Raw genomic sequence first — 71,433 nt, forward strand, 5'->3', positions numbered from 1 at the left:
ACGCTGGAAAATTTGGTTCGTCACTGCTGCGTAGTACACCGATTCCCTGCCGAAAGTCTGCGACTTGCCTTTGGGAACGACAAAGGTAATTATTTCTATATCGTGTATGAATTTGCAAACAGTCAGCTGGCTGTGACGTCCCTCAGTGTTTTTTTTCTTGGGGCAGGGGGGGAGGGGTCTTTTTTGTTCTTGAGCAAGTTTGTGCGAATGTTTGCAAGCAAACTTTTGAATGCAAGCAAACTTTGCACTCTGCACACTATGACGTAATCTTGCTGGTGTTGGCATGGCAGTGAAAGAATGACAGGCTCAAGATAGCGAACAATTCTGAGAGGAACGCTTGAGGTTTTCTATCTTGAACTTAGACTCACGTGGTATTATCGCGAGAACTTCCGCTTCTCATAAATTGCCGGCTACATTTAGGAAGAAGTCTAGGCCACCACGCTTAGAAAGAAAAGTGTGGCTCCTTCCTGTGGCGCCACATTTGCTTGTAGACACCGCAAATAAATTTTGTGTATGGACACCTATCAAAATAGGATAATCAATTAAATGAGCTTTTTTAATAATGGAAGAGTGTAATATGTAGGAATCTATGCTTTGCTTCATTTTCTGGTTATGAAAACGATTGTCAAGCGCTTCGGACGAATTTATAGTGTAAACACCCACAAAGCCACACTGCCATGAAAACAGCTGCAGTGCGTCTGCGGTATGATTTGCCGGAGAAAGAGGAAGGAGCAACGTTTTTCTCATATAAAAAGTATTTGAGAGACACCAAAAATGGAGACCCGCGCGCTTTCTCCGTACTGTACGTAATGAAAACAAGTATAAAGGAACGCCACAGCTAGGCTTCGGAGAGAACGAGTAAAATCATATGGAGCGGCAAAAGAGGGAAAAATGACGGCCATAAAGCATAGCCGGCACTCTTCGAGAACGGGCGCGGGCAAACGCCAGGACGCTCTTAATGACCAGCGAGTAAGCGACTTGACAGGCAGTCGAGGAGACCGACAACAAGCAGATGCTGCTTTCGAAGCGGCCGCCACACTAGAGCCTCAAACCAAGCGCCCGGCCAATAACACAAACCAAAGTAAAACTAAATACACGGGGCAGTATGTTCGTACACCGTAACTAAATACAAGATCCCTCTTTCCTGAAAAGGCATTAGAGTTCCCCCCCCCCCGCACATCGCCGCCGTCATCCTCGCCCTGAGTGCTACTGCGACGCGCCTCCTCACTCGGACCGTGAGTGATGGCTGCGTTAATGGCGAAAACGTCCCTGAAAGCGCCGCACGCCAGGGGCTGCGGTGCGCTCAGCCAAAAGAGTAAAAGCAGCCCCGCTTCCATGCTTTGGGTCACACCTGCGAAGTTCAGCGTCCGGGCACGCGTCGTTCCGCCGTTTTCAAACGACGCCATCGTTAGCTCTGCTGAAGGGCGACCTGTTGCATGTATACAGGGTCACCGGCGAGCATGTGTATCGAGCCGTCTTGAGATGGGTGTCTGTTTCTTTGATCTCTAGAGAGATAGCGACACGGAGGCAGACAGTGCACAGGGCATCTTGTTTTCGCCTTCGTCGCTCGCTATAATCAGGATACGTTGGTACGCCGGCCACCGAACCGGCAACCATAGGGAATGTGCATTCGGCTGAGTGCCCCTCTGGGTTGAGAGGCCTCGCCACAACGGCGGCAGCCAGTAAATGATTCCGACCACCTTCCCACCGGCCACATGTTTCCCAGCACGTGCATCTTTGTACAATGAGAAACCATTTGGGTGGATCCTTGGCAAGCTCGTCTCCGGCAGAGTGGCGTTGCTCTATCTTCTGCGGGGTAAGCGTCATACACTAATAAAAATGAATCTAGCCCAAACAAGCATCGGCCTTACAAATACATTAAGAGCATTGAGTTAATGTTCGACCAAACAAAAATTAACATTGCTATAATGTTTTGGTGCTACCTGGAAAATTCACAAATGCAGAGAGAGAAGTGGTCGAGGAAAGGTAGGGAGGTTAACCAGTGAAATGTTCCGGTTGGCTACCCTGCACTGGGGGAGAGGGATGAGGGGAGCGTAAAAGAATAAGTAGAGAAATGCGGTCCGTAGCAAGCACGACAGGCAATGACACAAGCACTGTAAGCAACAGGCCGCCGCAGATGTAGCCAGCACACCTTGACGGCTGCCGACTGCTGCGACCTGAGTGGAATTAACAGATCGAGGGCCCTCCATCACAAGGCTGCGCTGACGTTTCAGTCTCAAGATAGGCTGCTCGCCGTTGAAGCTGATAATGTTGATGACAACGTAAGCATCGGACTTATTCTCTGAAGGATGAGGCTGGAGGATGCGTTGTGCCAGCTATTGGACAACTGCAAGCACTGGATTCAACAAATACAGCATCTGCAGTGCATTATGTGCAGCTGGCATGTGCATGCTGAAAAGCAGCACACGCATGGCATTCACGATTGGCTTTAGCATTGCAATCACTTGCTCGTCTGCGACCTGGTCCGGTTGCTGATCTACTACCCGACCAGCAGCAGTAGGCTCAACACACTGGGTGCGCGGTGCCGGGGTGGGTGCTTCGGTAGCGATGGCCAAGTCACTTGCCGGTCCCGGTCTTGGACCGGAGTTGTGATTTGTGCATGATTAGCAATGGTCTTGGGACTCTGAGTTCGCAATACCTGCTTGGTCACTGCGGGTGTGTGTAGCTCAGGCAGGGATAGCCAAGGCCCGTCTGCGACAGCCGTCTGTGTCTTGCCAGTCATATTGCTCCCAATCCTTAAAGTATTATGCGGAGGGGCAGGACAAGTTGCGGAAATTCTTGGAAGATCCTTTCCAATGCTCGTTACACTTTTAGAAGGTCTGTGACGAGGGCGACGACGTCGTCGCACCTTAGCGGCAGCTTCTCTGTGTCTGGAATTGTCTCGTCATTTGTTAGAGTGTCGCACTTTCCCTTGTCAGGCGAGGACAATCTTTTGAGGCAGCGTCATGACGGCCGCGGCAATTGGCACACGTAAGAACTGTTGCCCGGCAAGACTCGCCGCTGTGTGGCTGAGTACACCGCGGGCACACGATGGGCAAATTGCCCACACTACTCACGTGTCCTATCTTTATGCATTTCCGGCACTGGAGAGGCTCGCGTCAACGGAATCATGCTCGAACGCTGTAACTAGACAACGAGCTCACATCCTCTACTGCGCAACAAAATCTCATCTTTCATCGTCTTCTTGCACACTGTAGGAAAGTACAGCGCTCGGCTCGAACCAGTTACGAACGTTCTGCAAGGTGTATCCATGGGCTTCCATTCTGTGCATGACCACATCACTGAGCTGCAACGTATTTTTCGCGGCCACCGGACAAACGCTGTAGAGTTATCTTGCATCATGAATGCAGCAAGGGAGGCAGCCAATCACTTAAATGTGGTGATACCTGTACCAATACAAGTCTCTCGTCAGGCCCACCGAGAGAATTACGGTTTTCAGTCGCCGGAGGAATACTAGCGTGCGGCAATATATGTGCCATACTTGGACTCACTGCTTATTTAGCTCGTCGCTTTTCTGAAAGCAATGAGAGAAGCTTCAAACTTCTCCAGCTGCATCCATTAAAAATGAAGCACTTGAGCCGTGTTGAGTTCGCTGTCCTCGCCGAAGAACTCCAATGCTTTTACGGCATCAACAACTTCAAGGTAGATGCCATCTCTTGGTGCGAGATGTGGTGCAACAAAACTGGGGAGCCATCAGAAATAACTTACTGCGAGCTTCTACATCAGGTAAAGACATTATTACCCGGTGTTGCAAAAGCCATTGAGGTGGCCCTGGCTTTGCCAGTACTGAATGTACGGTCGAGCGCTCCTTCAGGACAATGAGGAGAGTGAAAACCTGGCTACGCTCAACGATGACAAACAACAGGCTGGACGGCCTTTGTCGGATGAGCGTGCACCGAGAGTGTGTAATGAAGCACAGAAATGACTTTATCACCCGTAGCCGCCGCGGTGGCTCAGTGGCTACGGTGCTGTACTGCTGACCCGAAAGACGCGGGTTCGATCCCGGCCGCGGTGGTTGAATTTCGATGGAGGCGAAATTCTAGAGGCCCGTGTACTGTGCGATGTCAGTGCACGTTAAAGAACCCCAGGTGGTCGAAATCTCCGGAGCCCTTCACTACGGCGTCCCTCATAGCCCGAGTCGCTTTGGGACGTTAAACCCCCTAAACTAAACCATACCGACTTTATCACCCGTGTCATCACGCAATTCACCCAGAAAAATCCGAGGCGTCTGCAGTTGCTGTTCAAGGAAGACTGAATGAGTGGCTGTAGTTGCGTGTTTGTGAACATGTTGTGCTGTGTGCTGGTCATCAATTCAGCAAGACTGAGCACTCTTCTCCACGAAGTGATAGTATCTTTTTGCATTTTTTATTCAGACGCACCGGATTTCTTGTAGCCATAAAGGAAAGAATGGTCAACACAAGGAGCGTGTTGAAAACGGTCAGAGAGGCAGCCAGTGTTTAGCTTCTAGTCACTCGAGATCAGTGAAAGTTAGGACCACGAGAATTTTCATATACTAAGCGTGGCGCTAGGTGTAGAAGAGCCTTTTATTTGCCGTCAAGTTCTTCTGAAGGAGCTTTAATGTTAGGGAAGGTCAGTTTCACCTTCGCGGCACTTCATGAAGCTTCATGAAACGAACATGGAGGCAAGATTACTAATCACTTTTCAGTCGAAACGCCGCGCATTCAAAATACCCAGTCTCAAATGCCCTGTACTGATTAAACGGATTCTCACAGATTTCTTTAAAGAAAACCGCATAGCTTGCTCGTACTGCCGAGGTTTATTGCTGTTAGGCTGTAAAATAAAGATGACGTCTCGATATTTCTAATATTTTTGTTCATGTACTCTACGCGTATAATAAAAGCTCACCTAAAACATACAGATGAGCGGTATGTTTTAAGTAGCCTAAAAAACCAAACATCAACCTTTCGCGTCCCATTACCAAACGCAGCTGAAATGCATGCAGTGACGCACTGCTGAACGACTTGTCCCAACACAACGCTGTCTGATTCAATTGCGGTATTGAGTGACTAATGCAGAGTAAAACAAATGTAAAGCATAAATGTTGTTCAACCTCATTTGAGCTGCCAGGAATACAACTGACTATTCACGCATAATTATAACCGGTATATACGCTTTAGTTTGGGAGGGGGGATGTTATTGAAGGAAGGAAAAAAAATTGAAAGTTGGGGCCACGCGACGCGTGCAGTAATTTCTCTCTGGAACGAGGCAATGGTCGCTGCGCCGCGCTGGGGGAGGGGGACGGTAAAGGAAAGAGAGTAGAAATAGAGGGGTACGTGCTCGCCGAGGCGAAGTCGCAATTCCCGCAGTCGAGCAGGGAAGGGAGGCCGAGCCGAGAGCAGAGCGCCGATGCGCACTCGGCTGGGTGATGGAGCCGACTGAGCTCGCGGGGGGCGTGGCTTGAGGCGCGCGGACCGCAGGGAGGCGCAGGCTTCTGGGCCAATGGGGAGGCACCTGAATGGTGGTGTACCGCATAAGCAGATGGCGGGCAAGGAATTTGCGCGCAAAGGAAGAAGTAGGATGCCGCGAAGGGGATGGGGGCATGGAATGCCCGTAAAGAGATACAAAGTCGACCCAAGGCGGGAAGGGGTGGCGAGCGAACCAGCCCGACGGCAAGAGAGCGGGAGGCCACGAGAAATGAGGCGCCCGAAGGGGCGAAGCGGTGGCGGCAGAAGCGGATGAGTCCGGGGGTCCCTGCCCATGAACAGGACAACGCAGACTACCGCCTATCGACAGTGTAGGCGTGTCAATGCACCCCACCCCGTGTGTGCTGACAAGTTCGGCCAACCCCGTGGAGCCCACGCCACCACGAGAAAACCCACAATGCGAGCAGATGGGCGGTTCGCTCGAGTAGGGAATGCCTTAGAGGGCGGACGTAAGTTTTACAAGGAAATGCAACAAGAGAGGCGCAAAAGAGAAATTAGAGGGCACGAAGTGCGCTCGAAGGGTGGGGGTCTGATGGACACAAAGAAAAAGCGGGCCGTTGAGGCGCGCCGAAAAAGGCGAGGTGTGAACACCCGCAGGGAATGCCTTGACGGCAGGAAAATTTGGGAGTACCACGTGGGCGGATGGCAGGCAGTGTAGTTGCGCGCAGTGAAGAAAGGGAGCGAGGAAGGCTACAAGAGAGTATGGCCCCGTGTGAAAAGAGCGCGCGAACAGAATCGCAGCGCGGCGAAAGGACCGGGAGGGCAAGTGCAGCGAGGCGCCCGACGGAGCGAAGCGGTGGCTGCAGAAGCGGATGAGTCCGGGGGCTTCCCATCGCGAACGCGACAACGCAGACTACCGCCCTTAGATAGCGAAGTACGCGTGCACGCACCCCGTGTGTGCCGTCAACTGCGGCCAACCCCTGGGCGCACACGCAACAACGAGAACGCCCGGAAAATGCGCCGAAAAGCGGACTGCCCGCACGCTGTAGCCACAGAGGGGCAGAATTGAGATTAGAAAAGGAGGGCGACTGAATAAGAAGCCGTGAAAGTGGAATGCGGGAAAAAACCGCAATAAGGGGGCATAAGTAGCGCCCGAGTGAGGAAAGCGGGCCGGAGAGGCGCGCGGGTAGGGGGAGTAGAAATTACTCCTCGCAAAGGAGTGCTGTGAAGGCAGGAGAATGAGAGCGGGCCAGAATGGCGCGCGGGGAAGAGGGTATTAGGAAGCCCCGAAGGACAAAGTTGCCATTGAGGCAGGAGGGGAAAGCAGGCACACGAGGTGCGCGCGAAAAAGTCCCCGTTCGTCCAGATTCTACAGGGACATGTCCGAGCAGCAGACACACGCGGACACAGCACCGTAGTAAACCGTTCGAAGGAGGAGGGAAAGTCTGCTGGGTAAACCGCTGCAGTGCAGGGGCGTAGGAGTTTAGCTTATGTAGGACCTCAGAATATGAGGCGCAGCAAGGTTTCTTGGGTTTCTTGAGTAATCCAAGGTAGCGGGCCGAAGTAGGGCGCGCGTAGTGGAAGCGAGGGCCTCGGAGGACGCCGACGGGCGAGAACAAAGGGCCTGGTGAGAGACCCCGGCCGCCGGCGAGTGCACTCGCCGGCGGCCGGAAGGAAACTCACGCTTTAGATTGGGCTCGTTCTGTATAATATCACAGAGAATTCACTAAAACATGACGTTAAAACTCTGCTTATTCGGTATAATAAGGTTGTCGCTAAAATAAAAAGAAAAACTAAGTGTCTTTCATTTATTTTTAAGTAAAGAAGCACAAACGAAAAAGTAGACAAAAATCGTGACGTATCTGCCATATTGACAGTTGGGAAATTACCGGGAAATCAAGTGGCCAGAAACACGAACATCGTCTGAACAGGTTAAAACGCTTGTATCGGCATGCGCAACAAAGTTGGTCTGGTAGATCACGGGAATGTGGGGCAAGCGGGTTTTGATCAAGACCTGCAAGCTGACAACTGCAGCGGCCATGCTGCGCACACGAGCTGCCCGCGTCGAAACAGCTGCTACCATCTTAGATGTGCACCCGCATCGGGTTTCTTTAGCAAAATGTGTTAAATACCGCTAAGGAAAGCTACTGCAAGCAAATCAAAAGCGCTTCAAAGCACTAATGAATCGGGCTGCTGCTCAGGTGGCGCGGAGAAGGACTGTAGGTAAGATGGCGGCTTGGTCGCTTCCGGTAAGCGCATGCAGGCGCAGTGCGCTTTGTGAAATCGGTCTAATACTTTTTGCCGGGTGCCGGGCGTAAAATGGACAGCAGAACTTGTGGACCAGTTGGACTATGTGGGGCCGCCTTTACTGCTGTACATGCTCGGAAGTAGGCGGCGGGTCCTGGTACCGCGCGGTCTCGGCATCAGCGCACCAACGGCGCTCACTCCTCTTGCCTTCTACGCCGCTTCGGGAAGAGATGTTTCCGGGTGGGGCTTGACGCGCCATGAGTGCATCCAGACTTCGTGCGGCCCTCTGTTTCTCTGATTCACCGCCGGGCATTCGGCAGACGGGCGCGCCTGACCCGAAATCGGCGGACGCCCTTTGTAGCAACCTACCGCACGCGGAGAGGGACTTCCGGTGGCGCGCCGAGTGGGGCATGCTCCCCACCAAAGACACAAGCGTTTGCGGGCAGGTGGGCTGGAAACGCTGATTGGTAAAACAAAATGTGACGTCACGCCTAAAACGTCACGTGACGTCATGGTCACGTGACTTTTAATGACGTCATGTTTGGTTGGGGAGAGACATATTTTCCCTAGATATTTCTCGGGATTCCCCACGTTTTTGACAGCGCGCGCGGGTTCAAAAAGCGCACCTGATGCGCCGCGCTTTCACACACTGCATGCGCGTTTCTATATTTTTATTATATATGATATCCTTGAACTGCTGGTGTATTATTTTAGTGCGCTCGAACGGCGCGCTTCGTTGTGCATTTATTATAATCGCCACTGCCTGGCGGACCCGATACAGCTTTTGCAGACCTGAGAGGTTAAACACGTACTATCCATGCAAAGCCACGCAAATGCGCCTACAGGTGACCACGCCCGTCTATCAGCGCTCCGTCGAGTGCCTGCATTTACAATCGAGTGCTGTAGGACTATGAACCTGACCTAGAGCATACATATTATAATTTTTCCTTGTATTCTACATTCTCTACATGCAGGAGACTACACTCATAGCTTTCGTTAGTGCAGAAATTTCGTACAACCGTGTCAAAATTTGGCGGTCCGGTTTTTTTCTGCACGACGTTTTGGAGGAGAAAAGCATTGGGTCTTTGAAGGACGACAGTCTATATAAACTCCTATTCACTGTGTCGTCGTACCTATCGTAATTAATGACGACATATAAAGGCTTTTGATACAACTCTCGTGATTTAAAACAAAACTGTTCGTTTCACTAACCCGCGAAAAAATATTGCGGGCAATCATTCGCCACAGCCCGTTGCTGCGTAATTTTTGTTTTGTGCAGATTTTCTTTTATAATATGACAGCTGCACGCGATAGCTTATATATATAGTTGCGCAGCCGACCACTGCAGGTACCAGTAAACACGTACCCCGTTTAGAATGAATTTAAAAACGCGGTCGGGAGTTGGAATTATTTGTCCGGGACGCTGCGGTCAAAGTTCGCAGTTTTGAAAATTGAAACACGGAAATTTTTGCGCATAGCTAGTCACTCTTGCATAAGTAAATATCTTATTCCTACCCATCATCCCCTTGTCAAAACACATATATTAATGAGAAAAACGACCCATTTGATGCAATTAAGTTCACAGTCCTACAGGGTGGGTTCCACAACAAAGAGAGCAACGGGAGTCGTACTTTATTTACAAATTTGTAACAATTCCTCACGGCATTAATGAAAGTCCGGGTGTATTGACCTCCATCGCCCCTTTCAGAGCCAGTGCTGACCTTAGGAGTGCCGGCGCGTCAAACCTCGGTCGTTTGTCGCCAGCGGCATCTTTTTCAAGCTTAGCTGCCCGTCCGCTTACACAAAGCTCTTAATTCATCCCCCACCCCTGTCTTCCCAGTTCGACGTACCACCTTGTCGAGCGGGGTGCAATTGAAGAACCAAGAACCCTTGATTAAATGCTCCTGCCATTCACCTTTACCCTCCCACAGGACACTTTCGCGAACTCGTATGTTTTGCCGCCTGTTTTCTTTTTCTTTTGTGTGTGTGTTTCATGCACAGTGCACGTGTGTGTAGTTAAGCTAACTGCGCCGCTGATTCCGCCTTCACTATTCGTACCGAAGACGCTCCTGGAACGTCTCCTGCCCTGTCTGAATTTATTGTTTATTTGTTTGCTCGTTTTGGCCGGCGGCACGGGCAGTACATGCATCTATGATTCTTATCTGCTCCGGGACTCCGCCAAAGTCTGTTATTGTTGCTTTGAGGGCCCGGATGCCCTCCCTCCCCTCGTTATTCCTTTTTTCCCCCGGGCTGGCCTGCGGTGCAAGCTCGCTGGGCGGCAGGGGACAAAGCGTTTTTCTTTTTCTCTTTATTTCTTTCTCCTTTTTCTAGTATTTTTCTTTTGTGCCCATCAAGGGTTCTTGGTTCTTCAATTGCACCCCGCTCGGCAAGGTGGTGCGTCGAACTGGCAAGACAGGGGTGGGGGATGAATTCAGAGCTTTGTGTAAGCGGGCAGCGAAGCTTGAAAAAGATGCCGCTGGCGACAAACGACCGAGGTTTGTCGCGCCGGAATTCCTAAGGTCAGCATTGGCTCTGCAAGGGGCGATGGAGGTCAATACACCCGGACTTTCATTAATGCCGTGAGGAATTGTTATTAAATTTGTAAATAAAGTACGACTCGCGTTGCTCGAGATCTCTTTGTTGTGGAACCCACCCTGTAGGACTGTTAACTTAATTTCATCAAATGGGTCGTTTTTCTCATTAATATATGTGTTTTAACAAGGGGAGGTAGGGATAAAATATGCGCGCGGTGGTTATTAAAGCGAATTCGTATAAAGTTAACGGTCTGCCCAATGTACTGCGTACTGCACACACTGCATCCTAGGAGGTATATTACGTTGCAGAAATCCCAATCAGAGTTGTCATTAATTTTCCATTTGAATCTTGAAGCTGTGCTTATTTCACAGCTTGATGTTTTTAATGCGTTTGCAGACCTGGAATCTACTTTTTCCACAAGGTCGACACCCCAAAACCGGCTCTTTATGTGACTGAGTGTATTAGAATGTTTCGAATGTTTTTCGGTCGTCTGTAGACTGCATGAGGGAGCTCCTTTTCAGCACCACCCCGCCGTCGCCCGCCTCCGATTGAACAGGCGGGGGTTCAAAGGGGAGCTGCCGCGGAGAGGCCGGGCAGCTCGTACTAATGACAGCGCAGAACATGCGTCACTGACAGCCCCCTTCCTTTCGCCGTCTTGTCCATCGTGCGTCGCGCCGAGCCCGACAAAGAAAAGGCCGTCACCCCCCCCCCTTCCCCTTCTGAATCGGGGGCGGGGGGGCGGAAATTCCGCAAATAGTTTCCCAGAGGCATCCTTTTTTTTTTCATGGGGTCAAGGAAGGTGGCCCAAGCTGTGCGAGGCAACGTTCTCTGTTCATTGTAGAGAAGCAAGCTTACAGTGCAAAATTAAACCTTGTCTTTCTCTTCCAAATGCAATTAACTAGGAGTCCTGTCCAACCATTCCAGCTTGTTATGTGGGCACCCCCAACCATTTTTTATTTCAGTGTAACTCGCAGCCCTTCTTCACCTTGGTCATTGTAGCCGCTATTGTTTCTCAAGTACCATGCAACATCTTGTTATTAGCAGTTGCTAATTCAAGTCTTCTGCAGGGTTTGAAGGACCTTTTTAATTGGAAATGAGAACATGTGAACAGGGTGGAAAGCGCGTGATCTGCCAGGAAACACTAAAGCGGCCCCGAGAAGGGATCTTTATTAAGGATGACAGCCATCTTGAGCCTCTTCACTTGGCAACGACGACACAGCGTGTGCGGTCCCTATGGTTAGGCCCCAGCTGTGGAAGCCATCCTCGGACACGACCATGACCTTCGACATCTGATGTTTTTATTTAAAAACACAGGGACCAAAGTCGTGCTGCATGCAGTGCGATCGCCATGTGGTTCCATAATCATCCACCTAGCCCGGCTCTTTGGACGGATTCAGGAAACGACTGAAAAGAACAAAAGTAACGAGCAAACAAAGGTGCGCTGCATAAAAGTTAGAACGCAAAGAAACGAAGGCGCGCTGCGCTGGGATAATGCTGTAGCGAGGTCTAATATGTAAATTTTCATGGCTGGCGTGGATTTCCACAAAGCGCAAGTAGTCGCTACGGAGATAAACAAAGGCGCACTGGAGCTGGGTATGTATCATGTTTAACTGCGCATAGAAACGAAGACAGAGAACAAGAAGGCACGACACGAGCGCAGACTAGCAACCGATTTTTTATTCAAGAAAAAAAGGCCTATATATGCATCTTCATCCCGCGAAAAACATGCTAAAAAACCCGAAAGCGCAAACCCTATCACACACCATCTTGGCACATGTAACGTGATGCCACTGATCACAACCTAAAAGCAATCTCCGCATCGTCAGAGACAAGATACAAAACAAACAAACAGCGAACTCACAGGCACACTCCTGCCAAGCTAGCGCTCCACACCGCCTCCTTGCGCTAAAGAAACTGCGCAAAAAAAGGTATCTCCCCATCAATGAGGCCTACAGATGGTGATGCTACACAGTCATCTGATTCCTTCTTGATCTGGTACGCTTCCACCAACTCCCTGCAAACCTGATCCCTGTGTTTAAACAAGACGTTGGTCTTGTTCAATCGTGGGAAGCAATCTTTGCACTCTTTGCAGTGCAAGGCGAGATTAGAGGAAGGTGCGCCCTTCAACGACCTGCGATGCTCTGCTAACATCTCGTTAATACATCGACCCGTCTGGCCGATGTACTTCTTCCCACACGAGAGGGGGACTTCGTATACGACTCCAGTCTTACACTCTGTGAGCCTGGTTTTCTGTATGTGCGCTATCGAGCACTCAGCTCCAGCACGATTGCTCTCAGGCTCGAGCTTCTTTCGCACAGCACTACAAATCCTTGAAAGCTTATTCTTTGCCACGAAAATCACGTCCGCCCCGTATCTCGCCCCAACTTTTTTGAGCCGGTGTGAAATTCCATTCCCTGAACGTTCAGGACAATCATATCCGAGCGCAACACTTGGCAGCATGTTGTGTCGGGATTTCTACAGCGACATTTGAGCTCACTCAAGCTTTCGGATCCTTTCTTGGTGAACAATTCCGCAAGTGTGGTTAAGTACCTGTCTGGGCTGGATAAGAAAAAGTACTCTACCTTCAGCATCGATGTGGAGGACTTATTTTATTCGCTACCCCATGCTCAGCTCATGAAGAGAGTGAAAGACTGCATTGTAAAAGACAATGACGAGTTGGTGTTCGTGGCGGGGTGCGGGGGTTTCCATAGAAAGTTTCCTGGAGCTGCTATCATTTTACCTAGAGTCAACCGTTGTTGGGCGGGGCGAAAAGGTGTACGTCCAAAAATCGGGTGTGTGCATCGGCTCCCGTGTGGCACCCGTTTTGAGCGATATTTACTTGAGCAGGATGGATCAAGAACTGGCACAAAATCTTGCTGACCTCGCGCTAAAAGTGTTCCGTTACGTCGATGATTTTTTAATCATTCTTAAGTCGAACTCTCCCAGGGCAGTTCCGGACGTCGTCAAAATCTTCAAAGATACAGGTAGTGGCCTGAGATTCACCTTCGAACTACCCAGCTCAGCTACCCTACAGTTTTTAGACCGACCGCAGCGGTGGCCAAGTGGTTGAGCATCCGCCTCGCATGCGGGAGGTGCGGGGTTCGATCCCCAGTGCCGCCGGGTACCCACCGGGGATACAATGGGTACAAGCGTTTCCCTGGTCTGGTGCTCGGCTTATTTAGGGTGAAATGCTTGGGAAATGGGTCTTTGACCCCACCTTGAGAAAAAGAAAATACCTTGTGACAAGGCGTATTTGGCCATAGATGCCCTTGCGCCATAAAAAAAAAGTTTTTATACCTCAGGATCCATTATCTAGAGAGCAGGGTCTGTTGGGAATATCACCCTAATACAAAAAAAAACCTCTCTTGAACGTCAGTTATGGGCATTCCACACTCGTCAAGGCGGGTATAGCGACTTCATGCTTAAAAGAGCTCTTGGGAAATCCTGTACACACAGAGCGGAGGCTAGCTTCCTGGGGCAGGTAGAGAGGCTGAAAGAAGCCGGGTATCCTGATCTGAGTTGGCTCAGATCTCCGAAAGGATCCTGTTCAAAGGAGGGAGGCCCATGCTAGTAAAAAAGAGGACGGTGGACGTAGACAAGTGGTGGGCATTCCATACATCCATTGAATTTCACACCGGCTCAAAAAAATTGGGGCGAGATACGGGGCGGACGTGATTTTCACGGCAATGAATAAGCTTGCAAGGAATGTTATCGGCGGTCGCACGTGCATGACAATCCTTCCGACATGCGTGACGATGCCCACCGAAGGCATTTCAGGCTGTCGAAGGGACTTGTACGCTGGCTAAGCGAAGAGCGCGGAACATGCGTCACTGACAGCCCCCTTCCTTTCGCCGTCTTGTCCATCCTGCGTCGCGCCGAGCCCGACAAAGAGGAGGCCGTCACCCCCCCCCACCCACCCTTCCCTCCTGAATGGGGGGGGCGGAGATTCCGCAAATAGTTTCCCAGAGGCATCCTGTTTTTTTTTCATGGGGTCAAGGAAGGTGGCCCAAGCAGTGTGAGGCAACGTTCTCTGTTCATTCTAGAGAAGCAAGCTTACACTGCAAAATTAAACTTTGTCTTTCTCTTCCAAATGCAATTAACTTGGAGTCCTGTCCAAAACCATTTCAGGTTGTTATGTGGGCACCCCCAACCTTTTTTATTTCCGTGTAACTCCTGCACTTCTTCACCTTTGTCATTGTAGCCGCTATTGTTCAAGTACCATGCAACATCTTGTAATTAGCACTTGCTAATTCATGCCTTGTGCAGGGTTTAAAGGACCTTTTTAATTGGAAATGAGAGCATGTGCACAGGGTGGAAAGCGCGTGATCTGCCAGGAAACACTAAAGCGGCCCCGAGAAGGGATCTTTATTAAGGATGCCAGCCATCTTGGGCCTCTTCACTTGGCAACGACGACAAAGCGTGTGCGGTCCCTATGGTTAGGCCCCAGCTGTGGAAGCCATCCTCTGACACGACCATGACCTTCGACATCTGATGTTTTTATTTAAAAACACAGGGACCAAAGTCGTGCTGTATGCAGTGCAATCGCCATGTGGTTCCATAATCATCCATTTAGCCCGGCTCTTTGGACGAATTCAGGAAACGACTGAAAAGAACAAAAGTAACGAGCAAACAAAGGTGCGCTGCATAAAAGTTAGAACGTAAAGAGACGAAGGCACGCTGCGCTAATGCTGTAGCGAGGTTTAACATGTAAAATTTCGCGGCTGGCGTAGATTTCTACGAAGCGCGAGTAGTGCCTACGGAAATAAACAAAGGCGCACTGGAGATGGGTAAGTCTGTATACAAGCACGAGTTTTTGTCTCTACCAGCGATTTACTAGCTCACACCGCGCGATTTTGATGTCTGGCGTCGATTTCGACAGAAAGGGAATACGGGCACGAAACGGGACGCTCGCGATCTGCCAGGAAACAATGAGGTGGCCCTAAAAAGGGCCGTTTGCAGGAGCACTTCAACCGCGACCTGCAGCGGTGTGGCGGCGCGGTGAGCAGTAGGCCCAGCAGTGGTCCGTCTTGTGCCCTTTGGCTCCGCACCGACGACACCGGTGCACGACGTACACCTCTCCTGGTCTTGCCCTTGAAGCCGACGCTATCCCTGGTCCGTAGATCTTGACGAGGGCCGCGACGATAATCTTTGACATCTGGTCGATGCCCTGGTCTCTCGCCACGTGATATCGGTCTGCGGCAAACAAGGACAGCATCGGCTTGCCAGAAGCATCCAGGAAACGATGCTGCAAAAAAAGTTACTCTACAAGCGCCGCAATTTGGTGAGTTCTGCTCGAGAAAACTTGCGAAAATGTTGTTCAACCCTTACCTCGGGGTTGAGAATGTGCACGCCCGACAAGCGCTTCAGCGTGGCTGACAGACGGCGGTTCAGCTGGCGACGCCGGCGGTCCTCAAATTGCGCCTTACGTGGCTCATCGAAATGGCGTGGCAAGCTTTGCAGACCAGCACGACACTGGCCACGTTCTCCTGCAGCAGCAAAACGAGGTCCTGGAATGCGCAAGACATGTAGGTAAGCGGTACAGCACTTCATGAAGCGAAATTTGAGATAAAATACCTACCTTTATGTGGCTGGAAGCGAAATTTGAGATAAAATGCGTACCTTTATGTGGCTGGCGATTTCTCGCGGGTCATCCCCTCTGTCGAGATTGTTGCCGCCAACATATAGAACAACAAAATCGGCGTGCCGAAAGCATGTCTCTCGAATCATTTCAGCTAGGCTGATTGCGTCGTGGCCGCTAAAGCTGAAAGTGCATGTTCTCACTAACGGCGAAAGCCGTAAGCGAGAACTGCACAGAAATTTCAGCTGGCTGTCGCCGACGAGCGCACCACGCAAAAAAGCCATACCTGGACAGCTCCCGAAACGCGCCCGCCGCCGCCTAGGTTCACGAAGCGAATGCCCGCGCACCACGCAAGCACGGCGGACGGCCGGACCTAGCGATTCCCTAGGCCGTCTAGGGACAGGCCGAGAGAGGCGCGGCGACCCCACATCCGGTTGAGTACGAGGGAGAAGCAGAAAAACGTCACGGAGAAGCGCATCCCATCGACCAATCAGCGTTTCCAGCCCACCTGCACCCAAACGCTTCTCCAAAGACAGGCTCCACTCCTGGCGCTTGGTTCCAGACTCGCGCTGCATGAACTGTGCTCAGGCTGAGGCACAAACAAATATCCTTGAAGAGTGTGTTATGGCTAGCACATTGAGCCGTTTAGTTTCACGCGCTTTTTCCATCCCTGTGTCGCGCGAAGGAAAAATAAATAGCTGTTGTTTAGCTCTGGTTAAACCTGGAGTTACGTGATAGCTACAGCTGGCCGAGTGCAACTCGCTCAGTCGAATTGCAAAGTCAGTCTTTCGCCGCTGTGTTTAGCTTGGAGTTCCTTTTCCATCTTCGTCCCTAGACATGGATTCACCCTCTCCCCCTCTCCACTCCTCCCCCACTCGCTTTCGCCGGCGCGCCACGCCGCCGGCAGCTGCCACGGCAGCCATAGCGCCGCTTGCTTGCTTGCTGTTGTTGTCAGGAAAAATGTAGAGGAAAGTGCACAGGCCGGCCCACTAGCTCTAGTTGAGCCACAATCGCTGCCACGTGCTGAAAGTAGGAGAGTTAAAGATAGGAGAGCAAAAAGTGAAAGAAAAGACGCGCGCTATTATGCCCCAGGCCGATACCGGAGGCAATGCAATACCAGGCCAACCTGTGGCAGAGGTGATGCAAGCTTCAAGCACTCCGCCACATTTCCAAAAATGAGTTTAATATCTTGGGCCCAAATGGGACCCGTAGCAGATATTAAATCAGATATTAAATGCCAGCATAATGCTAGCTAGCAATGCTAGCATAATGTACGCGCGCGGCGCGCACACCAGCTGCGTGCTCTGTCCTCACTCCGCGCATGCGCACAACTGACGAGGCCGCCGGTGTCTGCTCTGCCGTCGGCACAGCGGCGAGCACACCAGCTGCGGGCTATGACGTCACTGCGCATGCGCACAGCTGGCAGACCAGTGGTGCCACGCTGACCTCGCGAAGTGGCTGGCGTATTGTAGCTTTCACTAAAAAACCGCGCGGGAAGTTCGAGCCTCTTGACGCGGCTCATCGGTCTGATCCTTTGGAAAAACAGGAATGCTGCCGTATAATTGCGCCAACCACGTCGGCTCATGTTCCTGATGGTAGCACGTCCATCTCTCGGTGATTTTATCGGGCTACCTAGATAGCCAACTCCTTACCCTTGGAGAGCACAGCTTCCTCCGCAGGTGGTTGATGCCACACATCAAACTCAGGAAGTGTGCCGTGTCACTAGGGGCAAGATATTAATCTATGCATTTGCTACACTTTAGGCGAACCCTTTCTCTCAATTGCCCTGTAGGTTTTTACAGCTAATCTTGTTTGGCTTGTGAAGTCACAGGCCTGCGTCTATCCTTGTTTATGTGAGAGCTCAAAGGACCATTGACTGCGCAGAATTCAATATGCTCTGTGGCCGGGGCTCCCGCGGGAGTTTATTTCATTTTCTTTCCTTCAAAATGTATGAATGAAGTCCATAAGATCTGCTTGCACAAAGTTGTGATTTTTGATTTCGAGACTTTTTCCTCCTGTACCGCACTACCTCTGCATGCCCCGTGTCCTCTGTTTGCTCGACTCTTATTTGAATCCTTGTAAGCTACGTATTCGTGTTTTTCAATAAATTTTCTTCATCTCTTATTTTATTCCATTACGTAACCACGTCGGTTACCGCGGCAATCACTAGGTTACGATTTGCCATTATAACGCATTACCCAGGGTTACAAAACGCGAGAAGTAGTCCCACGCTCTAAAATCACGGGCATTGGTCCGGCAGATGGTGCCCAGAAAGCAACCATGGAGGCTGGTGGGCCTGGGAGGTCTCGTGACCTTACAGCGTCCTCACAGCCTGCCAACCAGATTGTTAGCAAACTGCCTACCGTGGCAGGTGGTAGTTAAATTAACTATTGGTTGCTCGGAAAGAGCAACCTATAGCGCACAAGGCTCAAGAACATGGAAGCGCCTGCCATCGTAGGGCAGTGGTGGATCGCTTAACCGCCGCACCACTGCGCCAGGAGGAGTATGAGGACTCCCAGGGGTCTGTGAATGTAAAGTAGAGAATGACCGCTTGCATAAATGGGAAGTAATCCATTACGCTTTCGCGTTACCTGTCTCTTCAATTTTTTTGTTTTGCCGAAACAGATGGGCGCCTGGTAGCAGTTAAAGATTTGTAGCTGGCCATCAGTAACCGTCATAGATTCAGTACATGCTATAATTAACGCGACTAACTGATTGAAGTCCATGTTTATTCCACATTAGAATGCGCCGAAGGCGCTACGGTGGAAGGGGATGTTGTTAAGGAGAAGGGGTAAGGCTGCCTCCTTTTTATTAAAACTTCCTGGAGGCAGCTAAGTGGAGGCTGTGTGCTTCTCGAGAGCGTTGCGGAGCCGTTCGTCAACCAGCTACGCCTCAGAGTCATGGATGAACATGAGGAGTGCCCGCCAGAGCTCGATGGCACAATCTGGAGACGAGGTATCGGGGCAGGCCCAGGTCCAGATGGAAGAAGTCCACGGCTCCTGCTTAAACGTGGCCAGCACTCGAAGGCGAGGTGGTGTGTACAGAGGACATTCCCAGAACAGGTAGTTCATATTCGCACCGCAGTTGCACCTCGACCAGGAACCAGATACAGGTGGCATCCTGCCGTCCCAATGAAAACGGTCCACCAAGAAAGGATTAAGAATGGTGCCTGTTTGAATCCGCCGCAGCAGGACCGATTCTCTTCGCGTGAATACCACCAGAGCAAGCGCAGGTATAGAGAGGGGGTTGCCCACAGCAGTGAGGAAGGCGGCGCAAAGTGGTTTCGTCACAGGCCTCTCCGCGATCAGATCTGCTACCTCAGGTGTGGTAGCGACGGAACGAGGAGTATCAGATGCGAGAGAGATCAGCGCGTGCTATACTCTATGAGCCTTCTCGTTTCCATGGATACCGAAGTGCGCGGAAAGTGCGAAGTGCGCATGTTACCGAATGGATGATTACATGCTGACCGCGTTCGCGAAGCAGGCATGCGTTATGCCTTATGTTCTGCATTATAGGGTCCATATAAAGAACGCTGGCGCATGCCCGGTAGGCAGCTTGAGAGTACGTGCACAGACGACGGTGAATGGGTTCAGTTTCAGAAGAAAGTGCGAAAGCCGACTGCAAATAGTCTGAAATGGCCATTAGTTTGGCTCAGCTACTTGACTGCGCTCCTGCCGATGTATGGAGGGGGGGGGGATCGGCCCTGATTCTCTGTTGTCTGGTCGTACCACGCAGTCGCATAGCAAGTGTGGCTGCTGCCGTCTGCAGGAAGTGCAGCGTCCGTGTACAGAACACGTTCAGTTGAGGGGAGTGAGCGCCGCGCCGCATTCGCAGATGCGCATCGATATGTAGTGGAAGTGGCTTCCCTTCAGTGAGTGGCGTGGTTTCCTGCTGTGGCGTCTTGCTCGGCAAAGTGGGAAATGTGTGTACATGGTGCCTGAGGATCCGCCTGCGTTTGTGCCGCGAAGTCGCGTTTGGTGCGTGTGGGTGCGCATGTCGAGGAGCTCTGAAGGGTCATTGAGCTTGCTGAAGGTCTTGAGCGCATCAAGGCGTGTGTACCCCGAATGTCCTGTGACAATGTAACTGGCCTCATTAAGTAAGCGGTCAAGCGCGACACTCCGTACAGTTAACAGGATGATATGACAGCCCGTACATGATGCGGCGACGAGAAAAAGTATTGTTGTGTTTAATGGCACGTAGGCAGCTATGGCCATCATGCGCCAAGCACAAGGTATAAAAAATTTTTCTGCAGAACTTTATAAAATTTGCAAAAAGTGATTGGTGGTGTAGACGGCCTAAAATGTTTGTTTTTCTACCTAGTGATGCCAAAGAAAAGACAAAGCTTTAACGAAAGTCGAGTAACCTCTGCAACTATCATTGCATGTGCAAGGACGTTGAGGCTCCCAACCAATCGAATAAAGACCACAGCCTTCTTCTCAGAAATGGAAAACAGCTCAGGTGTGGTTAAAAAAGTCTCTTCTTATAAATTACTCAATATTATCAGATCTACAATTTGTTGAAAACTGCTGTCTTTAAAAACATAAAAATATGTGAAATGTGAGCAAGTGCATCTTCACCTAAGAGTGGAATTTCACCTAAGGGTGAAATTGCCTGTGTTCAGTGTAAAAAACTTCAAAATACATTTTCCTCAGTGTTCCAAGTTTTCTACATGAAAATAAAACATGGTTTATTGTTAGCTCATCTTCGCATAAATCACATTTGGGCTTCTCTTATTTCGTCAGTAGGAAATTATGTGTTAGATGTGTGGGTGTTATACGGACACGGCAGATAATCACTTCCTTGAAACGCTCTCAGCGGGTGCAGGACTTCCATTCTCCTAAAACTGGTTTTACAAAGTGTATATTGTAATTCGCTTCATTGTCCCAAGCGGACTGTCATTTTTTGCTTTTTTTTACAATTTACCGAGTTCATGCAATCCTTAAAGAGAATATTTTCTTTTTTATTTGCTTGCCACGAGCCTTTGCAGCGCAGAGTTCTGCTCTCTCGTTGTGTCAATTCCGAGATGACTCGGCACCCAGCAAAGTTCTATATTTTTTCCTTGAGCTATGACTTTTGTTATGTTGTGTATGATGTCACCGTGCATCGGAGTGATTGCATTTGTTAGAGTGGAGAGCGGCAAGTAAACTGAGAGAGTGTGTGTAAATAATACTGTTTCTGAGGTTCTCATTCAGTATTTTTCTTGAACTATGACTTTTGTTATGTTGTGTATGATGCCACCGATCATCCTTCTCTTCATAAGCACATCATTTAATACTATACTTGCCAAATGTCTCATTGTTTGTACACCATGAAGTTACTTTGAATGGCACTGAGACAAAAGTAAAAAGAAAGGAAATCAGAGCTAATGCGACAGTGCAAAGCAGACGTTCAGAAGAAAAGCCGTGCGCGTTGTTGCGCTAATTAAGGATTGGTCGGCAGCGTTCTGAAGGTCACACGTTCCCCTATGGAATGGAAACGGCCAAAAACCATATTTATATTTGGCTATGAGGCCTTAGCATGCCTGAAATGTTATCATAACACGTAGGAATGTAAATTAACTATGCTTTATATAAACTGCTGCAATATACTGGAAATCGAAGCCATGACCCATGGGTTGCAAGTCAGATACGCTACCCCTAGGCCAAAGAGGCACTTTCGTTCTACTTGGTTAAGGAAAGAGTTCGAGTGTCTTCATGTGTTTCACGTGTTCTAGTGTGCCTGCTTAAGCATGCTAATGAGTATGTGTGATTAGAAAGAGGCGTTAATTACGAAAGATTGCAGCAAATAACCATTAACGCTGTGGCGTCATACCCTTAAGGGATAGCTTTAGCGTCACCCTATTTTTAGCACGTTGCCTACAAGGTCCATTCGGCGGTGCCAGTTTCCTAATTACTAATAATTTTGCGACGACTGAGTGTCACTGGGTCGGACGCGCCAAGGCAGAATGATAGCTTCGCCTTACGGCACTTGGACAAGACTTGTCGCAGTAGCGGAAATACTGATGTCCGAAACCACAAAATCCGCACCAGCGCTGGTAGCGCCAGTTTTAGACGTGTTCGCTATGCGTGCTTCCCATTCGAAACTTCCAGCATAGAGTTCGATTAACAACACACACATATACCTGCTCAGATGTTTAGGGGAATCCACCAAGGTGGAGTATATTTGTAATAAGGGTGCATTACTCACTGGCATCCACCCATGCACAGCCATACGACTACAAAGAAAAGCTATACAGCGTTCTCAGGAACTTCGCGGTTGAAGAAAAATTCGTCCTGGTCCAGGGTACGAACCCGGTACCACAAATTAAGCGGAGAGTCACTCTATTACTCCCGTTTCGAGCATGTCGAATCCCCCCGTCCCCCTCTTTCGCTACCTCTTGCTCCCGCCTCCGCTTCGGTCCTTCCCCAGTGCTTCCTACTGCACCACTACTCCTGGCTGGCAGAAGTGATGACGGAGAAACGTTTCCTCCTGCTTACAACCTTAGCAGACAGGATGCCGAGCCACCGAGTTACAGCCAGCGTCTGCAACTCAAGTCGCCGGATCTTATCGCACTCTTTTGTGGCATAAGAAGTTTTCGGAGCATACAATGCCTGGTCACATAGCATCTCCAAGCCGAGTGCCACAACTAGGCTTCCTGTAGACAAAAGCACACAAAACCAAAAAGCACGCATATAAAGAAGCATAAACGCAGCCAACTGTTCTCCAGTTTCTGTTTTGGCATGCTAGAAACACGATGCTATTCAACTACCCCACAATAACAATGATGCTTGCACTGCACGCCTGATTTTACAAATCTTACAATGATGATACAGCTCTCGACAAATCAGTCGCACGCTAACACAACTAAGGTTCTAGCAGCGATGAGAAACTATAATTAATATGATTTAACTTTTAGAACGAGTACAAACTTTCCTTTCCTTTATTGATCCATCTTTTTCGACGTTCCCATCGTAGCGCTTCTTGACGTCATCCGGGAGTTTGCGCCATGTTTCGTCCGAGAAGTATGCAGGCTTCCAGCGATAGTATTCTCCGGTGGGCACTTCTGATAACAAAATCAATAGAAACGGAAGAGCATTGATAAATGTCGCACACGAGATTAAGTGTTTCCTTACATTGCAAAAAATACGCGCGCAATGCGGCCCTGATGATAAGCCGTGCCACTGCTTCCTGGCAGCTACAGCTTCTCAGTCAACAGTGAACCTATGCTGCTGCAGTGAAGCAGGGTAGAGTCCGAGCGGGAATCTCTATTGAATATCCAACCACATGCAGCCTTTCTCGCATGCAACACTCCTGTGCGCATATATCGCTATGCATGACCCAATCCTTTAAAGGACACGAGCTCACATGACAGTTCCCGCAATGAAGACGACAGCAGCACGGTAAGGGGTTGCCTGAGGAGAAGAGGTTACGAACAGAGGAAAGCCGTTTTAATCGCAGGCACCTGCGTCTACCCTGTGGTAGTTTGACGGAGAAAAGTGTTGAAAATTGGAGCGCCACAATATCTGGTAAACTCAAAAACCATGCACACCTTAGGACGTATGTGCTGGTAACGCTTTCACCAGTCATCTTTCAAGTGGCTGCTGTCGACACACAAAAATGTGGAGCGTAAATGGCATCAACTGGATCTAACTGCAATGATGTAAATTTCAGACATAAAGTATACCTGCTGTGCACTGTTTACAGCTAAGGAAGCTCTTTTGATGCATGAAGTGTGCATTGTTATAAATCAACAGGCCTCGTGGAGAGAATAGTAATTCTAGACCTCACTCTTCTGAAAATTCGTACTTACACAGACGCTACAAAAGCCCCTGTACGGAGATTAAAAGCAGACCCCATGTGCTCTAAAATTTGGACAAAGGCTGTACCGGTAACGGCGCCACATCGCCACCATTACTTCTTCACCTGCTTGCTCGCTTCCGCGCCGGTTTCTGCTGCAATTCATCGTTTAGATTGAATACATTTCAAACCTAGCGCTCACCTTATTCGGCTCGAGCGCCGATGCCCTAGCCCCGCCTGTAGGAACCAAGTGTAGTCTCTCACATATCTAATGCGTGGTGCATGTCCGTAGCATTCCTTATAAGCTCATGCCGAACACAACCAAGGGAGGAGACACGGAGAGGACAAGAGAAACAAGTGTCCCGCCTTTGCCACACGCCGCGAGCTACCGGGAGCAGCTTTTCCGGCAAGCAGACAAAGCGATGATGTCGATGATTACAATGGCTATTAATGTCAATAAATATCATGAAGATAACAGTACTGCTGGATCATGATGGCGTGTATTGATAGATGAGTGCTTGTGCAAAGGGGCTCAGAATGCGATTTCGCAGCGATAGCTCTTAGTGCCAATTCTCTCGTTTCGTGGCATGCAGATGTGTCCTCACAGCAAGACATATGAAATCATTTAAAGAGCGGCAATACTGTTAGAGGCGCGACAGGCGACATCAGGTTCGATATAAAGGCAAGCTTTAACTGCGCATCGTCTAATGTTATCGACATGCTTCCATGCTCCTCTTGTCCGAAACAATATATCGGGTAAACCGGGCAATCAATGAGCGCCAGAATAAATGTCATCGAGCTGACAGCAAGGAGCCTACAGAAGGCAAAGGCGGAACAATTTATTCATCATCATCATCAGCCTGACTACACTCACTGCAGGGCAAAGGCATCTCCCACGTCTCTCCAATTAACCCTGCCCTTTCCCAGCTTCATCCACACTTTGCCTGCAAAATTCTTAAACTCATCCCCCCATCTAACCTTCTGCCGCCCCCTGCTACGCTTACTTTCTCTTCGAATCCACACCGTCATCCTTAAGGACCGGCGGTTATCTTGCCTGAACCGCGCCGTAAGAGAAGCGATAAAAGAGGGACTGCCAGAAAAAAAGAAGGGAGAGGTGCCGTAGTGGAGGGCTCCGGAATAATTACGACCACCTGGGATTTTTAACGGGAAAGGAGGGGCTGACAGAGGAAAGGAAGGAAAAGGTTGGTAGTGAAGGGCTCCGGAATATTTTCGACAACCTGGAATCTAACGCGCACTGACATCGCGTTTGCCCCGCCGTGATGGCTCAGGGGTTAGGGCGCTTGACTACTGATCCGGAGTTCCCAGGTCCGATCTCGACCGCGGCGGCCGCGTTTCGATGGAGGCAAGACGCAAGGCGCCCGTGTGCTGTGTGATTTCGGTGCACGAAAAGAAAGAGCACGCGTCTGTCGACTGGTTCCAACTGGGCCACTAGCACTGCTACAATAGTGCGGTCGAGCGGCTGGCAAGAAATCGAAGCAGCCACTGTGCAATACAGTTTAAGCGTCAGAGGCATCTCTGGGAGTCCAATGTGCGCTCATCCACACTGCAGTGCCATAATCACCACAGGCGAAAAACAGGATAAGTTTCAACTGTTTTTTGTTCGCCTTACATACCTTCCAAGCGACACGAACAGATTAGTCGAGGAACAAATTTTGTTTCAGCTGTGGATGCCTGATTTCCGGTTTCACACGGATTATTAATGCGTTACTGCAAACGGAAATGGCGAGCGATGTCCGTCTTATAGTAAGTGGCAGGTGGCCCATCCGCCACATCGCTTATCCCAGAAATTCTGTGCAAGCGCAGGTTTAAATGATTGCACCTACGCACTTTCCGCCCTGGTGGTTTAGTGGATAGAGTGCCCGGCTAATGAGCCGGATTTCCAGGGTTCGAACCAGACGCGGTGGCCACGTTTCGATGGAGGCGGGACGCAAAGGTGCCCGTGTGCTGTGCGATTTCGGTGCACGTCAAAGATACTCAGGTGGTCGTAATTATTCTGGAGACCTTTACTACGGCACCTCTTTCTTCCTTTGTTCTTTCACTCCGACTTTTATTCCTTCCCTTACGGCGCGGTTCCGGGGTCCACCGAGATATGCGAGACAATCTCTGTGCCATTTCTTTTACTGAAAGACCAATTTTCAATTTTACCCACGCACTGATCCAACGTAGCATGCATGACGCGCAGGTGGAGGCGAGCGAGGCGTTCCTCGGCGAGCTACGCTCCCGGAAGCGCGTAGCCCTGGAGTTGTCGCTGTTCGGCTACGCCTACAGGCTACGCAACACTGGGAGCTACGAGCTGCGAGCTAGCGTCCGTGGACCCGCTCCCCCGAGACCGTTCATCGACGAGCGCGGGCTTCTCGTCTATTTCGAGGTGCTTATGTCGCGTCTTTTCTACGCAGCCACCGATCCTGGTCGTCGCCTTGGCCACTGATCGCTTCTTCGCACGTTTCACAATACCACCGCAAATGGCACTTATCATCGATAGATATACAACTGAACCTCGTTTTAACGAAGTGGTTCTTCATAGCCCATATTTACCGCGCTCCCAAGGAGAATCGCCAGTGCTTAGTTGTATTCAATTTTTCGCTATAAATCGTTTCGTCATAACAAGGTTCGACTGTCACTTTCTAAAATGGCCGTAGAGGATCTGTGTCCAGGAGGGTTTCGTTTCGTCCGGTCTCTAATTTGACTAAGATGTGTGCGCAACGGTAGTTTTCTTTGCACTGTCAATTCTAGGGCTGATATAGCCTGCCTTATGGCAAAGTCACTTCTCTTCACTATGTAGAGAGCATAGGAGAGGTGAATATGTTAAAGCTTTGTCGTTGCTAACGCCGCCATGCTTGCTTAGCCATATTATCCGTGCGGTTGGAATTACCGTAGTTAGCGTGCTTACCGTACGGCGCGGTGCTAAACACTGTATTACCAGATGCAACCATAATAAACGTGCTACAGTTACACACACTCACGGCGCTTTTGCACAATGTCTATGCACACAAGATGCCGACTGACCACGTGCATGCGGTGCACGCGTGCGCAGATCTGCCTCGAATTCAGCTCCGACCTGTCGGTGCCACTGTACAACAAGGAAGCCGACTGCAAGAGCGCCGTCAACCGGGACAAAGGACAGTGGATTGGCTACGACAACAAGGCCACCATTCTCAACAACGTCTGTGCGCGTATCCTAGCTCGCAATGTTTCTGATTTGCGAAGCGTCGCACTCAATCTACTGTTTGTCTGTAAAACATATCCGTGAAGCACGCCTTGAAAATCAGGGCGGCGCATGCATCAGGACATTCCGGAGCGGTGGCTTGCACTCACGTCACAGGTAGTGGCCGCCGTGCTTGAGACCACGTGTACAGCGAAAACCTACACAATTCTTCCCTTATCGTCCCCTGCATTCTGTAACCTATACCCTGTGCTCTTTACCCCTGTCTTGTTATTGTAGCATCTGAAGTTCCGCAACGCAGAATTACGGCCATAAAGCTTTCGCGGACGTATGCTGGAGCAGCTGTTCAGGAGTGGAATTACCCTCACGCACTATTGCGATATGCTTAAGCTGGGTATAGACAAAGTTAGGTTGTCACGTCGTCTCTCACATGACCAATGCATTGCTGACACGTTGATGCCACATCACATAACTGAAAGCGCAAGTCACTGTGCTGCGTTCACGGCCTGAAGGTACGTTTCTGAGTTATATGAGCTTTAAAGTCCCAAACTCTATACTATCAGCCATGAAAAGAAGGAAGCTGAGGTGGAAACACAAATAAAACCAACATATTACCTCCTGGAGAGTAAATACAAGCGAGGTTGATTAAGATTTCAGCAAAAAGTTTTCGCACCTTCGAAATTAATAACAGGAGCCAGCATTGAGCTTCCCCTGGCTAGACGCTTCTTACAGTGCTGTTTGTTGCTCAGTTGTCTTGTTTGCGTCTCATTTCTTGCTACGAGGGACACTGCAGTGGAAGGCTCCATAAATTTAGGCACCCTGGGGTTCTTTAACGCGGCCCCCAGTCGCACAGCAGACGGTTTACAGCGAGAGCTGTCGGTAAAAAGACCACCAAAAAAATGGCGTCGTGCGCCGTCCACACCGTTCACCACTGCGGAAGAAAGAGAGGCACACCACCTTCCGCGCTCGAGGCGGCTGGCGAGACGCGCTTTGAAAGTTTGCGGGAGAGGAGAAACGGCGCGTCAAGAACAAGCACTTCAGAAGATAGAAGCGAGAAAGAGAGCGCTGTCGCCACTGCACGGGAGTCCAACAGACAGGAGACATTTACAATCATTACAGTGACCGCAGTGGTGTGCTGTTCGTAGCGGAAGAACCGGTGTTAATGTGGAATGAGGTAAACGCACGGTACGATCGACAGCGCATTCAAAGCAGCTGTGGGGGTGTAAAAACACTTCATGACAAATGAAGGTCATGCACACGTTAAGTTGTACTAGTTACACACACCATTTAAAGAATTGCCGTTTACGCTGAGCTGCGAAAATTTGGACACCTAATCGTTATAAGCTGTGACAATGCGGGAACATAAGAACCTCACTGTGAGGTGCCATGCATGACTTTGCACCTGCCAGCCGTGGCATATGACAAGGTTCTTCCAACAGCGGTCATCTTGCTGACTTTCTCACCTCTCCCCAGGAAGAGAGGGTGATGCTCATTTCTGCACTGCCGTCTGCCAACAGTGGCATGCCGCAGCTGTCTCTTGTATGTTCTTGGCAGGTGGCTCTAGCATATGCTAAGGTGCCAGTTTTTACCTTGCTGGTCGCAAGGTGTGACACCATTGGCGAGTGCGGGGACATGGGACTCTTATGCTATCCATAAAAACGCTAAACGCAGCGGTAGCTAAACTTTGCACATGGCCAGTAAAACCACGTGGAAGCACCACATGCGCGAAACGGGCTAACAGCTGCCACAGAGTTTAGCGTTTCTCACCTTCATTTAAATGCGGTCGACACAGCTGGATTCAAAATCGCAACCTTGGGCTCAGCAGCCGAGGCCAAAGTGAGTGAGCCGTCGGACGGGTACGCCTTCCGGGTTTGTGTTTACGCCTGCAAGGCAGTTAATGGTCGACAAATACCGCGCAGGTGCTGTTCGCCAAGCGAATGCGTATGGGCAGTATCGCCGTGGTGACCGTTGACATGGACGACTACAACGGCAACTGCGGCCAGCGCAATGTGCTGCTGGGACAGCTGCACAACGCGCTCAACGAACTGGACCGGCCCATCAAGAGGCTATCGGCGAACCTCAGCCTGTCTGAGTCAGCGTCGTCGTCAACGACCGCACCCGCCGTGGTGGCTCAGTGGTTAGGGCGCTCGACTACTGATCCGGAGTTCCCGGGTTCGAACCCGACCGCGGCGGCTGCGTTTTTATGGAGGAAAAACGCTAAGGCGCCCGTGTGCTGTGCGATGTCAGTGCACGTTAAAGATCCCCAGGTGGTCGAAATTATTCCGGAGCCCTCCACTACGGCACCTAATTCTTCCTTTCTTCTTTCACTCCCTCTCTTATCCCTCCCCTTACGGCGCGGTTCAGGTGTCCAACGATATATGAGACAGATACTGCGCCATTTCCTTTCCCCAAAAAACCAATTATTATTATTATTATCAACGACCGCCGCGTCCCAGAGGACTGCTGCTACGCCGAGCACCCAGATGATTCCGGTTAGGCCCACAGGGCACATGACAATCGCTGGGTTCAGCGACCGCGAGAAGCGTTCACACTGCACAGGGATTCATTCAACTGCATAAGGCCTCGCTTACATCGTGGGCCAAGATTGAATAAATACCATGTGGATGTAAAATATAAGTTTTACATTGAAGGCAAGATGCATGTCGGTCTTTGTAGTATGCTGGCGTGTTTGAATGTATCCAGAGACGATTCATACAGCAAAAGCTGTCTGAGCAGATGAACAAAGAGATTTTACACCCGTGCACATTGTAATAACGAGTACTTTTCTTCACTGACGGCAGACGAGAAGGGTCTGCTAGCAGATGGGGGAAGGCTACTGGCCACTGCCTTTTTATGCGCCCAAAATAGACAGTCGGTTGTGAGGCAGATGTATTGGTGTACTCCAGACTGTTTTGACCATATGGGGTTTTGCAGTGTGCACGGAAATATAAGAATACAGGTGCTTTTAACGCGATAGCTTTAGGGAGTTCATGTGGCAGAACATTCGACGTCGGCATCGGCCACAGTAAGCGAAAAATCCCCAGAGAAGCAACTTAGAAGGTGGGTGGGCCAGCTAAGTCATGTCACCTTGTGGCGGCATCACAACATGCCCACAGGACTGTGCACAAACTGCCCACCGTGGCAATTATAATAATTATTGGTCGAGAGAGGCTGCTGAGAAGAGAAACCTGGATCGCACATGTCCCACCAGTGGCAGCATCGGCCTTCACAGGTTAGTGGCGCATTGCGTAACCGCTGCCCTACTGCGCCAGGAGTGGTATGAGTACTCCTAGGGTTCTATGAATGCTAAGTACAGGATGCCCAGTTTTGTATATATGGGGCATTGATCCATTAGCTTGCGCATTATACCTTTATGGTGAGGCTTGAGTGCCCCCCGGTTTTTGAATATATTTTTGCCTCATTTGAAATATGGTTATTGCAGCTGGGATATAACTCTCAAACATTGCCGCAGTGGTCAGATACTACAGCAACCAAAACCTATGATCATACATGAGAACCTTCAACAGTATTTATTATACTTGCAACAGAAGTTGCCATCGATACTCTGATGGCAGTATCATGTGCAGGTTGGTTTGTATCCGCCATGTTACAGCATGTTGAATCGCTTAGCATTTATGTGCACCACGCAGGAATGTGCAGGAGCGCTATATGCACTGTTAACATGCGCAATGCCCAAAGTAGACAATGGACCAAGCACCATGTTCATGTTCCGAAATGAGATACCGTAAACAATTCATTTTTCTCAAGGTTAATATTTCACACATTCAGGCAAACTCACGATACCGGAATATTTCGAGAGTGCTAAATTTTGGAAAGGATAAGTGAGAAGCTCCTTAGTGCTCCTTTTTACCACAATATTCACGGCAGCGATTTTTTGCAATGTGCTGTTTATGTGATTCGGGACAAAACGAGAAAATTAGGCATTCACAGTAATTAAAGGTGCACTATATAGGAATCTGAACTCGTCTTTTTATCACGGGAACTCTATCTACACATCCCGGGCATTCTTAGAAACTTAGATCGGATTAAGCGTCCCGGCTCCCCCCTTTTTTTGAACTGAACGCGCTAGGTAGACGGAGTTAACCAACGCGTCGAGTGCCTTTGAGTACAGTGGCAGCTCACTTTCGCTTTTATTTAGTTTTTATGTTTTTGTGAATAAACTGTTTAATTCACAGACAATACACCCGAAAATTAGGCCCGCGGAAATAAAGATACACGTGGACTCTGATTTACGTATCACTCCACCAATGGCAGAGAGACAAGCCGCCGCGGACTCGACGCGTTAGTTGACTCCTCCTCCCTACCGCGTTGAGTTCAAAAAAGGCGCGAGCCGGTACGTTAATTCCGATTTAATTAGGGTAATTGGCAGCACAGGACAATAAATAGAAGTTTCTAAGAATGCCCAGAACGTGTAGATAGAGTTCCCGTGGTAAAAAGCTGAGTTCAGATTCCTCTTCAGTGCAACTTTAAATCGTTTTACAACATAACAGAGGTGAATGGGGCAACTTGTCCCTAACGGTGCTAAGTAATCTCTGATCTTTATGATGATACTCATGGATAAAGCTTGAGTGTGCCCACCCACTCTCTCAGCACAGACAAGAGCCAGAACTTTTGCAAAATATTTTTATTCCCAATGCATGGCGAATGGCTGAACAGGCTTAAGCAATGACAGGGGACAAACCATCCTCCACATCACGTTATCTTTGGTCAGCGCAGATTCATAAAGGTCTCTTAGAGGAACAGCCAGACTCTTAACCGAACAAACCAACACCACTATATGAAATAAGGGGCAAATACTTTACACAACAAACGTACGTAGAAGACTGTTTCATGACTAACAAAAATATTGGTGTGCTCATAAAGTGCATAAAATATCACAAACACAACACAAAATGTTTGTATGGAGCCCATTTAGCTCATGTTCATTTCAGTGGCATGCAGCATAAGAGCGAAGCTGTCACCACTCGTGTATGTGGCATTCGTAGTTGCATGTACGCCATAAGGTACACCATCAATAAAAGCTTCATCGCTCACTCTTTCAAAACTCCTTGCAAGGCTGGAAACCTTCCTCACAACCAATACTTTCCCTGTCTCCTACTCCCAAGCCTGAGTTACCACAGCTCGGACTCCTTGTCGGCTGAAGGCACTTCGAGCATGCATGGAGAGTCCGTCAGCCTTGCTACCCGCTCCCCTTCAACCACATCCCCAATGATCCACGCTGGGTATCCCTCCTACTGCTCACTTTCTTAGCATTATGCTTTGGCATTCTCCTTTGGAAGGCACATCAGCAGACCACACGAGAAAGGGAAAATGCAACTCACTAATGCCATACATTTCAACGGTATAAACTGTCACTGCAACAAACGAAATAAACTTGAAATGAAATTGCCGCTGTTTTGCCGCAATTCCTCTCTTGCTGCTAAATTGCTGCAATTCCTGTGTTATGATGATAAATATATTATTGCACTCCACTCCTTCTCTACCGCCACAGGGGCCTTTTAGTTATTGAAATAAATAAATAAATAAATAAATTCTATGTCCTAATATATTGGCAAGAGGATTTGAGAAAACACCCAAAATGATGCTTTAACACGTTCATTGCATCTTGGGTGACCGGTGGGTGATCCAAGATACTGAATCGCACGATGAATCCGTCGCTATGCTCTGATTTATCAAAGAGCCTGTGGAAAGGACACACGCCACGTCGCTGTAGCCATTTATTGGCGTTTCCAGGAAGTTGTAATTGCCAAGTAAAAAAAAAGTTTGCAACAATAGCACTAAGGGCAGCGTTATCTGTGTGAAGACAAGAAATTTTCTCCATGTGAAGCCTCATGAAGTGCCAAAGACCTTCCTACTCTGCCCTCCACAAGAACCATGCATCCATCACCAACCCGCCTGCCTCCACACACCAGAAGCCCATGCAGCAGCAGAGCAAAAAAGCAACAGTAAAATCAAATCCAAAGACACAGTGGGAAAGTCAGCTGCCCTCCAGAAGCATCGCCAACCGGCCACAGCCTCACCATGCCCCCTAGCTAGGGGGCTGCCAACCTAGACACCTTCAAGAAAAATTCTGTTGCCGGTGCAAAGCATCAAGGCAATCACTCTAGTGTTCCACCGATGGCGTTCTTCTCCCGCTCGAACGCGAGCAAAAGCACCTCGCGGAAAGACGGGTAGACAACGATCTCCTTGAGGCGCTCCAGCGCCCAGCGGCTCCCGGTGACCATTAGCTGGAGAAACCACTCGTCCATACGGTCCGTCTTGAGGTCACACTGGATGTCCTCAACGCCGGACCAGTCCATCATGATCTTCTTGATGATGTCCTCGTAGCGGCGCAGGATTTCGAAGAATTCTTCGTCTTCCCGGTTGATGTAAATCCTGGGGACAGCCAACAGGTTGACAGACTACTATTAACGCATTTCAGGATACTGCGGTGAATACAAATATCGATGCACTGCGAGTAAGGGTGCTTTAAAAAAGCTGTAAATTCGCAGGTTGGATTTGCGAAACATGCAGCGGCTGTTTCTGTTAACTTCCTCAATAAATGGCACTGAGACGGCGTATGCCGATTTTATAGCACTTCTCCAAGCATGCAGGTAACGTACACACGTAACAAACGGCAGTCACACAGCCTGCCAATTGGGGCTCATGGCACGGTTCGTTAGCGTTTCGTTAGAAAACACCTCAAGGAAAGCTTGAAAGCAAGGCATTGAGGAGGGTAATGAATATATGACGATTATCGCCGATTGATGCAATATCTGATGAATGTGCAGTGTATTCCCAAGCAACAAGGCCTCACCAATTGGCCTACATCTTTGCTCTCCTTAGACTCCTTGTGAACTGCGTAAGCATGTAGCGGTGCGCACGGAAAAATGTTCACAGACTCACGGACGTCTTTCCTGTGTCAGTGGTGTTCTACGTTAAGTTTCCGTAGAACATGAGCACAACGTAAGCCCTCAACAAAGGTGACGCGAATGTTTAACGACCAATTCCGGGTTTGAGTCAATAGGAGAGAGGAGCATTACTGGTACAGAATTCCCAGCAGTACCCTTGCTCAAAACAGGAATCGATGCCTCCGCTGCTGCCTGGAAATCTTTAGAAGCTGTCTGCTACGTATTTTGATTGTTCTCCCCTTTAAAGGGTAACAGAAAAAATTCTGTGTCAGTTTCTTTGCCTTGAAAGAGGTCCACAGGCCTAGTAATCATGACAATGAGCTCGACCCACCGCTGCACAGAGACAATAATCATTTGCAAATAATTTTGTACAGGCAGTTTTAATCTCCATCTGAGGCTTAAGTGCGCCTCGATGTCAGGATTGCCTGGCCAACCCGGACATATGCATTCCTGATGATGTCAGCGACACCGGAAAGCACCAAACACTGGTTGTTCACAGGTTTCACAGGCGAGTTCGGTAACGTCACAGCGTTAAGGGCAAATGCACCTTGACGTCACTGGATTCATTCAGTTCTTCAAGCGACGTCACTCCTGTTTAGAAGAAAGGTGTGAAATATACCTGATCAGCTCTGTGGAGGGGCACCCCTCGGGTGCCCTGCGCAGGTAGGCAAGGTTGCCGGACATGGAAAGTCGGTTGAGCGTGATCAGGGCCAGGTGTCCCAGCCGGTAGCGGTGCCGGCACTCCTTGGAGATCACCTCCCCGTCGCTTCCGCCCTGGAAGATCTTGAGGCACCATGCGCACGCAAAGCGCAGGCACAGGATCACCAGCTTGTGCGGCGGCATGTCCCTCGAGATGGAGCGGGACACCTGTGATGGGAGGTGAATAGTGAGCCTCCACCGATAACTCCCCCACGCTGAGGATGGCACACAATATTTAAGTGCATTTATCTACGAATACGTTTTTCTTGGTAGAGCGATGACATTCGCTTACTGTGTTACCACATAGAGTCGCCTTCACTTCATACTGGGAGCGTGCAAAATGTCTTGAAGGAGCTTGTAAATACCCTCTCAGCCTACTTAAGCTCTCGGGATTTTCACAAAATAAACCTCAATCCAGGTTACGTGCCCAATCGTGCACATTTCCCTGTTGTTTGAAAAAAAGCCGAACATAAGGCAGGAGAAATCGTCAGTGTAGAATGACTGCTCGTTATTACTCAGTTATGACAGCGGAGACGTACTATCCCAGTCGTGATCGTACCAGCCGATTGTCTAATGCAGGTGCGTCTACTTTACCGCTGGCCAAGTGCAGCTCATCCGGTACATGCGCAGTACGTGGGTGCTATGTTAAAACGTTATATTCATACCACACAACACAAATTGGCGCCTATACCGAGTTACAAGGTCGTCATCATCATCCTGGTAGACCATCGACGCAGCTGTGATATCAGAACACGAAACAAAATGCCAGCACTTCGCAAGCTTCCCATACAACAGCACATGGCGCCTCCTTTCAAAGCTGCCACATGTAGCTGTATGCTACGTTTATGTTTAAAAAACAGACTGAGTTTTGTTCAAACAGGCGAAGCACATTGCTGCCTCTACCCCGCTTCTTACGGCCGTTGGATGGCGAACTCTAGCCAGCAAACGGCGATGCAGAAAAGAGCCTTATGCACGAAGCACATAAAGGAGCCAAGCCCTCTAGCTTGTAGGTCTACTCTTTGGTCTCGTAGCCCAGGAAATCCACCCAACGCAGCTTTTTTGCTGCCATCACGCACCTTAAAACAGGCCTCGCGCATGATACTCTTGTAGACGCCCAACTCCTCTGTGTTCTTGACAAAGAGAAACTCGCGACTGGAGTCGATCCAGTCGTACATGAGCCTGAGCAGGTTGGTCAGCACCTGCGTGTCGCCGTGCTGTGTGCCGTCCTGGTCGCCGCCACCAGGGTGCGGCAGGCCAAGCAGCAGCGCCCCGAGTCGTTGGCAGAAGCTGTTGCGCGATGCCGGCACAGGGAGGCAAGAGGACGTGTTGACCACGATGCGCATGAGCACATCGCACACCACCCAGGGGAAGCTCTGGATGCCTCCTTCGGAGGACTGAAGCTCGTACGTCACCTGCTCCCCGACACAGCATAATACATTTACAATGTGTCTTCCACAAGGTGTTAGCCTTAAACTAGTCGCCGTAAGGTGTTCAGTGTGCAGTCGCGTCGAACGAAACACGCCGAAGCAAGACCATGGACCTTTGGCAAAACATGCATCGCAGTGAAATGTCTTCAAAAGACGCTGAAAATTTTGCGGAGACACTGCACCTCCACCTTTAAGGGCGTGATGTGACATCGGCTCCTTTTGCACACGCAGACACGCACACTCAACCGCAAATGAAAGTTAATTTGTAATACAGATATATCTCCTATCTTGCATTGTGACACCGCCCGCAAGCTTAACACGATTTATCGAGCGTGTCTCTTCGAGTGACATCAGCACCGTTAACGACGATAGAGACGGCAGGCCATCCTATGGCCACCTGTTATCGTCAGCCGCTGCAAACACACTGTGCAACATGGTCTCAGACATAACGCCCAACGCTCCGTGGCACTGGGGTCAGTCCTCCAAGCCACATGCTTCACCATCCGCGTTAAATCTGCGGGTGCTGGTATTCCTCCCTGAGATGTTATTTCGGCCATTAAGTTCTACATTAGGCTAAATAACAAAGCGAAGGACAAAGAAAGTGAAACGACTACAACACCGTTGTCAAGATTTTAAAGCGGCAGCCTTTATCGTTGCGTTCATGAGCCATACCTTTTTTCGGCTCGTTTGTTCGAATGCCCAGCTTCCCTCAATATGCACTGACGATAGCACAGCTGAATACCAGATTGAAAGCGCAGTACGCCTCACCTGGTACCAGGCGGAGGCCTTAAGATTCTCGTGAGCCTCCTCAAGCTGCTCAGAGAAAAACTCCTCGCGCGTTCGGCGCACCACATGCTCGACCTGGCTCTCGAGCACCATGGACATGTCCGTAGGGTCGTTCTCCTTCATATATTTGCTGAGCTTGGACACAGCCCCGGAGAAAGCCTCGCTTTCGGTTTCGATCCGGTACGACTTCAGCAGTGCCCGAATCTTCTTTGCATACCTGGAGCAATGAAAAAGGATGAAGCACTGTCACTGAACTGTGATTTGTGACTGGAAACGGGGAGGAAGAAGTTTGCTTGGCTGATGTGTTTTGCTGGCAGCTGCTGTTCTCTGGTTCTCCTGGTGGTTCCGGCTTGTTCATCATTGGTGAGCCCGCACTATGTGAGGGGGTTTTGGCCAAGGTGTAGGTTAAGGCACAGTTCATGTGAATCTGACGGTGCGTTTTGCTGAAAGATGTCGTTGACCTCCCCAGGTGAAAGGTTGGCAGCTTGGTTTGCCAGCTTGCCAGCCCAAAGCCTGCCTGCCGCTTGAGTCCTTCCAAAAAATGGCATTGATGCAATTCCCGTGGTTCTCGTCCCAATCGGTGAGGGTGCAAACAAAATGAAAACCCCCCAACTAAGTCAACAGGAGCTAAGACCATTGACAGTCCATTATCTGCAGATCTCTGAAATGCGTCAATTTGGCCATTCAGGCATTGTGTGCAAGCCCCCCCCCCCAGGCGCCTATTGTGTTGCTAACTTGCTTTAGTGCAAAATTTCCAGCTCATTGCCGGTGAAAGCATTCATTCCTGAACAGCTTGCATGTTTCAATGGTATCGTACGTGGTGTTGACCCAGCACCATTTCTGCACGAAATTCTAGAAGAATTTCCGGATGCAGGACTTGGGGTCCTTTCAGTCTACCGCTGTAGTAGAGAGGCAAATGGCTCACGTCTTGCTGCTGAATCTGTAATAACTTTTGCTGGCTCTTCCTGCCCTTCTGAACTAAAATCTGGCCAATTGTTTACCTTGTGGACCCACTAGAACCCCGCCCTCTTCAATGCATCAACTGCTCTCGGTTCGGGTATAGCGGCAAAGCATTCAAGTCGGAGACCCCTTGCCGTTTATATGGGGAAGGTCATTCTGCTGATAATTGCACCTCAGAGCAGCCTCATTGCATCTGCAGCAACATTCACTCAGCTGATGATGCCAATTGTGCAAAACGTAGTGAAGAGCGTAGCTTGTTGGACATTATCAAAGAGAACCGGTGCTCTAGAGTCGATGCCTACGCTGCTCTTAACAGGAAAGTCTCATACGCTAGTCGTGTGCGCGCTTCTGTTGGGGAGATTGAGTCCAACTTGACTGCCTCAACTGTGACCACAGTGTAGAAAGCCCTAAATGATGTGGTTGAGCGAATGCTGAACACATTTTCTGAGGCGGTGGCTCAGTTTGTTGTAGTTCAATCTGTGTCACCATCAACAACCGTCCTTTCAGCAACGTCTGCATCTGTTTCAGCTTGTGCAGGATCACTCAAAATCACCTCCTGATGCACCCCAGGTCCCACCTAACATCTCTGTTCCTAGCAGTGCATGTCGCACTGACACCTGCACACAGATGTCGAAATGTCGTGCCCGACGCTCAAGCGCCTTGCTTCCTCGTCACTAATTCTAGTTCTCCACAGATGAAAGCTAAAAAAGGACCACCCAAACTTCTTCCCCATGTTTACATCCTTAAAGAGACGGTTTCTACCTCTTCAATTGGTCATTAATCATGGCAGGTATTAAAGTGTTAAAATGGAATTGCCGATCCGTATTGTCTTATCTTCCAGATCTAGAAATACTTATTCACAAACATAAACCTGATATATTGTGCTTCTACAAGAAACTTGGTTATCACCTTGTAAATCGTTTTAAATGAGGAACTTTCGAGTTTTCAGGTCAGATCGAAATGTTGGCAGGGGAGACGGATTGGTAACCATGCTATCTAAACATTTGTGTCATCAGGCATCTATCTCTAAGAAAATTCTCCCTGACTGTGACCTTCTAGCGATCAAAATTTTATTTCCGCATTGCGTCGATATTACAATTGCTAACCTCTATTTTCCTTTAGGTGCACAGAGGACAGACTCTTTAGACAGCTTGGTGACAGGCACAAGCAGTGCAGCCATCGCAGGGGAGTTTACTCTCACCATGGTGACTGGGAAGTCGTACTGATTCCTGTGGCAAGCTTCTCTGGTCGTGGCTGTCTGCAAATTCTGTACGCTGCTGCAATTCTAGAGAAATAACCTTTATGCGAGGGGTTTCTCGCTCTACCATTGACTTAACAGTATCAGCAGGTAGGCTAGAGGTGACTGACTGGTCGACAGAGGATTCGGGTACATCTAGTGATCACCTTCCTATAACATTCACTATCCGGTTATCTCCGCTCAAAGCTAGTTGTGTAACCCATAAAATTGTCAACCACCATATCTATAAAAATCTGACGTCTTCCTCATTTAACTCTATAGTACAAGCTGGGAAGACAGAGCTCAGCAGACGGTTTCATTTTTGTAAAATGCAGTAGACCTCTCAATATTCGCTGTACCCACAGCAGTCTCTAATAAACAGCCGTCTCCTTGGTGGACAGAAGAAAGTGAGAAGGCCTATCGTCGCAGAAAAGGGGCCTGGCCCCGGCTATTCTGCAACCAGAGTCTAGCTAACTGGTTTAGTTACAAATTCTTCTCAGCATCTTTCAAAAGAACAACTGCAAAAGCCAAGGAGGAACATAACCAAAATTTAAACACATAACTTTCAAATCCTCGCAATCGGAAGGCCCTGTATAGATTCATGGCGCATAACAAGAGTTCAGCAGTCTCTCTCCTCACTAGTTCAACAGTGTTATCACCACAAAGGCTCAGGAAACCGTGGAGCGTATTGCTCAGGGATTGCTATTACGCTTCCAGATGCAGAGAAACGTCCCTTTGTGCACAATCTCACCATCTTCGGATTATACCGAGGTTGATGCATCAGAGCTCCTCTCAGTCCTGGCAATGTTGCATCCTGCAGGTCCTTGACCAGATGGTGTCACTGTTGGTACGATTAAAATTTTACCCCAAGATTTTACAAGCGACCTCTTAGATATGGTCAATGCTTCGTTGGAAAATGCATCGATTCCAAACATTTCGAAGACAGCGGAAATGATTTTATTCATGAAACATGCAGGAAAAGGATATGTCTTAGATAATGTTTGGCCAATTGAGCTGACTTCAAACTTAGTCAAATTATTAGAAAGAACAGTGCACAGTCACTTCACAAAACATATTCATGACGTCAATGGTCTCAGCTCAGCCCAGATTGGCTTTCGCCGCGGATGCTCTATATGGTCCGCACATGTGGATCTAGAGAGCAGAATTCGGCTTTCGCTACACAGAAGGGAAGTTTCAGCTTTGGGCACTCTTGATGTAGCGCAGGTCTATGACAGCGTAGAACATACTTTTTTGCTTAACAGACTTGCTCAGTAACAACCTCCAACCTGCATTTATGCGTGCATATCTGAATTTCTCAAGGACATATACCTTTATTGCACTGAGTGAACCCTATGTTCTAATACATATTATCAATGAAGAGGTTTTCCGCAAAGATCGGTGCTATCCCCGCTGCTTTTTAATATTTTGCTCAGTGGCATGCCCATTCGTCCTGATATAATTCGTCCATTCGTCCTGATCTGTGATGTATGCAGATCACATAGCTTTTTTCGCCTCGTCCAGGGATATCCATTTGCTTTACCAGATTCTGCAGGGATATTTGGATGCTCTTAGAGTATGGTTGCAGGGTAATAATTTAACCCTGAATGTAGACAAATGCAGCGTTTTGGTATTTCCTCCAGACACGCCTTTGCACATTTCATTAGTCCGTCACTCTAACCTGATTCCACAAGTGGAATCCGTAAAATATCTAGGTGTTACTGATCACCCTGCATTAGATTAGACCCTTCTTAAAGGAGAACGCGCTCCAGGCCGGCTGACAAGAATCGCCAATAAAAAGTTTGGGATGCGCCGCGAAACATTATTGTTACTATACAAAGCCTATGTAAGACCTATACTTGAATTTGGTTGCATTCTGTTCTCTGGTAGCGCAAACTACAAGATTCAATCCTTAATCTTACTAGAAAGGCGAGCTCTACGTCTCTGCCTTGGCCTCCCAAAATAATTTTCAAACGCCCTGCTTTATCTGGAAGCTCATATCCCTGATCTAAATTCCCGCTTTCAAATATTCACGGTGCGAGCCTTCCTCTAGTCGATGGACCCGGTGACTAATGTCAGCACTCCTATTTTTGTGTCTCAGCCGGCCGTATTCTTTTCTCATCATTGGCCACGGTATCAAATGCCACAAATTATGTTAGTACAGAACTTTTTAACACCGATTGCTGTTGATCGCAGTTCTTTCCAGTGGGTTGACGACACGCCGGCAGCTGTGGAATTCCATTTTGACCACATCGTCCCATCTCATGCAAAACACATGCCAGCAAACATTTTAAATGGTCTTCTCTCTGATCACATAGAGGAATATCCCTATCATACGGTGCTTTCTACCGACGCCTCCGTCAACTGCCAAAAAGCTGCAGTTGCCATCTTTTCACAGCTTCTGGCATGGAACTATTCTGTCCGCATCCCAGATTATATTCCTATATTCTTTGTGGAATTTTTGGCTCTTGGAATGAGCCTGCACAAAATTCCATGTCATGTGTCTGACGTTTATATCCTCGCTGATTGTTTGTCAGTTTGTCTCCCTTGAAACTTCAAAAAAGATTTTTTGAGCCGTTTCCTGCGATTTTTGTCCCATGCACGTTGAAGAATGTCCGTTTTGTCTGGGTCCTTGGCCATACAGGTCTTCATTCAAATGAGGTGGCTGATTATGTAGCAAGGTCGGCTCCTGACGGCTCATTGACACTTATATGCCCCGAATGTCAGCCTGCTGGCGATTTCCAGGTTTCAGTGGTTCCAACACATATCAGCCAGGTTACGTGATCCCCTACTAAATAACACTAATTATCAGCACTTAGCATATAATTGGAAAGTCCGTTCTTGTAAATCCAGGCTGTGTAAGTAAATATGACGCGGTTGCGGTGCAGGATTCCCAATTTGAATTTATATCTATGCAGGTGTGGGTTGACACCGAAAAACCCATGTGACTAATGCGGGGAGGTTGAATCTGTTTAGACCATTTTCTCCTCTACTGCACAAAGTTCGCACTTCAGAGAAAGATTTGCCTGGAGGTCCCTCTCTCCAGGTTAGGGCTCCCATTATCTCTGCCAAAGTTATTATCGTTTGGTGCGAGCGCCAAAAGATTTGCATTGGGTTCAATTTTTGGGATTCGCCATGAATAGATAATTGCAACTGGTAGGTTGATTTGCTAATTCTTTTAATATTATTCGAGCTCTTCTTTTTCTCACCAAAATACTGTGTTATTTAACTTTAAATACTCTTCCGTCAATTTGATTGATACATTTTTCAAAATACATGCTTGGTGCTGAAATTTTGTCGTAATCTCCCGTGGAAATTTCTTTGTTTATGCCACTACACCTTGGCCAATCCCCCCCCCCCCCCGTGGGTATGTGCCATGTTTACTGAGGTAAAGAAGAACTGTGAAGGTGAAGCAGGCCACTAAAAAGGATGAGGTACTATCACTGAACTATGAAGCTGACACAAACGGAATATGATGGTGTACTGTCAATGAACTGTGCAGGTGGTGCAAGTAATGGAAAATGCAAGCAACCGAAAACGATAAGGTACTGTCACTTAACTGTACAAGTGATGCGAGCAAGCACGGGAATTTTTAACAAACGGTCCTAGTTCGGACGGCTGCAACCATGTGGAGATAAAAAATAAAAATGAGCAAGGAAATTTTGGTCGTTCGGTGCATCCCATTATTTTTCTACGGCTGTCGGAAATAGTTGGCATGAGCGCACGAAGCATTTTTGCAGGTCAGAGTTTGCAGCCAGAAGAAAGAGTCGGCCACGATAATAACTATGTTCGAGCAGAATCTCTCAGGACTCTCCAGTTTTCACAATATTACAAGCTTAATATATTCCCACTGAGTTACGCCGTCTTTCCTGCCGGGGGATAAAAGAAGGCGCTAATTGTTGAATGCCTAAGACCTTCAACATGTTGCAAGAAGCTGTGTACTCTCCATGGTATATAAAGTTGTCATTTTGAAAATATTCAGCACCCTTCGTTGAAACAGTTGTGGTAAGGTCAGTATGAAGCTGCTGGTGCCTGCTATTATAGAGACTTAGTATTACCGTAGAGACTGTTAAATAACAAAAACTTGTCAATAAAATAGAACTGTGAGCACTAAATTGGGGTAATATTTCCCCACGTGCTATTTTAATTCCTTACAGGCCTCGCTAGTGCAAAAACAGATTATTCACAACCCACGGCTCCGAAGCAGTCTGTGCTTCAACTAACTGAGAGAGGCCTAATACGACAAGTGATTTCCATGGTTTTATGACCGCATTTTTACCCCACAGTAGTCAGAGCACATTGGCCTAATAAGATAAAGGGTGAAATTTCTGCCATCTCCTTTAGTGCAACACACTTCGTATAGTGTAATGTTCAGAGGCATTAAAGCGTACCGCTTATAGGCGGACGTGGCTTCTTTCAGGAACTGTTCTCTTCCCTCGAGCAGCAGTCGGGGGTCCGGAAGGCTCTCTTCCACCACTTCAAGGCACTCGGAGCTCAGTTCAACCTGTTCATCGGAACCACACAAGGATGACACAACAGTGTGTTGCGCGCATTCAGCACATCAAGAGTAAACAATGCAAACAGCATCCGTGAACGTACAATCGGGGACAAAAATTAACTGGCCTCCTTTTTCAAGTTCACAAACGTGCCACATTGCATGCGAGCGCGCATGACTGCGCACTGGTGGTGTCGATCCTCGGCGCGAGGGACAGGCCAGTTACTTTGGTCCCCGATAGTCGAGGAGCACTGGTCCTGAGACCTCATAACTACTGCTAGATGCGACAAGTGACAAGATTTTCCCCGTGATAATACTGAACGGTAGTCGGTAGAGAGAAACCGAGGGCAGGTTAAACAAGTCAAAACGCTTCTACCTAGCAACACTGGCATGTAGTATACAAGCTCATTAATTGCACCCTGATGGTTGGTGCTCCAGCAATGACACACAGAACGAAAAACCCAAACAGGCCGCCAGAGTTCAACGGACTTCTTGAGCATCTCGAATACAAACAAATGCTACAGTTCTACTCGTCACTGTCGATGAACAAAATGTACAAAGTACATCGCCAGAAGCAGCCATGGGTATATCTCGAATATACTATGTGCTATGTACATAGAGCAACGTATTCAGTTCCGACCGTCAAATATATTGCTAAATATCGTGTAAAAAGCACGGCCGCAACAAATTAGTTGCTTATGCAATGATCGACATGCGATCATTCATGAAAACATATAACCTTCATGTCAGAAGCTTCACGGCTCTGTCATAGTTGATGTTATGTTATAAATTGAACCTGCGTAAAGACCGACAGGTTCATGCAAGAGCTCCAGTGGCCCTAAGCTACAGGTTGATGCAACGTTGCTCAAGTGTTTTCAAACTGGGATCTTGCAGATTCCAGCTTTGAAGCAAACATCGGCACTTTCAGAAGTCCTGTCGCTCATTTGAAAACGAGAAACCTAAACATCTTGGAACAGTCACAGATGAGGCCCTGAGATCTAACACCTGAGTGAGCAGTCAGGGAGTAAAGGCAGCGCCAAACAACACCAACCAGGAGCAAGCACGAGTTACAGAAGAGACGTGGGCATTATGAACTGCACTATCCTCGAAAGCAGAGTTTTTCGTTTAATTCCGCCGTCTTCGCCATTAGAGTAACTGCAGTCGCCTGAGCCACAAGTTGGGAAACGCTGAAGTATACCTTTTTGCAATTTCGGTAGAGCTGCCCGAGAACCTTGCGCGAACAGTAGGTGTTCTTCGTGTCCAGCTTCTCCATGAAGTCCGGGTACATGGGTGGCTTCTCAGAGTTCTGAAAGCCCTTGAGGTCACCGCACTTGGCGAAGTCAAGATTGACGGCACATTTGCGTGCCAGTTCGCGGCAGCGGTGCGAGTTGATGCCGCTGTCCAGTATATCAGCCCAGACGAGGTGCGCGTTGGCAATCAGGCCAATCTTGTCACCCTTGATGTACTGGCAAAAGAAGTCCACCATGTCCTGGATCTGTGGCCACCGTAAACGAATGGCAAGTTCTCTCGTGAGACGGAGGATATACAGATTTCATGCCCCGTCCATTTACATTCGTCTGAAAACTGAAGGTCAGGGTCTTTACACGTGTGCAAAATATTTGGTGGCACCTTTAAGGGAACGAGCACAAGCGGGAACCTTTTAGGCCTGTGCTGCTCACTTTACTTTTGAGCCGGCGAGAAATGTAGACTTTTAGCAGCCGTCCCCTCCCAGTCAACTACGTATACACTAGCAAAGCCGCGGCAATGCATTACATGTGCTTGTTTTCTTACACAAAGGTGTCATTATTTAAAGTGAGCCATGCTGCACACTCTCTTGACGTCATCACTCGCATCTCGCCGGAACTCAGACAAGTTTGTTCCTAAGAAAGTTTTGGATGATTTCCTTAGCCAATAATGATCTGCTTGGATCGGTTTGGTTGTGTCGACTTAGCTGCACACAGTCATATTGGTTAACATCCAGGGCACACATATTAGTAAACCTCAATAATCAACAAGACACACATACTGGTTAACCAACATGATACAATTAGCCCGACAGCTCGTCTTATTCAACTATGGACACAGTCCGATGGTCAAGCCACCGCTCCAATCTAAAATGGTCAAAAAGACGCAAGGTTTGCAAGGTAATGTCACCATTGAGCAAAGAGCATTGCCTCTTGCGAGCGAAAAATGAGCTGCCAGGAGTCCTTCATTTCTGCTTTCTACACGGAAGTAAAATTTCGGAACGTAGACAATAGGTTCACCGCTGTTACAGTCTATTGTACAATGGAACCAAAACTCGACTACAGCCTCTTTTCGAACCAAAAGGCCGCATCTAGCAAATAATACTCCATTACAACCCATTTGTGATCAATGTTAAAAATACAGCGACAATCCAGATTTCGTCGTATTCCACCGCTGACCGTTGATGTAGCTGAAAAATTTCGAATATATTTCATTATAGACAACACTGCAGTCGGTACAACTGGACTAATAGCACCTAAAATAGTTTATCCAGAATTATGTAGCCCTTCCCCAACCCCACCCCCCAGACTAAGACTAAGCAGACTAAGAGACCACAAAATAAGCAATATTGCTCACCCCAATGGACGCCTTTCGTTCCTTTGGCGGGTCGCTGTGGTAGTGCATAGGATTGCAGTTGTTATTGAAGATGAGGTCCTCGTACCACAGCACTGAGTACTCGTCACCATCCAGGTCAGAACCTAAGCACAGGTAGAGACCACATTAAGGGGTACCATTGGAAACAAGCTGCATCCGGCCGTCTGTCAAAGCAGTGATGGCGAAGGTCCTTGCTTAATGACCCAATTAAACGGAGATCAGTGAGTGGAGGAATAGTTGCGACGCCGAAATGAGAAACTGAGAAATATTTTATACCTCAGGTAATGGAACCTCACAGTACGTTTTTTCTCACGCTGTGACTGTGCTCACAACATACATCAGTCAAAGCCCGCAGAGTCCTGGCCTTGGCAGAGCCCTGACCTAACGCGCACGTAAACTAAGGCACGCTATCCGTCACAAGCGCAGAGAGCGACGGTTACATCCGTCTCCGCATAGCACAGTGTCAACAGGGAGCGCGCCAGGAAGGGTGCGTACCGGCCATCTCGTCGGGGTGTGGCCGCTCCCCCTTTTGAGGGAAGACAATGCAGTCGCGCACGTGATGCAACTGCGGCACATTCACCGCCTCCAGCTTCCGGATGTCGCCCGGGTTCATGCACGGGTTCTTGGTCACGATCACGTCACCTGCGTATCCCACCGTGCATGGAATACTCAGTGACTTTAATGCAAAGTGCGGCTGAAAATTCAGGTGAAAAAAAAAACAATCTCATGCGTCAACCTTTCGGCTCCTCTGTGCGATGTAACGAAAATAGAATAGTCCTTTCATTCCAAGCCAATGAATAAAATGGATATACTCGCGGACAGCTTTTTGTGGCTATGCAGTGAAGCTACGAGGGCGACGCGCAAGGCTTTCCCATGCGCAGTCTTACCACGCTCTCACGAGAAAGAGAGATAGGCATTTAAGCTGGCGGCGAGTATAGTATGCTGTTTCGGCTCCAGATGCCGGTTCCTCAAGATTACCGCGATTAGCTGCGCACAAAGCACGGGTACCTCACCACTGTATATATCTATTGCGTATCCGGTGCTGTCAACATAGAAGCATCGATCCGTGCAAACCACGGATATCTCACAAGATATATCCGGGACATTTCTTGGACAACTGAGCATTAGTAAGTCCTAGCTTCGGCTTCAGATATGAGAATGCCGTAACCAGAGAAGGAGCTCGCAAGCGAGGCCAAAACAAGATAATTTCGTTCAGAATCAGCACACGAGAAAATTAGGCGTGCGTTCATGTATACAGACTACAATAACGTGGTAGTACCGTCGGAGAATTCTACTTTTAGATCCGACTACAAGAATCTATATTTCTGCGACAACAGCCCTCGAACACGCAGCACGTTTGCATATGCCTTCGAAGCATGTACTCGGGCACTTTATTCCCCTACCATTTCAACCACGGTCACATTAATGGATTCTTTCGAATAAAATATGAAAGTGCTGCCTAAACGCACCGAGACATTGCTGCACTATGCTTGCTAGCACGAAAATAGGTTGCTGTGATACCTTCGAGGATGGTCGCAGGGTCGTTGACCTTGTACCGCAGCATGTCGTTCGAGTACTGGACAAACACCTGTCCGTACTCGAGCGTGCCGGTCTCGTCCAGCACGCCGAACATGGTGCGCCCGTAGTTCGGAGGAACCAGAATACGAGCCTTGGTCCTCAGTTCCTCTGCAAAAGGTGTATACATTATCCGGCGTGAAGAGGCAAGGGTTCGTCGTTCACACATGCTGTTGTAGAGAAGTTCAGACAAGCTCCCTTATGGCCATTCAATGCCTTACGAGCTGAAGTTCTTTGCCTCAGGAAACATTGATCTTTATGGGCAATCTTTGACTTGACCATAATCTTTGTCGTCAATTCGCTGAATGTTAAGCCGGTCATTTCGCTGCCGTATATGCGTTTGTGGGCTATTACAAGGCTCGTACGCGGGTCCAAAACATCTCTGCTGTTCACTGTGACACTGATTGAAGGCATTTAAGACCAGATACTACCTTCCAGAAATGTGTGGTTATGCTATATGCAAAGGGAACGACTGTAACAATTACCACAATAGGCTGGTTAATGCAAGCGACAGGTTCTCGATGGTGTCACCTATAGCATTTAATCTATTTTCCGTAACATTAACATTAGCCTCATAATAAGAACCTTATTTTTGCGCTAAACATCGCACAAAACTGACAAGGAGGATCCGGTGAAGAAATTGGAAATTTGAGATAACTTTGAAAGATCCCGGAAATTAGCGTAATTAATCGGCAAAAGGACGAAGTCAGGGCCAGGGTGCTGATTCTCTACACTTCTTCCCCGACGACGAAATGAACAAAAGCGGTTAAGCTCATGTGTTTCACTCACTCAGGACCTTCTTGTTGACGGCGCGAACTAGAGCCCGAAAGAAGGGCTCGACTGTCAGGTCAATGCCCACGCCGGCCAGCTCCTTGTACGGGAGACGCCAGGCGCAGTAGGAACGGAGAACCTGCACAATTAGTAAGGCGCACAGTTTCGTTATCAGTTTACAAGCACCTTCCCACTTCATAGGTCGTTGACCCTGTCTCCAAAACCCTGAATCCATCCTTCAATGCGACTAAAATGGGATCGGATGTCAAACATGGGTTTCAGTAATTCGACAAAAATAGGATCAGCTGTCGTATATAGGGTTCAGTTATTCGTCTAGTATGGGATCGGCTGTCGTACATGAGCTTCAGTTATACGTAGAACAGTGCACTGACACCACACATGGCACAAAAGCTGCGAAGATGAAAAAAATTTCTCACATGCGCGGCCTCATGGGGATCCATCATGCTGTCGATGAAGGAATCGAGGATTTTGTTCTGCAGCATCAGGAACACCTCGGCCTTTATGCCGCTCTGCTCCAAGATGGTGATCATGGGTCGGTTCAGGTAAAGAACGCCTGTGAGGAGCACGGTAAATCATCACGGGCGTAAATATACTGTCGCGGCAGCACGCTCAAAATGTAACTCTGTTGCAGTAATCTATTCCTACAATTTGCAATGCATGTCACGGATTATCCTCACTAATGAATCAGCGACGTCCACCGCAGAAGGAAGGCGTGCCCTTTCACGCTTTGTAACATACTGTGGCTCAATGACTATGCCTTCTGTCTACTTGTGGTAGCGAGGAGCCAAGTACGGAACAGTGCACAAATGCCAAAATTTCAAGCTCTAAGTCCGCTGTGTAACTGCAACACTCAGAGGCAAATGTACATTGAAATTTTCGCGCAAATAAGCAGTCTTTCGTTGCTCTGCTCCAAGATGGTGATCATGTGTCGGTTCAGGTAAAGAACGCCTGCGAGGAGCACGGTAAATCATCATGGGCGTAAATATACTGTCGCGGCAGCACGCTCAAATGTAACTCTGTTGCAGTAATCTATTCTTACAATTTGCAATGCATGTCACGTATTATCCTCACTAATGAATCAGCGACATGCACCGCAGAAGGAAGGCGTGCCCTTTTATGCTTTGTATCATACTGTGGCTCGATGACTATGCTTTCTGTCTACTTGTGGTAGCGAGGAGCAATGTACAGAACAGTGCACGACTGCGAAAATTTCAAGCTCTAAGTCCGCTGTGTAAGTGCAACACTGAGAGGCAAATGTACATTTAAATTTTCGCACAAATAAGCAGTCTTTCGTCGCTATCCATTCATTTGGTATTCATTCCAGTGGGTAGAGAATAAGTACCCCTCCCGTATTCTGGCCTTTCAGTTATCAGGTTTATCTGACCCAGAGGAAAATTTCGTCTACAATCCTGCTTCACGTAAACTTTTCTCGATGACTGTTCGTGGCCACGTGAAAAAACGGCACTACACTTCAACAGAAATTGTGGGATACTCTGCACGACAATTCATTGTAAGCGTGGAACAGCACCCCGAACTATGGATCCCTGAAAATTCGCTAAGATGCTCATAAGGAGCCAAGCGCAAGCCCACTAGGACACAGCGTAACTGCAGTCGGATACAATTGAAGAACGAAGCGGCTTTCCCCCATAAAAGGACCCCCTTCCAGCCAATGGCATCAGCAGATTTCCATGACCCTGCTAGCGTGACATGCGGGAAGCGCCAGATGAAAAGAGATTGTCCACTCCCTCTTTGGTCGGGGACAGTCCCCTCCCTGCATTGTCACGCCGCTCCTTGCGTTGTCTAGCTAGCAGGGTCATGAGAGCCGGCCGTCGCCAATGGCTGGAAGGGAGTCCTTTAACTGAAAGGAAAAAGTCGATTCGCTCTTCAGTTGCATCCGACTATAGTGGACTGCGGGAGAGAGCACGGGAGAATTATGTGTCTCTGTGTCCAACTGCTTCTCTAAGCGCTTTCTGTCGATGGTCGCGGTCATAGGACATGAAGACAACGCACGCGGCTTGCTCGTCTTCAGCACGTATAGGTCGGAGTGGTCCGAGTGGAACTTGCGCATGCTCTCGCGGAAGACGATGCGGCAGCCGCTCAGCGTCGGGTCCAGCAACAGCATTCCCTTGCAGCCACCGTAGCGGATTTGTACAGCGCACGGCTCCTCACCCTCCTCTAGCTCCAAGGCGTGGTGGACCTGCGGAAGGGCGGACAATGAAGGCTTCTACGAACGGCTATGTACTTAGGTCACTCCATACATTATATTTTAACAAAAATAGGAAAAACCGCCAGGACCTTGTCCTATGCGGGAGCTGCGGGATTACAAGATAACAAGTTCCGTACCGGTACAAGCTTTCTCCTGGCGTTGTGCTCGTGTTTCACGTAATTAGGGTCACAATGGCCAGATCCGCTGGGTCATCATAACCACAAAGGACACATTGCCGAGAGCACCGTCCCTGGACTTTCTAAACGGCAAAGAGGCGAGTTTTAGTCAGGACATAGTAGTCACCACCGATGGTGACACTGCCTGCCGCAGAGGATGTCTCGTATACAGATATCGCTGCAAAAATACCGTCCTATGCATCACAGGTTTCTGTAGTTCATGGAGCAGAAACGTATCTCATGTATGGTGGATGACTAGACATTGGACTTGGGCAGCATTTGGACATTGATGACACGTCCACTGCTCACAATAGACAGGGTTTATGCTGGTGTATATGACAAAAATTCCAGGGTTTTCAAGGACTTTCGAAGCCCTCTGCGTGATTTTCAAGGACCACATTCGCAGTTAGAAATCCAAATAAGACAGATGTGCAGCGGTAGAAAGAGGCGTGAAATGATGAGAATTCACTGAAAAAGGGGATTGTCATTGGAGCCAATATTTTAACAAAGAAACTTGTCTTCGGATAAAACGATGGCAACAGCATATTTCCTTTTTCAACCCCTTCTCATCATTGTTTGTTACACGGATGACCACGTTCAGTTTGTTAGATGATGCAAACATTTATTCGCTAATGAAGCAAAGCAAACACTCAATCAGTCCTTAGGTGGCCCCAATTCGCTTCTCCTCAATTTTTATGTCTATGTCCAAGACCTCCTACTGCTTGCTCTTGGCAGTCTTCCTTAGGATGTCCGACTTCATGATGCAAGTCAGGCCACTGGTTGCCTCTGCTTTTTCTGCATACAATTCTGCTGAAGCTGTCAATTCTGCAACTACGGCTTCTAGTTTCTTTTTCCTCCTTCTGAGAGTTTCAATCTCTTCATCAATGCACCGTTTTTTTCCGCTGTTTCGCATCTTCGCGCTCCTGCTTTTTATGTGTTTTCAAAAAGGCACGGTATTGGCTCTTTGGAGAAGTCACAGATGCTCTCAATTCCTTAGTGATGGGAAAATTGAAAATGCCACCTGCTACTTGTACAGCATCACAGCTAATCCGCTGTGAAATGCCCTGCGTCCATCACAAGTCCATGCTTCTTGCACGCATCCATCAAGTTTGACGACTGCGATGGCGCTGTCTGTGGTTCATTAGCTTGACATTCAGATATCGTCACGAAGCTCCTTACCATACAGCTACTCCCGGCGGCTTGCATGTGCTCTCTATGCTTTGCACTTTTTAGATGGCTTTCTAGTGCCGACTCCCCATGGCAGTGATGTCGAAACACTTACAGCAAACTTTGCATTTTGCCTTGTGCGGATTTGACATGTCCGACGCAAGCCACTCTCGTTAGTCGTCGTTGTGCAGCCATGACCTCTGAAATTTGCATTTTCCGGGTATTGTTTCCACGCACGTTGACTGGCACACACTACGCTGCAGATGCACAAAATGTCACGATACCGCCGCACACGCACACCCAAGCACTACACGGGCAATAAATCTCGCGATACAACCGCGCATACACATATCAGCGCTACGCGCGCAGAAAATGTTACGATGGAACAGCACACGCGCGCATAAGCGTTACACGAGCTCAAGACGTGACGATACAACCGCACACGCAAGCGCTAAACGCGCACAAAATGTAACGCTTCGACCGCGCAACCACACACACAATGGCGGCCATTTATCTACTCAACTGGAAAGTGGATTAGATTATATTGGATCTTGGGGCTTCTAACCGGAGGACCTTACACTGAAGTCCTAGCCAACTTTTTTGGGACGCTACGACAGAGTCTGCCCCGCCGTGTCGTCACCACCACCCATCACTTGAGCCTATTCCAATTTTCAAGGCGGCGTTTAGTTGTTTCGACCGCTCTGGCCTTGGAAAAGGCTTCTTGCTCATTCACCTCGCTGTCGGTCGTTCCGCCCTCTGTCGGCTGACCTGAGTCGAAACCTAGCGCCTGCAGAAGGGTACATGTATTCGGTTGGCAGGGGTGGAGTGATCTACACAACAGAATAACATGCTCTATCGAATCCTCATCCTGCCCACACATTGTGCACATGATGTCCGCATTGATCTGGCCGGATACCGGGCTTGCCACTTCTTCGTGCGCAGCACCCCCGCTCGAGCCCCGAAGAGTAAACAGCCCCGAAGAGTAAACGGTAAACAAGCCAGCGTCACTGTGGCTAGACGTTCACGAGCGTCCGCTAGGCACGCGCTTACTTGACTGTACGAAACTTACACTCTATTTTTAACAATATCGCAGCGGGATTTCAGGTGGGTTGATATCTTATTATATACAATCACTTAATGTTTATTAAAAATAAAAATTTTTAAAATTCAAGGGTTTTCAAGCATCTTCAAAACTTCCATGTCCTTCAAGGCCTTGAAAACAGTCCTATCAAATTCCAGGGTTTTCAGGGGTTTCAAGGACCCGCACGAAATTATTTAGACATGCGATGGCCCCTCCTGTCGAAAAGAAGCGAAGCATTATCATGGGCGGCAGAGTTTTGGGATATTGTTCCTGTCAAGAAGTTGGATCGGATGAGATGGCTGTGGGAGGCGGGAGGCATGAAAAAAGGCTTCTGCTATTAACAAAAAAAAAACTCGCAGGACTGTGCCCCCCCCCCCCCCCCGTTAAGTGCAAAGTGAAACCATCGGTCAAGCTCTGTCTGCTTCCGTGACCTTCGGGATCCCGGCCGACGGACAGACACACTGCGGAGGATGACTACTTTGAAGTGCGGATTTGACTCGAGGTAGTTTTCTCTCTCTCCCTATCTCTGTCTCTCACACAGGACAGTTACCGGGTGTCCAAAGCGAATGTATGAGCGTTGGCAGCGGTGTGACAACAATGAATTTTTCAGAAAGCCCTGCCGCTACTTGGCATGCTGCCAATTTCTCTAGTCGATTCATGCCGAGGCATAGTAATTGCGCGGGAGCGTCTTGGCACCAGCGAAGTTCGTCGCTACCCGCGCGGGAGCAACTTAATTGGTGTGCGGGCAAAATCACCGCCGGCACCGCCACGCTTGTCTTGGTGACCTGAGCGACACATTAGCAAAGGTTGTAAGTTTAGACTGGTTGTCGATAAGGACGATAATATACATACCTTGCGCAGCAGGCCGTGCGATATTCGCCCTATGCCGTCGCTGAAGATGTACTCGCGATGGGAACCATCGCTGCTGCGGCCAGGGGCTGCGTGGCGGATGTCCGGTTCCACAGACGTGTTTTGGCTCGGGACCGTTAACAGACCCAACGACTGCGAAAAAGCCTGCATGCAGGAAAAGAGGTCTCCCGAATGGGCCATTTTGCCATAGCTGGCTGGCTATAATAATGGTGATACAGAATTCATGTTTGTGCAGCTGGGAGTTGTGAAATTTGTGAAACCTTTCGCAAATATAGAGAACATTAAAGAGTGGCTTCTCAGCAGTAGAAAGTGTGTAATGGAAACAACACCTCCATAATAGGCATTGGTACTCCGAAAGGAGGCTGATTTGCCTGGTTAGATCTCCGGACACAGTCCGTGCAGTGTCGTAATTATTTATGAACGCTAGTCTTACTTTCCTTTCCCCCTCTGGAGCATTTTAACACTCCCACATTCGATTCGAAAACGCGCAAGGCATAACTTATGATGTGGATAATTTCACAGTCAGATATGAGTCACTGCACATGGCGCCTGATCCCTGCGGACCGCTGATCAATGAAGGGCTCACATAGCTACAATGCGATCCAAACATATATGGATTAACGCAATGCACCTGGCCATGAAAGTGTGATGAATGATGGTGAATGGCAGAGACACTTGGCTCAACCTTCTTGAAAACAAAAGCTCCGTTACTAAACGTGAAGAAGAGATTCCCTCACATACTTTCGTGCGATTTAGTCGCTTTTCCCGTCACCTCTCTCAACAAGAACGTGACTGGCCTCTGACCTGTCCAAGCCGTGCCATGAACTTGGGCACGCTGACGATGGTAGAGAGGTCGCCGATACCATCGCGTATCTGCTCCGCGGTGCGGCCCTGATTGTCGTGCGCGTAGAACCAGACGCCGTGGCTGCGTAACTGGCTCGTCGAGCAACCCAGGAACATGAACCGGCGGCCACCAATCTTCAGGCCGGACGACAGCGGAGGCTTGATCACCTACAGAAAACAAGCCCAAGGTAAAAGAGAGGAACTAAATGGACGGTTTACATTGTCATTTCAAGGAGCCCATCAAATGCATCATTTTCCTCAGTGTTCCTATCAAATATCTTCATGCAGTTTTGTGCCCTCCTCTGCACTTCAGCTACATGAATCCATACAGCAGCGGAACGAAAAAGCGACGGTGAAATCAAATTAAAATAGGCAAATAGAAGCTCATCAATGTGAGACTGAAATGTAGCACTACTGCCAATACAGATTTGTCGCATGGCATTCTGATTCCTTGTGCCCTTCAGTGCGAAAGGAAGTAGCCGCAATCCTCGGGTATCAGCGGTGTCTGTGCGTGTGAAGCCTTTCAGTAGCAAGTGTATTACCGGCTCACTAGGTGAGTGGACACGCCAGTCGCACTGTGAATAGGCGGCGCTGTTCACCTACAATTTGAGGCAGTTACATGCCTTTCCTTCTCTCAAAACCGGTGGCATGTTTAGAATGCCAATTTTGAGTAAAGGGAGGAACATAACTGGATCCCCGAGTAAGAGGACATCTCAACAGCGCTCTGAGCTACGTGGCGGTGGTGTACATGTGAAAAAAACAGTGCTTTCGCACAGTCTTTTGTGCTTAGCAATGCTAAACCGCCAGCCATTTTTTTCCTTGAGACTTCAGATACTGCATTTTTCCAAAAATTAAGCACGCTACGGCTACTTGTTCACAGGGCGATCATGAACCCCCCAACAGCGTACCGCGCTGAGAAAGTCGTCCTTGCAGGCACCCAGCGAAAAGGAGATGAGCTTGCAATCGTCGTCCCGCACGACGATGCGCAGGGCATAATCTGGGTCGCAGTGCTGAAGCAGGCGGCTCTTGCACACAAGTTGAGGGGGCATGTAGACGCGCCGAGTGGGCGTCAGGATCACCTTGCGCACCTTGACCATGTGGGATGGTAGCTCCTGGGCGATCACCGAGCCTGTGAAAACGTCGATGCGCTGCCGGTGCGCCCAATACCGGAAGTACAGGTGCTCCAGGGCACTGCGGAACCAGAACACCTGCGCGGTACCGCGCCACAAGGACACTGTTCTTGATATGCTGGATATATAGAAGCGTTGCACAAAGATCGGTAGGAAAAAGAGGCAATAGTGTTGATGTACATAAAGCATTGAAAGGAACTGTAGTCCGAGGAGAAATGAAAAAAAATTTAAAAACACGATTATGTTCAGGGTTCACCGGCACTCCTTATGTGTAAAGTGAATTTTTTTCCTCACTTTCCGCTTAAAATGACACCTTGAGATCAAGCTCCACAAAATTGCTTAGCTACACACCGTTCACTTATTTGTGTGCCCCTATTATCACACAGTTAGCATACTGCATTTCTGCATGCATTCTTTAACCGATCACATGTCTTAATACCGAGTTCCTTGTGTATCAAACTGAGCTCCTCGTTCAGTTCTGTAATATCGCACACTTGTAGCCACCTTAAAGCAGCGCAGTCTACACCATGTCATGCAGCTCTGCACGAACATCAGAGGTCTCCCAGGCGAACGCGTGGTGTTACGCTTAGACCTTTTGAATAAGCGCTCCCTGAACGTCCGTATGCACCGTACACTAGCACAGTGAAAGAGATAGAACGACCTATCCCCTCATTTGTTCGCAACCGTTCAAAGAGCAGCTATATTAATATCAGCGTGCACACATTCCTATGCTATTTATCCGACGATCAGGCACACAATAAAAAATTTCCGACAACGGTGGCTCCCATGCATGAAAGCAAGCGTTATCCACATTTTTTGCGATATTCTGGGAAGACACAGGAAACCAGACTTTGAATTTTCTAACGAAAATTCTCGTGAGCAAGCTTGGTCACGGCATGCAAAGTGCCGACAATAATGCAGACACAACATCTTTGGAAGGCTCAAGTGAAACTTTGCTAAGGAAGCAGCATGCCACTTTTCGATGCAGTCTCTGGTAGTCCCCACTTCCGCTACCATTGCCCTATATAGCCTGCAAGCCGCCGTGAAGGAATGAGGCGGAATGCTGATGCCAACAGTGCACTACACTTGTAACAACTTCATCGGGAAAGAAGCAGGTGCCTCTCAGGTGTTCATCTTGCGGAAACTCGAGGAGGAGTTCAGGAGAACGACCTGCCAGGCTATTTGTTTATGCATGTGGTTTACTGGGAAGCGCAAAAAACGGACGAGGGACGGAATAGGGGACACAAGCGCTCGTGAACGTGTTTCTGTGTCGCCTAATCCATCCCTAGTCCGTTTTTTGTGCTTCCCAGTAAACCGCATGGTGGAGGAGGTCCATCGCTTCTGGTCGGTCGCGCGTTCCCAAGAAAGAGGATATTGCACCGCATGGTGGAGGAGGTCCATCGCTTCTGGTCGGTCGCGCGTTCCCAAGAAAGAGGATATTGCAAACTTGAATGTAATTTCTTTCAATTTAATTTTATATTTCGTTACACTGGCTTCCTAACGTTGCCACTGGCCTAATTTTACCGTCACTATAAAAAAAAAACAGGTTCCACTACTGCACACGAGCGCGTATAGTGTTGTCATGGGCACGAACTGAACATGCTCTGCTACATAAAACACATCTGTAGTTACACTCTTCAATTTAAAAAAAAAGCTAACAGAGGTTTAGCGCTTGTTTAACCTAGTGATACGAGCGAAAGAAATTGTTAAGCAAGGGTACATATGGTTTGGCCCTGGAGTCGGTCTGGTGCGCGTTATCCATGGCAAGACAGAGACCAAGCGCCAGCGAAGCAACTGTTTTTTGCAACATTTTGCTAGACACGTGGCAGAGCAGCGAAGAGGCCCGGAGCGAGCGCAGCTGTGGCGAATCCACAGCGAGTTACGTATTATGACGTTCCTTGCTACGCCTTCGTTGCGCCGGTTCGAGGTGAAACGCGCAGTAAACTTGACCTTGCGAGTTGTGGGAAGAGTCGAGCTTTCGCTCTAAGAAAACCACTGTTCTGCTGCTGCCTTCAGTACAGAATTCTGCAATAAAAGCTTACTTAACATAGTTCAGAAAACAAATCTTACTGAACGCCAGGCCAGGTGCGAGGCGAGCGGGCTGCGGACGTCAAGAGGGCCCTTAAGCTTTTGTTGTTAAAGCCAGCCTGAAAAACCGGGCTCTCACCTTTCCCTGGCTAAGCGAGAAATAGATCTCGAAGAGGGCTTCTTCCAGGGCACGGGGACACTCCTCGGCGCGCGCAGACAACTCGAGGAGCGTTTCCCGGCAGCTCTGAGCGTCCATCGCCAGCTCATCGGTGACCTGCAAAGGCGGTAATCCAGGTGTTGCTCGTCCGCGTTCGACAGTGCAGTTTTCAAGCGCCGTTCGAGTCGTACGCCCGCTTAATTCTACTTCGCTTCGGGAAGCTCCCTATTGAAACCCAAAATGACACCGTAGGTCCGCAAAAATGCGCGCATGGAATAGTGACGCAGTTTTATATTTACGCCAGGTCATGGCACAGCGCGATATGCCAAAACCGCCAACGCAGCAAATCCCCGAACGAAGGCCATCTTTATCCGTCAATAGCGTAGATCCGACCCATTGGAGTAACCCTTACTTTGGAAGCAATATGCATTCACTCGTGATAATCCTTATTGATTCTGCATTTAAAATGGTATAGTGTGGTATGGGGGGAACGTCCCGAAGCGACTTAGCCTATCAGGGACGTTGAAGTAGGCGACTCCAGAGTAATTCCGACCACCTGGGGATCTGTAACGACCAACGACAGCGCACACCGCACGGGCGCTTTTGCGTTTCGCCCCCACTAAAGCGTGGCAGCCGCGACCGGAATTGGAACCCCGGTCCTCCGGGTCAGTAGCCGAGCACCGTAACCACTGAGCACATGCGGCAGCTACGTTTAGAACGTACTTGACATTAATCTTGGAGGTCCTGTACATGTAAATTATGTGATGTACTTGATCCAATTCCAACGGGTATAGAGACACGCAAAGGGTGTCTTGTACTGTCTGTTTTGTATGTCTTTTAACTTATTCTACAGAAAACGAGAAGTTTGAAAGTGACAAGAACAAGAAATGTTCAAGAGGATCGAAGGTTTCACGCCGACGTCCTGGAACATTTCTAATTCTTCAGCTTTTGACCTTTGTTCTTGGGGTAGAGCTTACAAGAAATCCACGCAATGAGTTAAATCCCTACCTGAAAGCCCTCGGACCAGACGCTGAGCAAGGCGTACACGACGCCGAAGTCCTGCACGCTGGGCCTGGCCACTGCCTTCAACTCGCGCGCATGCAGCTCGCGCACCGGCGCGTAAAAAACCTGCGCGTTTTTGCGCGTGCGCAGGATCAGGTTGCAGAGAGGTGCCCAGTGGCGTGGTCCACTGAGCGTCAGGCGCATCATGCGACTTCTGCCCAGAACGTCGGAACCGCACTTGAAGGATCCTTCACCGAACTCGACGGCCCGGTCCCACGGGGTGGTGTCGGACAGGTCGAACTGCGACAGGAAAGGTGGTGGGTGAGCAAGCTGTAGTGCGGCTTATTTTGAGGCTGACACGAATCAATTTATTATTATTTCATGGATCATGGAACAAACTCAGGTTACTGATGTTCTTGTTGAAATCAAGAAATCAAGAATAGCATTGCAGTCCATTGGCAGAGCACGTAATGCGAATGCACGATGACGGATGGTCACTTAAGGTAACAGAGTGGATTCTAAGAGAAGGCAAGTGTAGCAGTGCGAGACAGAGACTAATATGGGCGGATGAAATTAGGGAGTTTGCAGAGATAAGGTGATCGCCGCTGCAAAGAACAGGGTTAATTGGGGATAAGAGCAAAATCCTCTGTCCTATGCTGTCACAGTTACACTACTGCTGCTGCTGATGATGATGACTGACCTAAGTTCAGCGCCCATCATCTACACTAATGGCTGTATTAAGAAGGAGCTTCTAGAGCCACCACTGTCATAACTATATGTTTGTGTAGCAAAAAACAGTGAGGTCATGACTGTACTGCCACACTATCACTATGCCCTGTGAATGGGATAAGGATATATGGGCTCTTGCCCCGTCAAATTAAACTATTGGCATACCGGCGTAGTCGTTTTGGAATTTTTGTGTGGATTCCCATTCCCCGATGTCCGTTACTGCCTCTCGAGAAAGAAGGGGAGCGGGACATGGTTGAAAAAAAAAATTCAGATACCAGTAACTGGAAAACAAAGGCTAGGCGGTTAGAGTGAAAGTACACAAGGAGCAGAGGACGCAGAAGCGAAAGGATGTATGTCCACTCTTGGTAGTGGTCGTGAAGCTTTACACCGCGCTCTTTTAAGCAGCAGAAGTCCGGTGACGCCTAAAATACGTTTTACCCCCATTAACATCCCCTTCACCACAGCAGTCAGTGGTCCAGTTTTCTATACAGCTTTCCTTGCAGTCCTGCAATTTTGCGTGTTGCCCCACAGCTGCCATTCTACGCAGTGATGTAGAACTCTACGACTAAAGGAAACTGTAGCGGAAGGGGAAACCGTAAGAGTACAGGAGTGTGTTTGTCGGCAGGTTTTTTCTTTTAGTCCATTGGAAGCAAATAACGATATAGCGCTGCTCACCTGTGGCAGGTAGTCACCCTCGCGGTTGCACTGGCTGGTGGCGCTGTTGCCAGCGCAAACCTTGTAAAGCAGCGGCGGGTGCAACAGCTGCAGGTAGACAATAGTGGATGTCGGCGACGTCTTGCGCAGAATGATGCGGCAGATGGTCGAGTACCGCACCAGCAGCCGGAACAGCGTGGAGCTACGCTTGCGGACATCCACGAAGTACAGGTACAACCCATTGGAACAGTGCTCAAAGTGCGCATTGCACTGCGTCACCTGGTGGAAGAGAAGGCATTCAGAAGAAGGGCCTAAACCGAATTATTCCGCTCCGACTGCGAAACTGCCGTACTTTTTAAGTATGCCTATCCATGTTGGTACAGTTTTGCACTTGCCAATTCATTCAGCGTGGCTAATACGTTCCAGGCCCTTGAAGAGCTTTATGTACTGTAAGCACAGTATATCAAACCCCTTCAGAGTCCTCTTTTAAGACTGAGGATACATTTCCTCATCATTTGCGATGTCATGCAACCTAGCCGCGTCACCCCAAATCGCTGCACCGTAAGAAAAATTGGACGACGAATTGCAGGTCGTTGATACAGAAAGGAGTACATAAAATTGGTTGTTTGAAATCATCCACGCAGTGTGAAGCACTCTCCCTTCCCCTCTCACTAGTGTTTCTAAATCTTTCTGGAGCCGCTCTTCGCAGAATTCAATCCCCACAACAATTTAGGCTGCGCGCCAAGCAAGCCAACTAGACATGTAAGGAACCAGATGAATGGATAAGGGGCCCATGTGCCAAAGTGCGTGACCACCAGGCCCGAAGCTCTGCTTTGCCATCACGTACCCAAAACCTGTCCAGGAAAAAAGGGTTAGATTTAATGTGCCTATGAGCTGCCACTGCCTTCCAGAAAAATGATGCATTGACAAGTCCTGACTACCCTTCTCATATCCCTCTTGCGACTGGGGCTCTCAGCATCATCGAAACTATTTGCCCAGCAGAAAAACACGCTGCTTTTAGGATACGACACTTTATGTCCTCACAGACTGCAATGCAGTTTATTCCCATGACCTTCCACCATGCAACCACCACTGCTATAACTCAAACTTCTGGACGGACGCCGCCAGAAAACACCCTACAGGAACATCATCTCACCTTAAAGCCTTCAGATGAGGTCAGCTCACTGTTGGGACAAGACGTCTTCGCAGATGAGCTTGTTCCATCTGAAGGGGAGCTAGACTTGAACGCTCTTCCCTTCTTTCCCCGCTTCACAGACATTGATTTGCCGGAGAGGGAGGACGAAGACTTGGCAGACGAGAGTGGCGATGGAGGAGGCGGCATGGTGTAGGTGCTGTCAAAGTGCGCCACAAAAGTGTTGTACCCGAGGAAGCAGCCGAGGGCGAACGCGTTTACGGGTACGTCCTTGTGCTCCGTGGCTATCTGGGTGCTGTACGGGTCGCAGGACTCCTCGAGCTCCTCGGATGCGAGCCACCATTCTGGCGGGCCGGACTTGCCCGCAGCCGCGCCGTTATTAGAGGCGTTCTGGCATTGGTCGCACCTGCGGAAGTGAATGTAAAATTGACGCGCGGAACCAAGAGCTGGTACAAGCTTAAGAAGCCATGTGTTCTAACACAAATGGCGGTACTCTCACCACCCTAGCCACCTCAATATGGCGGCTATGAGCCCGCAGAAACCGATAGTTCATTAATTGCACCAGGCAAGAAATTTTGAATTGAAATGTCTGCATAAACACGCCCCCCCCGTGATTTCTGAGACTGAATAGACGGAGTTGCCGATAATAATTTGCGCAGTAAGTTGTTTATGAAGCTCTACACCTCTTCCTCTCGATCACCATATTCTGAGCAGTGCTTCACAATTCATCTGCATTGCTCAAAAGGCACTGCAGTCACCTTAGTTCCAGTGCGCACAAATCTGCAAACCTCCGAATTTTGGACCCATGTCAGCGCATATGAGGAGTTTCTCAACTTACGCGACAGTAGAGGCCTGACAATATGATTGTTGAGGCCGACCGAAGACTGGCTAAGGGGAAAGCCAGAAGTACTTGTCGCGCACTCACCACTTAAGTACGATATGCATGAACGAGTCCTTGGGTGACCGCTCCAGTTGCAGCGTCACGTTTGCCGTCCAAGTGGGGCTCTCGTAGACTGCGACCTCGCCACAGTCTCCGGCCACCACTTGGCCCACGGCGCACTGCAGACCGAGAAGCCGCCGAAGCTGAGACGCTGTCGGCGTGCCCCAGCCGGAGTCCAGACAATGGACGCGCAGCGCCATCTCCCGGCAGTTGTCCTCCCGGTCGCGAGCGCAAAACGCGGTCGTCGGTGCCATCGGCCCCGGAAGAAACGGCTTTGCAGGAGGCTCCATAGTGGCAGGTGACTATTGTGCCATTTCAAACTCGCCGACTGGCTTCTGAGTTGAGTTCAACTATGTCTTCTGCTTGAGCGGTCACACCAGAAGACGGACGGGTGGACCTGGAGCTGCTCGCTGTCTTGGCCTTTGGTGCGAGCTGCGAAGAGGCTTTGCATAAGTAATTAGGGCTGAATACAGCAGCTGCATTATGGGCATGAGTGACAGCATCCCTGATGTTGGGCACCACGACTTCATTCTTGCATAAAAACTGTGATTGCAGTTAACACACACCCGCCGCTGTGGCTCAGTGGTTAGCGCACTCGGCTACTGATCCGGAGTTCCTGGGTTCGAACCCGACCGCGGCGGCTGCGTTTTTATGGAGGCAAAACGCTAAGGCGCCCGTCTGCTGTGCGATGTCAGTGCACGTTAAAAATAATAATAATAATTGGTTTTTGGGGGAAAGGAAATGGCGCAGTATCTGTCTCATATATCGTTGGACACCTGAACCGCGCCGTAAGGGAAGGGATAAAGGAGGGAGTGAAAGAAGAAAGGAAGAAGAGGTGCCGTAGTGGAGGGCTCCGGAATAATTTCGACCACCTGGGGATCTTTAACGTGCACTGCCGCCGCTGCGTTTTTATGGAGGAAAAACGCTAACGCGCCCGTGTGCTGTGCGATGTCAGTGCACGTTAAAGATCCCCAGGTGGCGGCGGCTGCGTTTTTATGGAGGAAGAACGCTAACGCGCCCATGTGCTGTGCGATGTCAGTGCACGTTCAAGATCCCCAGGTGGTCGAAATTATTCCGGAGCCCTCCACTACGGCACCTCTTTCCTGTTTTCTTATTTCACTCCCTCCTTTATCCCTTCCCTTACGGCGCGGTTCAGGTGTCGAACGATATATGAGACATACTGCGCCATTTCCTTTCCTCAAAGACCGATTATTATATTGTTAACACACCGATACCACATACTGACACATTAAGCACCGCATCCTTCTAGTCTTGTTCGGAATCGCAGAGGGGTCTAGCCAATTGACGAACAACGAACATCTCGCAAAACGCCCTATATGACTTCTGCAAAAACCAGAGGGTATCGGGATTCTTGCACCAGAAAGTTGGGCAATCGGCGCGTCGGATGAGGGTTCTTTTCTTCCAAGTAGTCTCCATCGATCAGGGAGGTGACCTACCAAGGTCTAAGGCCTACGTAGACTGCGAAACGGCATCGGAGCGTAGTGCTTCGGATGAACGACTGCCACGTGGGGCACTGCTATGTCTAGGTGGCCTAAGCAAGGCACCGTAGCGGAACGCTTCCGAAGGATGACGAACACGCGGGGCAGCATGTTTAGGTGGTATAGGTCGATTACAGGCCGGCACCTTAGCGGAGTGCTTTCGATGAAAGATTACCGTACAGGGCAACATCATGCCTAGGTCGATTACGGGCCTGCACCGCAGCGAAGTGCTTCGGGTGAATAACGAACACATGGGCACCTCGGCATCGCATCGGTATGCTTAGAATGAATTGAAAACACGAGCAGCCCCACTCGCCAATGGTTGCCCAGGGCCGACAACGGCGCCACACCGCCGCGGAAAGCTTCGGATGAATGAAAAGCTTGTAGGCCAGAAATACGTAAAGGGGCAATAGGTCTATTATGGGCCAGCACCGTCCTTCCGATGAAGGACGAGCGCGTTGAGAATCGCAAGGACTTAGTTGATTACGGCTCTTCATCGCAATGGAGTGGTTCGGAACAACAGCTACGTAGCGCATAGTCAGTGAGCGCCGAAATTATAGCTTGAGACCATTTTCCCACTTTCGTCTGCATTGGCATGAGCCCGAGCAACGAACCGGAGATCTTGTCATCGAGCAGGGCGCCGCTAAATTCTAACAAGCCTTGCGGTTGGACTACCTCTCCTGCCTGGCGCTGCTTCCATTGCTATAGTTTCAAAAGGGCAAGGATTCATGAAGGCTCAGATTAGCATTTGTTCACACTCTTTGCAGCACAAAAAATTTGGCCGAGGATTTGCTTAGCTAATCCAGGATATACAAAGCTGTTCATTAGCGTTGCCACTGACATCGAAGTCTACGTTGATTTTGAGGAAAGGAAAGGCGCATAGCTGGCTCTATGGGTCAGTGGACACCTCATTCGCGCTTTGAGGTACGCGGCGGTGGTTAGAGAGATGTGGACTGCAATAATTAGCGCTGACAACGTTGTGGCAGACACGCGGCACTGCAGCAATAGGCCGCAGCGTTCATTGGCTGAACAACCTCCCGCGATCAACCAATAACTGCCACCTGGCAGGGTGGGCCATGCCAACGTACATTCCAATAAATAAAATTGTAGAGCTATGCTTACGGGTTTCAGCGGAAGCCGACTGCCCCTCCCCCACCCCCCGCATACGAATTCTTTCAACACTCTCTTTCTTCCGATAGATATGGCCGCGTGGTCGACCAACAGCGCCGGCATATCGGTCGAAGTAGTTCAGTAGTTCCGTCTTCGCCACCGCTAACGGTGTGTTCTTGTTCAGCTCGATATCACGATGCTTTCGACTTTCCCGTCGGAATGTAAATATTCACTTCTGCCGGCATGGCGAATATCCGAACACCCCACAGCACACACCTTTCGCAATATCCGACGTGGACTACCACGCACCTCGTTAACGCGGCATTCGAATGCGGGCACGTGCGCACGGCTGCGTATTTTGAGGAAAGTGCACAGTAACTTTCTCGTATTGCTGTGCAGGACTTAGCAGCCCTAGCTGGAATTGCGAGGAGGACAAGGAGGAAAGGAAAGACGCAGTATGGAGCCGCAGGGGCGTGCGTAGGCAGGAATGTGAAATTGAATGAAGAAAGATAAAAAGACATGCCCCGGCTTGCCGAGCTTGCTCGCGGAGCCCTCCATTACGCCACCTCTCTCTCAGTTGTTTCACTCACTCCTTTATCGATGCCTGACTGACACATGTTCTGAGCACTGCAAGCATAGGTTGTTCTCCATATATACGTTTTGCCAATGTCAGTATTACAAGTGGCAATTTATACTGCACGTTGAAGTACCCCGCGAGGTCTGAATTATCAGGAGCCCTCTGCTAAGGCACCTCTCTCTCTTCTTTCACTCTCTACTTTCTCCCTTTCCCCATTGCAGGGTTGAGGTGTTCACCGATATGTCAGAGATTTAACCTACCTTTCCTTCCCCCCGCAATTTTTCTTTCTTTCCATCCCGCGTCCTAGAACTCAGCAGCGGCACACTGTAACCACTATGAAAATGAAAATTGCTTTTGGGGAAAGGAAATGGCGCAGTATACGTCTCACATACCGGTGGACACCTGAACTGCGCCCTAAGGGAAGAGATAAAGGAGAGAGTGAAAGAAGAAAGGAAGAAAGAGGTGCAGTAGTGGAAGGCTGCGGTATAATTTCGACCACCTGGGGATCTTAAACGTGCACTGACATCGCAAAGCTCACGGGCGCCTAAGCGTTTCGATGGAGGCGAAACGCTAAGGCGATGTCAGTGCACTATCCCTGCCCCGGATTAGGGGCGTAAGGTTTAATAGTTTTCTTCATAACCAATAAGCCACAGCAGCAGATGGGTTTTGATATCACGTGCGCAGCTGCACCAGCATCAAAGCACAGGCAGCAGCATCGAAGAAAATCTCGTGGACAGCTCGTTTGGGAGCACGTTGCTAGAGCACACCGCAGGGTAAACGGACGGGAGGCCGCCCGCGTCCAGTACCTTTTAAAGCTCTAGCTTTTAAAGCGAAGAGTCATGGACCTAACCGACGATCACGCGACCACTCCTTGCCCATAGCCGGCGACTCGCGCTAGCTTGGTCCTAATCACTCGGGGCAACAAAAGAAGTCACAAAAATGGCTATAAACAACGACAAATGCGTCCCATAATAATATATGGTATTTTGGGGAAAGGAAATGGCGCAGTATCTGTCTCATATATCGGCGGACACCTGAGCCGAGGGAAGGGATAAAGGAGGGAGTGAAATAAGAGGTGCCGTAGTGGAGGGCTCCGGAATAATTTCGACCACCTGGGGATCTTTAACGTGCACTGACATCGCACAGCACATGGGCGCCTTAGCGTTTTTCCTCCATAAAAACGCAGCCGCCACGATCTGGTTCGAACACGGGAACTCCGGATCAGTAGCCGAGCGCTCTAACCACTGAGCCACCACAGCGGGTACAAACGCGTCCCAAGATAACCTGCTGTGACTGGACGACGCAGCGTTCTGCGTTCCTGTGCAGTACCAACCGCAGCAGTAATGATAGAGCTACCACAGGCGAAGTGGCACATAAGACTCGTTGTGGAAGGGTCATAGATGCAGCCGAGGCAGAGCGTCATGCTCGGAACGCTGCACGTAAGTGGGAAACGGGAGCCACAAACGTGCTGCGTGTCTAACAGAAGACGAACGCTGTCGGGACGCTGCAATGCATCTCGAAGTCCTACTGGCCTCACGTTTTCTGGTGGCATATTTTAAAGAAAACTGTGCGGTCATTGCAGCTGGCGCGAGCAGTCTTCCACGCAAGACTAAATAGGCATTCGCGATAAAGGGCGCCGCTGTCGCGGAGCAAAAATTACTCACCTTAGGCAAAACAAAGATCCCTCGTTGAACTCAAGCTTCTTTAAGAGCAAAATAACGCAAGGCTGGCCACCCGGCGCCGGTCGTGACAGGGCCTTAGAGCAGCCAGGAAGGCTTGAGCACAGGACCATCCAGAGAACAAGCGATAGGCCTAGCGGCCGCAATCCGCCAGCTGCCGTGACACAACGTGCGAGCGTTCTTGGCAGCAGCCGTTCTACGTGTGTATGAAAATGTTGATGATGATGATTATGATGTCATACGAGTTTATATGTCATTGTTGTTAGCCTATCAAAGGATGGCACATGCCCACACTGGGGGATCGGCCGAGAATCGGGTGGCTGTTCGCCTGCACTCAGTTATTAAAAACGAAAAGCACGCGGCAATGCAACACCGGTGGATTCTACCTCCTGAGCAGAGAAAGGACAAGAGTTTTGATTTCGAAATAAATAAATAATAATACTAATAATAATAATGTGCGGGATTAAAAAGAATTATTAAGTCAAAATGTAATGATTTGTAGAAAAGAAAATTTTGTTACACATAGCAAGGCATACGGTCCTTGCCGATGGTACGTGGTCCTGAACCGAGCCATAAGGGAAGGAATAAAGGAGGGAGAGCAGCGATGAAGCCACTCACTCCTTCACGGTTGCCATGGTAACGGCGCATGAGCACAATTGGCCTCTCCCAAGTAACATGGTATCCGCGCATACGCACAACTTTCCCCTCGCGTGTACCACGAAATGCTCGACTGGTAGCCTAGTGTAGCTCCCGCTACAAAATATTTAGGACACACAGGTCCTTGAGCCCCTGCACGGCCTCACTGCACTCAAACGTTCATGTCCCGTATAACAAGTGGCAATTTATAGTGCACATTAAAGTACCCCGCCAGGTCTGAATTATCAGGCAGCCTCTGCTACGGCACCTCTCTCTTCCTTCTTTCACTCTTTATATACTTTCTGCCGTTCCCCACGGCAGGGTTGAGGTGTTCACCACAGGGTTGAGGTGTTCACCGAGATGGTACACTATCCTTTCAAAAAACAAAATTTTCTTTTCATCCCCCATCCTAAAGCTTAGCAGCGGAACACCCCTAACCACTATGAAAATGAAATTGGTTTTTGGGGAAAAGAAATGGTGCAGTATCTGTCTCACATATTGGCAGACACCTAAACCACACCTTCAGAGAAGGGATAAAGGAGGGAGTGAAAGAAGAAAGGAAGAAAGAGGTTTCCTGATAGCCGTGCACTGTGACACCTGCATCAAAGTACAAGCAGCAGGCATCGAAGTCTCGGGAGCTCATTGCTGCAGCATGCCATGGGGCAAACGGAAGGAAGGCCACGCCGCGTCCAAAACGTTTGAAAGTGCTATCTGTTAAACAGAGCCATGGACTTCACCTATGATCACGCGACCACTCCTTGCACGTAGCCGGCGCCTTGCGCTAGCTTCGTCACAATCACTTGGGGCGTGCAGTGGCAACAAGACAGCGCTAAAGACAACGCCACATGCTACAGCAACCAAAGCCCATGATCAGATATGGGAACCTTCAAGTGTTTAATGCATTTGCAACCGAAGTTCCCATTGTTACTCTCACTGATGGCAGCATCATGTGCAGTTTGGTTTGAATCTGTCGTTACAGCATGCTGCATTGCCTAAAATTTACGTCCACCACGCAGTAATGTGCAGGAGCGCTATATGCACTGTTGACATGTGCAGAACCCAAAGTAGACACTGGACCAAGCACAATGTTCATGTTCCGAAATGAGATGCTGTAAACAAGTAATTTTCCTCAAGCTTAATATTTCACAAAATCAGGTAAAGTCCTGAGGAATAAATTTTGGAAAGGAATAAATTTTGGAAAGGATAAGTGACAAGCTCCTTAGCGCTCTTTTTAACCACATTATTCAGGGGAGCAATTTTTTGCAATGTGCTGTTTATATGAGTCGTGACAAAACGAGCAAATTAGGTCTTCACAAAAATTCAATTCAAAAGTCGTTTCACATAAAATTGGATGAAGCAACCTGTATCTAATGGTGCTAAGTAATGTCTGCTCTTAATGATACTGATGGGTAAAGCTTCAGTGTGCCCACACACGCTCTCAGCAAAGACAAGAGCCAGAATTTTTGCAAACTATTTTTATTCCCAATGCATGGCAAATGGCTGAGGCTTAAGAAATGAGAGGCTGTGAGAGATGCCCACGGGAGACAAACCATCCTCCACACCACCGTAATATTCAGTCAGCACAGATTCATGAAGGTCTCTTCAAGGAACAGCCAGTCTCTTAACTGAACAAACCATCAACACCACTACTATATGATAAAAGGGGAAAATATTTTACATAACGAATGCTTGTAGAAGACTATCTTTCATGACTAACAAAAATATTGGTGTGCTCATAAAGCGCATAAAATATCACTAACACAACACAAAATGTTTGTTTGGAGTCCATTTAGCTAATGTTCATGTCAGTGGCATGCAGCATAAGACCAAAGCTGTCGCCACTCGTGTATGTGGCATTCGTAGTTGCATATGACAGCCATAAGGTACCCCATCAGTAAAAACTTCACAGCTCACTCTTTCAAAACTCCTTGCAAGGCTGGAAACCTTCCTCACAACCAATTCTTTCCCTGTCCCCTATTCCCAAGCCTGTGTTACCAAAGCTAGGACTCCTTGTCGGCTGAAGGCACTTCGAGCACGCGTAGAGAGTCCGTCAGCCTTGCTACCCGCTCCCCTTCAACAACATCCTCTATGATCCACGCTGGGTATCCCTCCTGCTGCTCAATTTCTTTGCACGATCCTTCGGCATTCTCCTTTGGAAGGCACATCAGCAGTCCACATGAGAAAGGAAAACAGGAAACTTGTAACTCACTAACGCCATAAATTTTACGAGTGCAACCTATGAAATAAACTTGAAATGAAATTGCTGCTGTTTTACCGCAATTCCTGTATTGCCGCAAAATTGCTGCAATTCCTGTGTTATGACTATATATTTTTCATGCACTCCTCTCCACTAATGCCCCCAGAGGCCTTGAAGGTATTGAAATAAATAAATAAATAAATAAATAAAATAAATAAATTCCATATGCTAATATATTGGCAAGAGATTTTGAGAAAACACCCCAAATGATGCTTTAACTTGTTCATTGCATCTTGGGTGTCCGGTGGGTGATCCAAGATACTAAGTCACGCGATGAATCCGTCGCTATGCTCTGATTTATCAAAGAGCGTGTGGAAAGGACACACGCCATGTCGCTGTTGCCATTTATTGCCGTTTCCAGGAAGTTCGCATTGCTAAGTAAAAAAAAATTTTTGGCTACAGTTGTACTAAGGGCAGCGTTATCTGTGTGAAGACAAGAAATTTTCTCTATGTGAAGCCTCGACAAGTGCCAGAGACCTCCCTACTCCACCCTCCACAAGAACCACGCATCCATCACCAACCCGTTGCCTGCCTCCACACACCAGAAGCCCATGCAGCAGCAGAGCAAAAAGAGCAACAGTAAAATCAAATCCAAAGAGACAGTGGGAAAGTCAGCTGCCCTCCAGAAGCATCCCCAACCGGCCACAGCCTCACCATGCCCCACTAGCTAGGGGGCCGCCAACATAGACACCCTCTAGAAAAATTCTGTTGCACTCGGCTTTAAGTAAAAGCATTCATTAAAGTAAAAACATCAAAGTAATCACTGAGCGAAAATCCAACTGCAATTACAGCGTTCTCGCATCAGGTTTCATGATTGTCCTGTCAATTTTGTTTACTTTTCTCCTGGTACTACTCAGAGCAAAGCATCTGAATTACATTAAAAAAATCTGAAAAGAGTTTCACCCAAAAGGAGACAACAACATATCTTTCCAAGGAACAACTGGGGATTTCCGACAGGAACACCATCACTTTCATGTAACTCTAAACTCTGCATACATTTTAGCACTTCCTGACGGTGAAAGTTTGAAAAATTGTGTTGTATCTATTTTCAAGAAGCTGTGAAAGACATGAGAAGGAAATCCTACAATAGAGAAAAAAAAATTCGACTGATTGTCAGTCAGTGGCTCAACAGAGGTCTCGGCCGAATGCCCGTGCGTTAGTTTGAAGGAGGTCCCCGTGGCGGCCAGCAGGGCAGGAAATTGGCTCTGATGGGCAGCGTGTGGATCACAAACCGCACTGAGCGTTGCTGCATCTGCACCAAGTTCTGGGTGTGGCCGAGCATACCGAAGCCTGTCACGCCTGTAGCACCGTGGCAG

At 48.8% G+C, this 71,433-nt stretch overlaps 2 protein-coding genes and 3 pseudogenes across 2 annotated transcripts; 1 reads left to right on the forward strand and 4 right to left on the reverse strand.

Moving 5' to 3' along the window:
* Positions 1 to 16,848: 16,848 nt before the first annotated feature.
* Positions 16,849 to 17,025, reverse strand: LOC144116635 (U2 spliceosomal RNA; annotated as a pseudogene).
* Positions 17,026 to 18,596: 1,571 nt separating this feature from the next.
* Positions 18,597 to 23,331, reverse strand: LOC144129952 (uncharacterized; annotated as a pseudogene).
* Positions 23,332 to 25,729: 2,398 nt separating this feature from the next.
* LOC144130048 (chitinase-3-like protein 1) lies at positions 25,730 to 30,406 on the forward strand. The gene is made up of 4 exons (XM_077664102.1): positions 25,730 to 25,930; positions 26,597 to 26,725; positions 28,645 to 28,862; positions 30,376 to 30,406. The coding sequence occupies exons 1-4, from the start codon at positions 25,730 to 25,732 to the stop codon at positions 30,404 to 30,406; spliced, it is 579 nt and encodes a 192-aa protein (XP_077520228.1).
* Positions 30,407 to 32,609: 2,203 nt separating this feature from the next.
* LOC144132567 (uncharacterized) lies at positions 32,610 to 57,992 on the reverse strand. Its single transcript, XM_077665061.1, has 16 exons — positions 57,864 to 57,992; positions 55,475 to 55,774; positions 54,528 to 54,734; positions 53,706 to 53,867; positions 50,234 to 50,420; positions 48,640 to 48,776; positions 48,221 to 48,341; positions 47,378 to 47,542; positions 46,352 to 46,498; positions 45,839 to 45,960; positions 44,436 to 44,732; positions 43,134 to 43,246; positions 36,531 to 36,765; positions 35,412 to 35,747; positions 34,256 to 34,503; positions 32,610 to 33,121 (listed from the first exon to the last, which is right to left on the reverse strand). Exons 1-16 carry the CDS (start codon positions 57,978 to 57,980, stop codon positions 32,845 to 32,847), a joined length of 3,171 nt encoding a protein of 1,056 aa, XP_077521187.1. The 5' UTR covers positions 57,981 to 57,992; the 3' UTR covers positions 32,610 to 32,844.
* An 11,764-nt stretch (positions 57,993 to 69,756) lies between these two features.
* LOC144112724 (inactive selenide, water dikinase-like protein) overlaps positions 69,757 to 71,433 on the reverse strand; it is a 6,511-nt pseudogene continuing 4,834 nt past the window's right edge.

This window comes from Amblyomma americanum, chromosome 1 (genome assembly GCF_052857255.1).
Source record: "Amblyomma americanum isolate KBUSLIRL-KWMA chromosome 1, ASM5285725v1, whole genome shotgun sequence".
Taxonomy (NCBI): Eukaryota; Metazoa; Arthropoda; class Arachnida; order Ixodida; family Ixodidae; genus Amblyomma; species Amblyomma americanum.

Coding starts and splice junctions, on each gene's coding strand:
- LOC144130048 (XM_077664102.1), top strand. CDS start 25,730: ATGCATGACGCGCAGGTGGAGGCGAGCGAGGCGTTCCTCGGCGAGCTA. Junction 25,931..26,596: donor GGCTTCTCGTCTATTTCGAG/GTGCTTATGTCG, acceptor ACGCGTGCGCAG/ATCTGCCTCGAATTCAGCTC. Junction 28,863..30,375: donor CCCGCCGTGGTGGCTCAGTG/GTTAGGGCGCTC, acceptor TGCACCACGCAG/GAATGTGCAGGAGCGCTATA.
- LOC144132567 (XM_077665061.1), bottom strand. CDS start 57,980: ATGGACGCTCAGAGCTGCCGGGAAACGCTCCTCGAGTTGTCTGCGCGC. Junction 53,868..54,527: donor TCATGGCACGGCTTGGACAG/GTCAGAGGCCAG, acceptor TCCTGCATGCAG/GCTTTTTCGCAGTCGTTGGG. Junction 43,247..44,435: donor TCTACCGAAATTGCAAAAAG/GTATACTTCAGC, acceptor TCCGATGAACAG/GTTGAACTGAGCTCCGAGTG.